Genomic DNA, 53,773 nt, shown 5'->3' with positions numbered 1-53,773 from the left:
ACAATCTATTTACCTCCTTAACTTCTCTCATTTATTTTATGATTTGATTTATAAGATAAATTTCTTAAATTTTGAGGTAGCTTGAGATGGGAGAAGTCCAGGAACACTGGGTCACTCAGACAGTGCTGATCAGTAGCCCAAGAGTTCTGCAACTCCCACACTTGGAGAAGGTAACCACCATGAAGGAGGACTAGATTAACACCTGCTCAGGCTTGCCCCCAAATAGAGACTCCTATGGATCTGTTTTACATGATTTGGAAATGAGGTAATATGTTCAGTTTCTCTTTCTGCAAATTTCTTCATGTTCTGATATTTAATTCTCATTCCCTTGGGAGACTATAATGGTGGATGTTTTACTTCAATTCCTTGTTGAAGTCTCTTGTTGATGTATGCTCAGTAATCTTTAGCAGTAAATGTGCCTTTTGGTGCAATTGGGTTTTTGGACTTGATTGGGATGTATTGGAAAGACCCCAAATATGAGTCCAACCTTAGTTTGGAGTAGATTTATTCAGGACTCTGGGAGTGTGTGTGAAGAACTAGAGGATGAAGAAAGAACCTCCCTCCTCTGTGGATGGGTCAGACTCTCATGAGGCTGAACCTGTGGCAAAACTGAGAAAAAGGTAAAACTCACCAGGAATTTTGGTCCTGGTAAGAGGAGTCATTGTTTGACAACAATACTCAAGACTATGCAGATATCCAACAGTTTACTCAGATAACCTAAGATCACTTCTGTTAGCAGTCATGTTAACAGAATCTTTCTCCATACCTTTTGTCTTTCCTTAAAGATATCCTGGATGACCAGTTAATAAGAGATGATCAATAACCTATTGGTATTAAATTCCAAATGTTCCCTCCATTTCAGAATAAAGGGATTTTACTGTTATTGGCATCTAAGCAAAGGATCTACTGAAAGCCCTGATTGTAGTGAATCTTTTTTTTTTTTTACATTTTTGCTAGGCAGTGGGGTTAAGTGGCTTGCCCAAGGCTACACAGCTAGGTAATTATTAAGTGTCTGAGACCAGATTTGAACCCAGGTACTCCTGACTCCAGGGCTGGTGCTTTATCCACTATGCCACCTAGCCACGCCCCACCCTTTTTTTAGATTTTTGCATGTAGTGAGTCTTAAAGAAAGTTCAGCATCCTAAGAGGGGAGAGTTTGGGTGTGGAACAATAAAAAGGATAGCAGACAGACCCAGAGAAGGAAGGAAAGCCTTGTGTGTGTCTCTAGAATGTTGCCCCTTCAGTCCCAGGCAAGCATGAGAAAGAATAATGCTGCAGAGTCTAACATCCTTTACTTCGATGATGATCAAGAATCAACTGTGTCTGGATCTGGAGAATCTCTGTAGCTCCAGGTTACTTCTTTCCAGAGTCAAAAGTATCAGCAAAGACAGGAATGGAAAAATCTGCTTGGATTCATGTAGACTTGTGTGTGAATACTCCTCTTCCCTAGACCTTAGGAATCATCTATGCTATTGGGAGCAGTAACTTGGTCAAAAGGTTTTCTGCACAGATCCTCAAACTAGAGTGACACAGACCCCTGGTGGGAGGGCCACAGGGCCACTTCTGAATTTTAATCATGTTCCCCTCTGGTTATAGGCCCCCATTATTAGCCAATTAACTTTAACTCTAACCTCTAAAGCCAACTTGAATTGGATTTCAAATATGTGGAAGAAGGGTAAACCTAGTTTGAGAATCTGTGGTTTAAGCCTTCTGGCCAAGAATGTTGTTAATGTGTGAGAGAATAGAAGCACCTTCAGAGAATATAGACGTCAAAAAACAGTTATGCCCTGAGTCCACCTTCCTCAATCTGTAGGCCAATGGGGAACTTGGGAGTGCTCTTACTCTAGTCAAATGAGGTCACTGAAGCTCTTTGAACCTTGGGCTTTCCTAGACCACAGTCTTCCTGAACCTTCATGTCTGAACCTCACAAAAAATTACATTTGGATAAATCAATATCTATATTAATACATTTATCGCTATATCCTCAGGTGCTTCAGTGGATAGAAACCTGGAACTGGATTCAGGAAGACCTGATTTCAAATTCTACTTTAGACTTTTACTAATTGTGAAACCCTGATCATGCTACTTTATCTCTGAGTGTTTTACTTTCTTCATCAATAAAATGGGTAGATTATGCCCTCTGCACTATTAATAGCCCCTGCTTTCTAATGCAATTATTATGAGAAAATAAGATAACCTTTTAGTGTCATTGCAAACTTGAAGGAACTCAAGAAATGAACTCCATTAGAGAGAGAGTGGAGGATGGCTTGTTTCTGTTTTTCATTTATAGCCCTAAGACTCCACATTCTGCTCTGTGCCTAGCTTCATGAACATTGTTTATAGATTCCTTCATTGTTGATTGATTCAAGAGAGGAGAGACTGGAAGAGGCAGATCAAATAGAGGCTCTTGCAGTCACTCAGGACAGAAGGGATTATGTAGAAGTGAATGAGTCTCTGAGGCCCTTGTCTGTGTTTCTGTGCTAGTCACTCTGACCTTCACAGTCTCGTAGTAAGCACAGATTCACATTTCTAGAAACAGCCACAGCCAACATATGGGATGGACCACAGGAAGGTCATCACCTGGAGTGCATGGCTGAAATAGGAAAATGGGGACAAAGAAAGATGTAGCTTTGTCCTCTATGATGCTCAGAACGAGAATAGAGATATCCTCCAGTGACTGACAAACTCATTCACCTGGAATGAGGTTCCTCTAGATTTTCCCTCATTGCCTCCTGGAATTCACTCCTTCTCCAGCAGAGGGAGGTAGTGAGGCAGGCACCTGAGCCAGATCCTACAAGCTGTGAGCTCCGCCATCTCTACCACCTCCCCAGGGCCTGGGAACACTCTCCTGGTGATGGGGAATCCAATCCTGGGCCACAAAGAGAAATCTCCCTCCATTTATCCACAGCCAACCATAATCATTCTCATATCAAGACACTAAACTCAATTTTGCCATTGCTCTTGAGGTCACACATTTGAGAACATAAAAGGGAGAATCCCTCCCCCAACCTAGAACCAGTCTCCAGTCTCCAGTCTCCTTGTCCAGATCTCCAGGAGAGGGAGTCACCATCAGCTGCAAGGCCAATGAGAGTTTGAAATATAGTTGTGGTTTTAACTACTTCCATTTGTAGCAGCAGAAGCCTGGTTAATACTTCAGGATCCTCATCTAGAAGGCAATGGGGGGGGGAGGCAGTGGGTCTGGGACAGAATTCTCACCATTAGCAGAGTGCAACCTGACAATGCTGTTGATTCTTACTCTGTATTCTAAATTATATCAAACAGAGCTTCAGCCCTGAACAAAAACATCTCCAGACTGTTCAAGGGATTCATCTCAGAGCAACAACTGATTCTTTTGTGGTCTCCAGGGGAGAACAGGCCCTCTGGGCTGGCTCACTCTTCCAGTCCCTCTCTCACGCAGTCCATGTTGATGTCCAGTCACTCACAATATTTTCCACAACTTCATTCATCCAGTCTGGGTTGAGTGATAGAAAGCAACAGACTGGAGACAGTAAGAACCAATATGGGGCCATTGCCATCCTCCAGAAGAGCAATGAGTAGACACAAGTGAAGGACTCAGACTCCAAACTCTCGGTCTCTGTCTCCAAGTCAGTCCCCCTCACCTTCATCGTCTTACTTTGGGCACCAGATTGTCCCAGATCCACCATTCAAGTATAGGAACAGACAGTCATGGCCTGGAACGTGCCTGTATTTACTTCCTTATTAGGTGTGCCAGGAAAGAGGCAATGAAGACCAGGGTGGTCAAAAAAAAAAATAAACATTTTTATGGAGAACTCACACAGGCAAGCATTCACAAGGCGGTCAGAAGAAGCAATACTAGGACACCCTGAAGGTCTCATTGAATAACATTAGAATTGATTATTACACATGGAAGACACTGGCACAGGACACCCAGCATGGCATGCCCTCTTCAGAGAGGGTGTTGCCCTCCATGAGGAAGGCAGAAGTGAAGAACCTTAAGAGAAACGGGACATCTGGATCTGTACCCAACCTGTGATAGAGCATTCCAAGCTCCTATTGGTCTGATCAGCTGCAGTCCAACACACTTCAATTTATCTCAAACATAGTGATGTTCAATAATGCTCAAAAAGAAGGACCCACCAACCCCCTCAATGCTCAGGACAGTTACCTTTTCTAGTGGATCACCTTCACCGAGGAAGGACATTTTCCTAGGTTTTCCTCAAGGGTCCTGTCTATGAACTGTAAAGTCTCAATCGGACCCTCCTCTTTGCCTTCTCGATTTCCCACCTTTTCCAGAGACTAGTGGGGCAAGTGCAGGTACACAGAAAAGTGAGGAACCACCAAAACCTCGAGTTGTGAGTTCCTGTCATCTTTGCCACCTCTCCAGGGCTTGGAATTTGCTCATAGCTTTAGTTATGGGGGACAGAGAGAAGAATCTCTGAACTATAACCAATTGCACTATCCCTGTATCAGTCACTCTGAAAGAGCACTTCTCTGCTTCTGAGGTCACAACTTAGAATGCATAAAAAAGGGAGCTTCGGTCTAGCCAGAGTGGTATCATCTGGTTAGTGGATCCTTGAGATGAACTTCATATGAGTCCTGCTCCTCTTTTGGATACGGAGACTCAGGAGAGTTTTCACAGGCCCTGCTTACAGGTATCTTATGTGTTCTCTCTAAAGGTCTTCAAGAATCAAGATGATTTCACATTCCAGAGCCTCTGGCTGTTGGGGTCTGGGTAAAACAATAAAAGACAAGGAAGGATTCACTGGAACTCAGATTTTAAAGATGACCCCCCTATCCAGGAAATATGAAAGATGGGTTCAGATGAGAGGGGGCAGATAAGGATGACCAGACCTGAATCAAAAACACTGTGAACTCTTTGGGAAACATGTCTCACTTTTAGAGAAAATACAGTTGAATGTCACTGATTTCTGATTTTATTTTGGAGTATCCACAAGAATTGTCTCATGGATATTCTTCACTATTGGAATTTACACATTTCTGCCTTAATCTCATCCTTAGTTCCTGAAATTCAACTGGGACACTGTTCTGGCCCAGTCTCCAGTCTCCTTGTCATGAACTGCAAGGTCAGTGAGAACCTAACAGATAGTGATGGTAATGACTTATTATAATGGTTCCAAAAGAAATCAGGCAAAACCCCGGATTCTTCCTCTACCTGGCCACCAGTCTGTCATGTGGAATACTGTCCTGGTTCAGTGTTAGGGGGTCTGGGACAGATTCCTCCCCCTCACTATCAGCACCATGAAGCCAGAGGATGTGGTTGATTACTAGTTGAAGGATTGTGAATGGGATCCCACAGTTCTTCAGCTTTGAACACAAACATCCCCAGGCTGCTCAACTGAGGGCAGGGCACCAGCTGCTCTTTCTAGGCCTGTAGGGCACATTTGCCTCTACTCCTGCCCTCTGCTCAGGCACAGCCCTCCCAGGGCCTCACCTTCCCTCTTGTCATTAATTTTTGTAAGATTGTAAATTCCACATTTTTCTTCCTATCTCCTTTTAGTCTCCCCTCCCTAAGACAGTAAGTGACCTATGTTAATACATGTACAATCATGTTAAAGATATTTCAATATTAGTCTTGTTGTGAAAAACATCAAAACAAAAGAAAATAAAACCAGAGATAGCAAAAATAAAATATTAAGAAGTGAAATTAGCATGCTTTAGTCTTCCTTTGAACTTCATAGGTTTTATTTCCTGGAAAAGTTTTTCACTGTGGATGAATCAGGGCAGCTGGACAATTTAGATGATTCCAATCTTGTTGGCAACATCTAAAGCATCTTAGTCTGGATGCCTTCTTCCATCAGGCCGGGTCAGTGTGTTGACCTTTGTCACATCGTTGTCATACGGTTTATTTACCTCATGCTTCCTTTGGTGCTTCTTGGCCTTGACATCCACAATGAAGACTAGGGTGTTATCCTCAATCTTTCTTATAGTAGAGTCAGTAGTCAAGGGGAACTTAATGATGACACAATGATCAAGCTTGTTTCTCTAAGGGGTACTTTTCTAAGGGTATTGGGGCTGCCTTCAAAGTCTTAGTGTCTTGGGACTCCAGAAGGCCCCAAAAGTTCAGATCTTTTTCTGCCTACCAACACCCTTCAACACAGCTTTCTTGCCCTTGACCTTGGCTTCTGTCTTGGGGGACAACTGCTTCCTTCTTCATCTTTGTCACCATCTAGAAGGAAAGTCATAGTTCTTTCTCTGGATGTTGATAGCAAAATGCTCCATGCCTGTCATTCTAATGTAAGTCTAATAAACCTGGCACCATCAAAGTGTATGCCTTACATTCCAAATATTCCTAAATTCTTCCCCATTTTTGCTTCTGTTATTGCTTTCCCTTCCATTCTATTCATATATCTCTATCCACTGAATGACCCAGCTGCCCATTATACTGGGATTTTCATGAAAGCAGGGTCTGCCTTTTACCTATTTTTGCCCATCAGCCCATGGCCCAGTGCCTGGTGACTGGCTTATTGAATTCTTGTTGACTAACTGTACAAAGCCCCAGAAAAAGCAATCCAGATTTGATTGTAGGACCACAGACCTCTAGCATCAATTAGCATAAAAGTCACAGAGCCTGTCTCCTGGAACAAAAGTAAGAGACAGTTTTATTATGACTTTTCTAATTCAGTGAATAGCCATAGAGAGTAGTTTTCAACAATTCCATGATAATCTAGCTAATCATTCTTGTTATGTCTCCATCCCTCCAGGGTTTCCTTTTCATGAAGAATTCTAGGCACTGGGGTCCTACCTATGTTTCCTCTAAATCCATTGAAATGTGGATGTCTGAGAGCTCAGTGTTGGAAGTGAAGTGCTGAAGTTTGCATAATCCCTGTGCAAACATGGTAGAAGAGAGTCCCTGAAACTTCTGGGTCCCTACAAACTTCTTGACTATAAAAATTTACCTTCCTGACAGTCTTGCCCCTAAGTCCACCTTTAAGTCTGGGGAACATTCTGACAGGAATGCGCAACTTACTCAAAATAACTGACCCTGCCATCACAAGACATACCATAGATCTTTTGTGTCATCACATGCTGAGTAAGCTAACCTTGGCTCTTTTTGCTGCTTCTAACCCCTGCTTATGCTATAGGGCCCCCCCCTCCCCTCTGTGGTTTTAGCCTTATAAACTCCAATCTCCCTTTGTTCGGGGATGTACAATTTGGGTTACTCTGATCCCCGTGCAGTTGCTGGCAATAAACTCCACTGTAAACTCTGGGTCTCGATCTCTTCTCTGTTCTGACACAACAGAAGCAAGGCTCTTCACTTCTTTGGGTTCAGAGTCATCTGTTGTCTGCACCGAGAACTGAGGGGACATGTTGATGAAGGGGATGGTAGTGGTTTGACTTGTCTTCCATAGACTAACAACTGTATCTCACTCAGGGTACCCTGCTGCCTCCCTTAGGTAAGCTAGCCTGCCCTGTGCTCCAGTATAGGATGCCAGTTAGTAAAGGAGTCAAGTCCCTTCTCCAGGGGAGTTGTTATCCCTTGTGAGGACCATGCATTCTGAGCTAAAGAATGAGAGGGGAGATAGTTGAGAAAGAAGGGGGGGATCGCTCTCCCAGGGCTCTTGTGTCTATATTCATATTGATGTTTTCTCCAGTTACAACATATTGTATCCTCCTTACAACTGTGATGATCTTTTCAATGCCTTTGGGTCACCTGCAATTGCATTGAATCTAAATTCCACACTAAGAACCTAGTTAAAATTTTTGAATCAAGCTATCTCTTGTTAATTAACTTTGATGTCCACCTGCAGCTGATGTTAAAGGGATATTCATAACTTCTTGTGGATTGCAATCCTTCCTCTTTCTGATTCCTTTCAAATATGAAATTCTAGAAATTCCACAAAGTTAACCTAGTTCTTATAGTAGAATAATCTTATGTGAAAATGCATAGACTGCTCAAATATTGCCCAGGTATGTCACCTTTGAGAAATCAAGTCAGGGAGAGTCCTACCTCACATCAGACTGAAAAGCCACCCTTTCAACTCTTATTCCAGTGATACTGTCACCTGTAATGTTCAACCCTGATTGGGTTTTCTGGCTTTTATAGACTCTATGCCCCACCCATATAATCTTTGATTTTAGTCTGAATTTCAGACTCAAGATAGAAGGCCAATTTTCAGTCCCATGAAGTCTTTAATAGCTAATTCCTTTCATCAGTAGACATTCATCATTAAACATTATAGTCTAAAGATCCAGAAAGTGCAACATATTGATTATATTCTTATAGGGGTAACAATTCACAGAAAAATCACAAAATTTTGTCCATGTTGCACAGGTGATTTTACTAGAAATTTGAAATGTATAAATAAATCAGCTACAACTGCTTATAAACATTTTATAAAAACAATTCTCTCCTAAAAATATGCTCACTTATTATCTATGTTCAAATAAACTTAAGAAATCATTGCTCTGAAAATAGTTTTTCAAATATCTTTAATGAATTCTTTGCTACCTATAGATATCCACAGGTATTTAAGTAATAACACATATTTAAGGAGAGTAATCCTAAACTTAAATGTATACTGGTTGAAAATATAATATATTCAATTATCACAGATATTTTAAAATATTTTAAATACATATTTTAATATACAAACTTCTATTACAAAATTCATCAAAAATCAAAAAATCATACCAGATATACCAATAATTCTACCTAATATTATAGCAGTCACTCCTTTTGGGTCAAATGGGGCACATAATAACACCTGCAGACTAAACAAAAAAGAAGGATGACTGAAACTTTATGGTTCTTCAGGTGGCAAGAAAGTTCTTTAAAATATTCCTCATTTGAACCAAATATATATATATACATATATATATCTTAAAAAAGAAAATGGGATTCTTCAGAAGATTAATCTTAAACATGATAATTTCAAAATGGCAATATAACTCTTAATTATGCCATGCAATGGCCAAAACTCTCCTACTTGCAATTATAATGCTTTGACAATTAACCCAACAGGTAATTGCTTAACAAATAATATCCTTGAAACATAGAAAGTTTTTTAAGACACCTGTCAGTTATATCATATTATTGCAATAAATTACCTTACAGTTTTGAAATTTAATTGACCACATACAAATCACATAACAAAAACTTACAAAAATTTTTTGGGTTTCTTTTCTAAAAACAATATTCTGAATGTTAAAAGGATAGTGCATTAATTGTGAATGTGTAAAGTGATAGTTATCTCTCTTGTTCAATCATAAAGCAAAAATAAATGAATACCCAAAAGTTCTTCTAAGTATCACTTTTCTTGATCCAAAATGTCTCTACAAATGGAAATGTTTGTTTTAAGATAGAAGGAAGACCGGCAGTGACAATATTCACTCCTTACATTCCCCTTTATCTTAACATTATCACTAGCAATAATCCTACATTCAATCTTTAAATTAACCAATATTTAATATTAGAACATTTAGGAATACCACAATATACTGTGATCACAATTATGTACTACAAAACTTAAAAAAAATTTTATCCCATACATACATTTTTTAGTAATACACAGAATCAACCCATATATGGTTATCTAAAAAGGTGAATAGCTTAAATACATTTCTTTAGGTAGTCCTGTTGCTTTTACTTTCAGAACTAATTTTTCACTAATTCAAACCAAATCTGTACTTACAAGTCCTTAGCACAATCCCTATATTTTTCACTCTCTCTCTCTTTTTTTTAACAAATCAAAGCAATAACACCACAAACAAAATTTTTGTTTCTGTAGTTTCTAATTGAAAAACTATCAGAACAGGATTGTATCAGAAAGTTTCTGGTAAAATCCTCTGTGTTAAATGTTTTTGCCAAAAAAACCTTGCATTCCAAAGTAGGCTCAGAGCCATTTTCTTTATAATAAGAGTATTTTTGCAAACTGGGAGGACATTCAGAGTGTAGACATTACTTTCAGATAATTATGAAAGTCCTAAATTACCTCACCATCTGATGGGGAAAATATTATGAAAACATTTCATCTTTTCTTTGTGTCTATTACTGGGGTAAATTTTAGTGAACAAATTGTACTCTAAAAGTCCAGTCAATGGGCTACAGAGGGAGAGGGTTGGGGGTGGGGAATGCTATATATTTTTGCTTGTCTGTTCTTTGGGTGCAGCTCTTTCTTCTTTTGGTATGAGCTTTTTCCGTCTTCTCTTTCTTGAGAAAGCAAACACAAAACATTTCAGTCCCAGTCTCTGAAGACCATTTCACCATTTGTCAATTGGGGAATGGCTTGTTTTTTTAAAAAATTGAACTCAGTTCTTTGTATATTTTAGAAATGAGTCCTTTGTCAGAAAAATTGCTAGTAAAAATTGTTTTCCCAACCTCAAGACTGTATTTTTAAAAGGACCATTGGCAAAGATGCATAGGTGAAAAAAAGTTAAGCCTTTGATAGATCTGGCAAGAGGTGTTTTGACTGATTGGAGTGTTCTCCAGAACAGACCCCCTGAATTGTTGGGCACCCCACTTTCTCCTTTGGTTTTTCTGACAGAGCTTTCTGGGAGCAAGAGTTGGAATAGTTTCCTTGTGAAGGAGAAGGGGGTGAAAACGGAGCATTGTGATGTCCTGTATACAACTCTTGAAATGGGAAGGTGAGGGATTTGGGTTTTATTTGGTGGGTGTTGGTTGAAGGATGGTGTTTGCCCAGTTTATCAGGAGCCCCATATGTTCTTCAAAGCTCAGCTGGGGAGGTGGGACCTGTGACCCCTCACTTCTCCATCTCTTTGGCAGCAAACCAGAGTAATCCAAGTCACTTGTGTGTCCTATAGAAATGTGTTGAATGTTAACTGAGATGTGTCCTAGAGTAGAAGGGGGAGCATCTTCTGTTATGACCATCAGGAACTGTCTTGATATCAGTCCCCAAGACAAGCCCCACTGGTAGCTGTAGGGAGATTTGAAGACATTCTGTATAACGTAAGAGATGCCCTGCTTGTCCTGTCCTGGGGTTGACTTTCTAGACAGCCAGCCAGAGGCCGGACTCCATTCCTCAGCTCCCCTCCCACTCTCCAGTGGTAACATCAATAGTTTGGTACTGTCCTTAAAACTCAAATTCCCAAGGGAAGAAGGATTCCTCAGACAATGCACATGACTTGAAGTTTGACTGGGGGAATTCGGTCCCTGTCAGTGGGGAAACTGACAGTATATTTAAATGTATCTGGGGCATCTCCAGAAGACCCCTCTTTCACTAGCATTCTAGCCAATCTGCCATTATAATGCTGGATAACTAAGTTTACAGCCTCATTAGACTGTTAAGGTCATACCTACTCTGATCCCTTCACTCTACAGCAGGGGAAATTGAGGTCCACAGAAATGAAGTCAGTTCCCTCCAAGTCAAATAGGTAGAAAGAAAGGTTGTCAGGATTTGAAATCTTCTGCTGCCTCCTTTTTGTACTGTCCTTCAAGAATCCCCCTTTTCAATTTTCTGTCTCCCTTCCCTTCCCACCCTCCTTGGGGTAGGCTCTCTCCAGGCTAGAATCTAGGAACTGAATTAGAATAAATGTAATTGTTTGGATTTCTCCAGGAAGGAGAGGGCAGACTAGTGAGAAAAATCCCCTTGAATGTGAGGGGAATAGGGCTGCTAAAGGTGGTTTCTGGGACTCTCTGGCATCAGTGAGGAAGCCCAAATTCTCTAAGGGCCAGTAGGATTTGCTGTACTTATTGTCCTCCCTTCACTCCTGAACCCCTTCAGAAATCCCTCAAAAAAGCACCTGTTAAAAGCTTTTTTTCCTCCTTAAAAAGCCCAGTTCTTGAAGGCTTAGGTTGAGGGACACAGGGACTGAGCTCTATGATGCTATTATGATTCCTGTTGAAGATAACCTGAGTTCAGGAAGGGGAACAGTGGAGCCAGATGCCAATAGCTTGGAAGGAGACAGACACCAGGGGTATCCTACCATATTATATTTCATTTTATCACTGGGCTTCATAAGTAAGTAAGGTGGAAAATTAGGCTGGTTGTGGTGCAGTAAATAGAAGACTGGACCCAAGAGTCTGGAAGACCTGAGCTCAAATATAGACTTAGACACTTACTAAACATCCTGAAAAGTGGTCCATTATAGTATCATAGGAATCCTGGAAGAGTCACCATTTTGTGGATGAGAAAACTGGTTTATCTCACTGAGATGAGTCAGAACTTGGGAGTTGTATGTGGGGAAGACAAACTGCTTCCAGTTTCAGAAACATCAGCTGCCTGAATCAGGGCTTACTGACTTGTCCTAGACTAACTTCCCAGAAGGTCCAGGAAAGACTGATTCTAGAAATGTCAGCTTATTGGATGGTCTTGAAAGTTTTTAAAAAACACAGGACTGTTAAATTCCTCACATCTTGTTGGCAGAAAGCTTCAGAAAGGATAGAACAAAGATCCAGCACTTCTACCTCATCAGAACTAGAAGGCAGTCTAAACTTGATTAATTCATAGAAAAAGAAAGGAGGCCCATTGAGTTTTAGGAATTGACAGTAAAGTAGCAGCCACATAAGTGGCCAAGCAAGGATTTGAATGCAAGAATGTGTTTTCACCTCATCAGGTCCAGGGACCTCATTGTTGCATAAAGGAACTATCATTTTCCTTGGCTGCTAAATGTTTGAGCTCTACAAACAAATAGTTCCTGCTCACAGAATTGATGCTTGCCTAATGGAGCAAATTCTAAAGAAGAATGGGCTGTCCCAAGAGGGAGTGAGTTTCCCAGCCCCAGGAGGAAGGCAAAGAATATCTGACCTCTATTAGAGAGAGTCAGCCATTCAATTCATGAAGTTTTGAGTCTGGGTCAAGACATTGAAGGCAAAAAATGGAACAGTTCCTGTCTTCACAGGGAGCTTATATTCTCATACTTGGAAAAAAGATTTATAAGGATGGGGGGGGTAGCCTTTCTGGATTTTGTTTTCCTCAGCAATAAAACTTAAGGCAATGAAAACAACTTGGGGATGGGTTGGGTTGGGTCTTTGGACCTGGGGTCTAGAAATGGAATGGGGAAAAAAAGCCAATTTGTATTGCCTAACCATTAGTTTTCCTTTATAATCTTATGTATCTTATTATAAAATACAATTCTGAGAAGAGGCTCAAGGGTTTTCCCCCCAGGGGTCCCAGTTGTGAACAAAATTATAAGTCCTGGGCTAAGTAGGGTCTTTCACGATAATGAGGCAGATCCAACTTGGGCTGCCCCAGATCAACCACTCTTGGTTCCCCAAGACAAAGGCTGCTGAGAGATCACCCTGCTCTAGGTCATTTGGGTCTAACTTGTCTGGTTTGCTTTTGTTTACTTGCCTTCTCCTGCATGTCCATCATGGGGAGGCAAACATCTCCACCTGGTTCACTTGGCTCAGCTGGATCACTGGCACACTCTACTTGCAGTGGTAAAACAACTGATGCAAATTTAAAATTCTCCCTACCTTAGTGCATTCAAGTATATCAAGACTATATGGTGAAAAGAGGGATTGAGGGTAGTTTGCAAATGTTAGAGAAAGCAGTTGACTATGGGTATGTCCTTTCAAGCCATACACTTTGTTACTTATGAATTGATGCAAGACCATATTCATCCCAAACCTACCTATAAAGCACTGTTTCATATTATTGCTGGAGGGAAGGCTGGGACCATGGCAGCAGCTGTGACCACAACCATGGAAGTCTACAAAACTTTGCTAAATACAAAGGAAAAGGAGGCCCTCTCCTTTGTCAAAGTCAAACAACTTACTGGAATGACCAAATGACTTTCGCACCCTATAAAAATCTTAGTGGAGCTTTCCCATTCTTTAAGGGTATCATGGCCCCAGTTTTTTTTTCAAATTCCCACCAGGGCCCTTTCCTAGTCTGTGTATGAGTTCTTTCAATTAGTATTCTCTCTTAGAGAATATTTAAAGAATTCCCCCTCCTGTTTCTATCCCTCTTTTCTCCCAATCCCATCTCCCTGTCTCTGTCCTTGCCCTCCCACTTCCTTCCTGGTCCCTCCCACTCCTTCCCTGTCCTCCCACTTCAACCCTTGCCTTCCCAATCCCCCTTTGTCCTCCCATGAATTCTGTTAGTACAGAATTCCTACTACCACATGGAAAACCAGATACCAGCTAATGAAGGAATTCCCCCTCCTGTTTCCCTCCTTCTTCCTCCCAATCTCCCCTACTCCCTGAGAAGTGTTGGGAGAGCTTTTGCAAGACTCATCAACCACAGCAGCACATATGCAAAATGGTGGCATTGAAGTTAGGGAAAGGTTTTGCCAGAACAATGATTTTATCTCCCAAGCCTTGCATCATCCCTCCCATACTAGAAGAATGAATTTACTTCCATGATATACTAGGCTGAAATGGGTGGCTGATTGGAAAGCAGAGAAGTTGGCTGCCTCAACTAATTCCCCTGAATCACTGCCTCTGACTAGTGACAATGGTTAACAGACACAGGTAAACCACTTTCTACAAATTTCTATATCTGACTGTATCCAGACTTCATTGTAGAGGAAAAGAATTTGGGCCTTCTACAGGAGTGGACAAAGAATATTCTATTTTAAATCCCTTCATTTTACAGGAATGAATGTCCTTCAGTAACAATCAACCCACAAAATGACTAAGCTTCACTATCTCCACATAACTGTCAGAATCCCACTGGGGCCATTGCTGCAGTTGCTACAACCCCAAAGGGTGGTCATCAAGTCCTCCTCAATACCCAAGAAAACATGGTATTATACTTGTTCAAAGTCAGCAGACATCTGAAGTTTTCAATGCTTTTCATAAAATCTACTTGCTAAATGGTATCACAGGGTACTTTAGAAAGCATCATGGGCTGAATAATGTGTCAAATGCCAGCCTTATCCTGGCACTCTGACTTTTCCAGAACATCCTTTTTCAGCATGAGAGTTGGAAAAGGACAACCCTTCCTATTAGATATACTAGCCATTTTTAGAACTACCAGTCCTATTGTTTCCATCCCTCTTTCCATCCCAATTGTCCCTTCTCCCAGAGAAGGATTGGCCAGAGGTATATGCTTAGACTGCCCAAACAAGAGAAAACAAGTACAAAATGGCAACCCTGTAGGTCCAGGTTTTATCAGAAAAATGAGTTAATATTTCTGTCAGAAGAATGAGTATATTTTCCAATCCTTGCTTCTACCTGCCCATACCAGAAGAATGCATTTACCTCCATCATAATGTTGGGAGTACCTGGGCTGGTATGGACAGGTATGCAGTTTGCTTCAGCACCTTATTCACCGAAATCATTGCCTCTCCCTATTGTCAGTGGTCAAACAAATGTTCAGTTCTCCACATCTTTCTGCACTGAAGGGAATCAAGACTATATTGTAAAAAGAGGGATTGAGGGTATTTTACAAAGTATATAGAAACTAGTTAACCATGGATATGCCCTTTCAAGCCATACACTTTGTTACTTATGAACTGATGCAAGGCCATATCCATCCGAAACCTACCTATAAAGCACTATCTTATTGCTGGAGGGAAGGCTGGGGCTGTGGCAGCAGCTGTGACCACAACCACGGAAGTCTACAAAACTTTGCTAAATACAAAGGAAAAGGAGGCCCTCTCCTTTGTCAAAGTCAAACAACTTACTGGAATGACCAAATGACTTTCGCACCCTATAAAAATCTTAGTGGAGCTTTCCCATTCTTTAAGGGTATCATGGCCCCAATTCTTTTTCAAATTCCCACCAGGTCCCTTTCCTAGTCTGTGTATGAGTTCTTCCAATTAGTATTCTCTCTCAGAGAATATTTAAAGAATTCCCCCTCCTGTTTCTATCCCTCTTTTCTCCCAATCCCATCTCCCTGTCTCTGTCCTTGCCCTCCCACTTCCTTCCTGGTCCCTCCCACTCCTTCCCTGTCCTCCCACTTCAACCCTTGCCTTCCCAATCCCCCTTTGTCCTCCCATGAATTCTGTTAGTACAGAATTCCTACTACCACATGGAAAACCAGATACCAGCTAATGAAGGAATTCCCCCTCCTGTTTCCCTCCTTCTTCCTCCCAATCTCCCCTACTCCCAGAGAAGTGTTGGCCAAAGCTTTTGCAAGACTCATGAAACACCACAGCACATATGCAAAATGGTGGCATTGAAGTTTAGGGAAAGGTTTTACTAGAACAATGATTTTATCTCCCAAGCCTTGCTTCCCTCACCTACTAGAAGAATGAATTTACCTCCATGATATACTAGCCTGAAATGGGTGGCTGGTTTTAAAGCAGGGAAGTTGGCTGCCTCAACTAATTCCCCTGAATCACTGCCTCTGCCTACTGACAATGGTTAACAAACAAATACAGATAAACCACTTTCTACAAATTTCTATATCTGACTGTATCCAGACTACATTGTAGCTGGAGCGAATTCGGGCCTTCCACAGAAGTGGACCACCACCACCTGATAAAGAATATTCTCTTTCAATCCATTCATTTTACAAGTATGAATTTTCTTCAGTAACAAATCAGCCCACCAAATGGCTAAAATTCACTATTTCACATTAATGTCAGAGGTATGGCTGTGGCCATTGTTGCATTTGCTAAAACCACCTGGGATGGTCATCAAGTCCTCCTCAATACCCAAGAAAACATGGCACCATACTTGTTCAAAGTCAGAAGACATCTCTCTGATATTTTCTATGATTTTCACCCAATCTTTCATCTAAATGTTTTCTCAGGGTGCTTTAAAAAGCTTCAAGGCCTGAACAAACTACCATAGCATAGCCACTGCCTTTTTGGGGTTTTCTTTTGATTTTTCAAATGAATCCTCAGTAAGCAAGTATGGGTGGTAAGGACAACCTGTTCTAACAGATTTTTCCAATCACCCCTTTTTCCCAGAGAAGTACTGGCCAAAGGGGTTTCCAAGACTGGCCAAACACCACAGCACAGATCCAGAATGGTAGCCCTGAACTTTAGGGAAAAGTTTTACCAGAAGAATGATTTTATATTCCAAAACTTGCTTCTTCCCTCCTCTGCCAGAAGAGTAAATTGTCTCCATCATATTGTTGGGAAAAATGGATAACTGGTCTGGATAGCTGGAAAGGTTGCTGCCTCAACTAATTCACATGAATCATTGACTCTTACCAATGCAAGTGGTAAAACATCAAATACAGATGGGCAACTTTCTCCTAATTTCTGGAATTGACTGTGTACAGAAGATAGGGAGGAAGGAGCAACACTGGGCTTTCTATAGGAGTGACACCACCCAATTGACAAAGAATATTCTAGTTCAGTCCATTGATTTCACATGTATAAATATCCTTCCAAATCAAATCAACCTACAACATACCTAAAATCCACCATTTCCCATTCTTGTCCGAGACAAGGCTGGGGCAATTGCTGAATCTGCTATGACCCCCCTGGCTGGTTGCAAAACCCTCAACACCAAGCAAAACAAGGCACTCTCCTTGACCAAAGTTAGAGGACATCTCATTGACATTTTCAGTGCTTTTCTAAAAGTCTAACAACTAAGTGACAATGCAGGATATAGTAAATAGATAAAGCCCTGAATAAAATTTCAGATCACAACCAGTGCTTTATCCTGATGTTCTATGAGTTTTTCAGGTACTTCTTCATTAAGGATGAAAGGAAGAAAAGGACAAACCCTGTGTCTCATAGACAAATTTTCAAAAGCTCCCCCTCCTTTTTGTTCCATCCCTCTTTCTCCCAATCCCCCCCCCTACCCCCCCTTCTCACAGAGAAAGATTGGCCAGGCAGCTACTCAGACTGACCAAACACCAGAGCCCAGATGCAAAATAGCAACCACCTTTTTCAGAAGAATGAGATTATAGCCTAACCCTCACCTCCTCCCTCCTCTGCCAGAGGAAAGAATTGATTCCATCACATGGTGGGGAGAAAGAGGGGCTGGTCTGGCTGGGTGGGCAGTTTGCTGCCTCAGCTCATTTCCCTGGATCATTGCCCCTCCCTACTGCCAGTGGTTAAGAAATGAATACAGATACGCAACTTTCTATATATGTCTATACTTGACTATATTCAGGTTACATTGAGAAAGGAGTAAATTCTGGTCTTCCACAAAACTGACACAACCAATTGACAAAGAATATTCTATGTGCTTGTGAATTGCTATCAGGAACAAATCAACCCCCCCCCCCCAAATGGCTAAAATCAACCAACTCACATTCTTGTCAGAGGCATAACTGGGGCCATTGTTGTAGCTAGTACAATCTCTAGGATGGTGGTCAAACCCTCCTCAACACCCAAGAAAACATAGCAAATCCTTCTCCAAAGTCAGCAGACATCTTGACATTTTCAATACTTTTCACACAATCTGCCTGCTAAATGGTATCTAAGGGCACTGTAAAAAGCATCAAGGCCTGAATAATTTATCATATCGCAGCCACTGCCTTTTCATAGATTTCTTTGTTTTTCAAACACTTCCTCACTAACCATGAGAGGGTGGAAAGGAAAACCTATCCTAACAGGTATACTAGGTAATTAAGTAAAACCCACATTCTGTTTCCATCCTTTTTTCTCCCAATCCCTAAAACCAGAGCACAGATCAAAAATGATAGCAACTGAAGTTTAGGGAAAAGTTTTATCTGAAGTATGATTTTATCTTCCAAACTGCTTTTCCCCTCCTCTGGCAGAAGAATGATTTATCTCCATTATATTTTTGGGAAAAAGTTGGGCTGGTCAGACAGCTGGGTAGTTTGGTGCTTCACCAAATTTGCCTGGATATTTGCCTCTCCCTACTGCCAGTGGTAAAACAATGAATATAGATATAGTTTCTACTAATTTCTGTACTTGACAATGTCCAGATGATATGGAGGAAGGAGTGAATTCCTTCCTTCTGAAGGAGTGACACCACCCAATTGACAAAAAAATATTCTATTTCAGCACATTCATTTTATATATATATATATATATATATATATATATATATATATATATATATATATATATATAAATTTCCTTCAAGAATAAATCAACCAATAAAATGGCTAAAATCCACCATCTCACATTCTTGTCAGAGGCATTGCTGGAGCCATTGCTGCAGCTGCTACAACCCCTGGGAAGTTGGTAAAACCCTCCTCAACACCCAAGAAAACATGAAACTATCCTTGGTCAAAGTTAGTGAACATCTCACTGACATTTTTTTAACCTTTTCATGTGTCTCTTGAACCTCCTGTTTGATGTCCAAATTTTCTATTTAGCTCTGGTCTTTTCATCAGGAATTTTTGGAATTCTTCCATTTTGTTAAATGTCCATCTTTTTCCCTGGAAGAGAATGATTAGCTTTGCAGGGTAGTGGATGCTTGGCTGCATATCAAGCTCACTTGCTCTTTGAAATATCTTGTTCCAGAGTCGATCCTTTAATGTTGATGCAGCCAGGTCCTGTGTAATCCTTACTGTGACTCCTTGATATTTAAATTGTTTCTTTCTGGCTGCTTGTAGGATTTTCTCTTTTATCTGATAGTTCTGGAATTTGGCCACAACATTCCCTGATGTTTTCATTTTAGGATCTTTTTCTGTAGGGGATTGATTTATTCTTTCAATAACTACTTTGCCCTCTGGTTCCATGATATCAGGGCAGTTTTCCATAACTAGATCCTGTTATATTAAGCCCAGGCTTTTTTTCTCTTCAATGTTTTCAGTAAGTCCAATAATTTTCAGGTTGCTCCTCCTAGACCTAATGTAGAGGTCAGTGGTTTTGCTGATGAGATATTTTACATTTTCTTCTATTTTTTCTGTTTTTTTTTTATTTTGTTTTACTAGCTCTTGTCTTGTTGTCTCATGGAGTCATTAGTTTCTGCAGACTCCATTCTTTTTTTTTAGAGAGGAGTTTTCTTCATTAACCTTTTGCAACTCCTTTTCCAATTGGTCAATTCTACTTTTGAGAGCTTTCCATTTGACCAATTGAGGTTGTGAGTGAATTATTTTCTTTTTTGTATTTGTCCAATTGATGATCTGAGAGATTTATTCTCATTTTGTATTTATCCAATTGTATTTTCTAAGGATTTGCTTTCTTGTTGCAAGGTATTGTCTCTCCCAAATTTTCCAGTTGATTTTTAAACCCCTTCCTTATTTCTTCAAGGAAGACTTTCTGTTCTGAAGACCAGATATTATTCTCCTCAAAGGTTCTAGGTCTGAGTTAGGGTCTTTCCCTTCCAAGGATTTTTCTATGGTTCCTCCTTTCCGCTGACCCTTCTTCATTTTGCCAAGACCTTGAGTTGGGGAGGGGCTGGTTCACAGGGGTTTGGGATTACTAGAGGCTTTACTCACAGTGCAATTTCACTGGCTGGCCAGTAGGATGCTAGTTGCTTTCTCTGGAGTGTTTGTGACCTTGATTGAGGCCTTCTTCCCTTAGCTTGGGGGGGGGGGGGGTGGAGCTAATGAGTCCTTTTGCCTTCAATCAATGATGGGCTTTACCTTGAGGTGAGGTCATTCCTCTCCCTATTGTCAGCTGGGCTGGTTCCTCTGCTCACACAGCTGTGCCTGAGGCAGAAATAGTCTGCAATTGTTTGCTCTGGGAAGAGGTCTCAGCCACAATGGAGGCATGGACTCAGAGTTCCTCAGACCAGAGGAGGCCAGGGATGGTGTCCACAACTCTCTTGCACTGGAACCCACCCCCCAGCCCTGTTTGCAAGCTCCAGAGGGTCAGCGCACCTCTGCTCCCTAGTTGACTCAAGCCCCCACCATCTAGTCCCACTGCTAACCCAGCAGGTCTGGCAATCGGTCTCTCAGCCTCCCCTGCTCCAATTCAACTGCTAATCTGGCTAATCCAGGGCCCTCCATGCCCAGACTCACCCATTGGAATTTGTCCAATGCCGCTGAGGGATATAAATCCTGAGGTAGATGTTCCTTCTCCTGGCTTTTCTTTCTGGGTTTTGTGGGTCAGATTTCTGTTAAGAGTTTTGTTTCAAATGATAGATGGGGAAAGATCAGGAGACTTTAGATCTGTGCCTGTATTCTCTCCGCCATCTTGGCTGGGAGTCCTCACTGTCATTTTTTTTTTTTTTTAGGTTTTTGCAATGCAAATGGGGTTAAGTGGCTTGCCCAAGGCCACACAGCTAGGTTCACTGTCATTTTCAATGCTTTTCTAACAGTCTACCAACAAAGGGTTATCTCAGGGTACTTTAAAAGCATCAAGGCCTGAATATTCTTTCATAGCCCAGCCCCTGTCTGATCCTGGATATCTCTGACTTTGTGAAATACTTCCTCACTAAGAATGAGATGTTCAAAAGCACATATCCTAACAGACATGCTAGCCATTTTTAGAATTCCCCTACCTATTGTTCCCATTCCTCTTTCTCCCATTCCCCCACTTCTTTCAGAGAAATATTGACCAGAGGAGATTGCTCAGACTGACCAAACAACAGAAAAAAGATGCAAAATAGCAGCACTGAAGGAAAGGTAAAGGTTTTATTGGAAGGATTAGCATGTCTTTTCATTGGAAAAATGATTTTATCTTCCAAACCTTGCTTTTCCCCTTCTCTGCCTTAAGAATGAATTTTCTCCTTCATGTTTTTGGGGTAAAGGTGGGCTGATTAGAAAGCTGGGAAGTTTGATGCCTCACCAAATTTGTTTGGATAGTTGTCTCTCCCTATTGCCAGTGGTAAAACAAGGAATACAGATATACAACTTTGTAGTAAATTCTGTATGTGACTATCCAGATGAGATGGAGGGAGCAGTGAATTCCAGCTTTCTATAGGAGTGACACCACCCAATTGACAGAATATTCTAGTTCAATGCACTCATTTCATTTGTATAAATTTCCTTCAGAAAGAAATCAACCCACAGCATGGCTAAAATCCACCATCTCACATTCTTGTCAGAGGCAGGGCAGGGGCCATTGATGTACCTGCTACTAACCCCTTGGATGCTTGCAAAACCCTCAACTCTCAGCAGAACATGGCACTATACATGACTAAAGTCAGAGGACTTCTTATTGACATTTTCAATGCTTTTCTAACAGCCTACCAACTAAATAATGCAGGGTATGTTAATGGATCAAGCCCTGTATAAAATTTCAGATGCCAGCCACTGCTTTATCCTGGTGTTCTATGAGTTTTTCAAACACTTCCTCATTAAGTATGAGGAGAAAAGGACACATCCTGTGTCCTAACTGACAATACTAGAACATTAAATATTTCCCCCTCCTTTTGTTTCCATCCATCAATCCCCCCATTCTCTCAGAGAAGGATTGGGCAGAATGGTTTCTTCAATCTCATTAAAAAATACAGACTTGCTTTTCTAGCCCATTATTAGTTGCCAAACTTAAGGTTAGAGAAATGACTAATTAACTTTATTCTTCTCCTTTCTGCAGGACTGGACATTCTTCTGACAGAAACTGAGTGGGCTCCAGAGAAAGCCAACAACAGCCACTTGTCCTAGGCCAGAGTGTTCAAACCTGGCTGTTGGCCCCTTAGGCCTCAGCTATATTAGGCCTTCCTCACTGAAGCCAGAGAGCCCCAGGAACCAACCTCAATAGCCCTTTCTTCTTACCCTGATATTTAAGGGTTTTTTTTCTTATTATCATCTGCAATCTCCCCCCCCCCCCAATCCTAACCATTGCCTTCATTCCATTCAATACAAATCCTAGGTTCTAGCCTGGACAGAGCTCACCAGAAGGAGGTTGGGAAGGGGAAGGCAGAGAGAAAAATGAAAAGGGGGATCTTGAAGGACAGTGAAATGAGGAGGCAGCAAAAGAAAAGCTGAATTCAAATCCTGACACAGTCTTCTACTACCAATCCAACTTTGGAGGGAGTGACTTCATTTCTCTGGACCTCAGTTACCCCCAGCTGTATTGTGAAGGGATTGAATTAGGTTTGACCTTTACAGTCTAATGAGGCTGTAAACCTGTAGTTCTCCAGAATTTGATTGGGACATTGACTGGGATGCTAGAGGAAGAGGGGATCTCTGGAGATATTTAAATATACTGTCAGCTTCTCCACTGGCTGGGACCCCAATTCCCTTACTCAAATTAAGTCATGAGTATTGTCTGAAGAATCCTACTTCTCTGGGGACTTTGAGTTTTGAAGACTGATGTTACCACTGGAGAATGAGAGGGGAGCTGAGGAATGGAGTCTGGCCTCCGGCTGACTATCTAAACAGTCAACACCAGGACAGGACAAGCAGGACATTTCCAGGCTATATAGAATGTCTTCAAACCTCCCTACAGATACCAGTGGGGCCTGTCTGGGGTACTGACATCAAAATCCTAAATCAAGACAGCTCCTAGGTGGTCATAACTGAAGATGCCCCCCCCCTCACAAAGTACACCATTCTCTGTAACCATTAACAACACATTTCAACAGAACACACAAGTGACTTGGATTACTCAGGTCTGCTGTCAAATGAGAAGGCAGGGGCCACAGGTCCCACCTCCCCCGCTAAGCTCTGAACACCAGATGGGGCTCCTGTAAACCAGGCCTGCAAAATCCCTCAAGAACCATCACCAACCAAATAAGACTCAAAGCCCAAAGCTCCCTCCCCACCCATTTCAAGACCAAAAGAGCTGTGTGTAGGATCTCACAAATTCCCTCTTCACCCCCCTCTCCTTCACAAGGAAATCATTCCATAACTTGCTCCCTGACAGCTGTGTCAGACAAGCTGAAGGAGCTGGAGGGGGGACTGTAACTCAGGGAGTCTGCTCTGGACAATATGCCTCCAGTCAGTCAATAACACTTTTTTGCCAGTCAAGTGTTAGCTGTTTCTTGCCAATGCTCACTTTTCCACAGGTCTTTTTTAAACCTCAGTCTGAGGGACAGAGACTGTGTTCTCATGGCTTGCATTCAGATGTTTGGTTCCTACTTAAGATCGGGTCAATAAATGTCTACATAAAGAGTCTGCATGGTAAAGCAAAGGTCAAGAAACCAAAAAGCCAAAAAGTCAAAAAAATTAAAAAAAAAAACCTTAGCACAAGCCCTTCTCCTCTCAAGAATCCTGAAGTTCAGAAAAAGACTGTATCTATAGATCAACAAGACATCTACAGATATAGATATGGACATATCTAGAGGTCATCATTCACAATTGAACACAGTGTGCAAGGTGGCTGGGTCACCCAAGGGGAAAGCCCCAAGGAAGCAGAGGAAAAGTCTGCTGTAGAACAGATCAGTGGCCTAACTCCTGACAAAGACCTTCAAAATACCATTTGGCCAGATGGTTGTTTCCTTTACAATCCATGCACTCATTTACATATTTCTTTAAGCTTTCATACAGGATAAATATAAAGCATGGGCTGGTCCTGCTACCATGACCATGAAGCTGGTGCCCTGAATGACCCTCCAGCAGCCTTCTGTCTGGCCAATGTGTTGAATAGTCCCGAACACACTCTGGTAATGCACTTTGGGTTCCCGAAACATATTCTGCATTCTGGTCTGTGTGGAGAAGGAGAGGAAGCATGGGGTTAAATGATCCTGGAGAGCTACCTTTAAGAAGCTCTTTAAGAGCCTCATTTGGTCAATTCCCCCCAAACACACACACACACACCTTCCTTGAAAGATGAGGAAACTAAGGCCTGAGGTCCCTTCTTCTAGCTCTCACCCCCCCTTTCCTCCTGGTTCAGCTCCTCTGGGATCCCCATTCCTGACATGAAACTCCTAGGAACCCAGGAGTGCTCCTCTTCAGCCTGTTTCCCCAGCCCAGTAACATTCCCTTGCACCCCCCAATCTTGAAGTCATCATGTTCAGGAGAACTCAAGTCCTCTAAAGGTCATTCTAACCAGACTAACAAGGGGACTGGAGAGATGTTACCCAATCCCAACATCAGAATTCAATTTTGTGCAGAGAGAAATGACGACAACGACAATGTTGGCTTCCACTTATATAGCATATACTCTTTAGGACATTATACTAATAAACAGGGGCAGAAATGAAGCTATCCTGAAAACTCATCGGTAACACCACTGTTTTATACTCAGTATCACAGACTGGACCATTCTCCTGGCCCCAGAGTAATCCCCGTCCCCAAGTGCCAACACACAGGCCTGACCTATGTAGCTAAGAAAGCAATCCAAACTTCAACTCCACCTTCACAAAACCAGCAGCTGGCAAATTCTAGAGAGGACATTCCAGCATTAGAAACAAGGATGGGGGAGGGGGAGGGGAGCTGCTGGGAATCTTTTACAGGTGAGGAGACTGGATTCAAGAGGCCCCAGTGACTCACCCAGGTTTATACAAGTTGGCTGGTTAGCTGGCAGGCTTCCAGTCAGCCACACTGTCCGCTAGGCCTGGCCTAGCCTGAGCAGCACAAAATCACCACCTGTTTCCCTGCCTAGTTTGCCTGACCCATAGTTTTATATGCTTCAGAATCCAGATTCAAATATATTTAAAAAATAGATGAAGGGAAGAGGGAGGGAAAGAAGGAAAACAGGGAGGAATGGAAGGAGAGAGACAGGAAAAAAATGGGAGAAAAAGGGGAAGGGAGGAAGAAAGAAATATAAAATGTAGGACAAGAGGGGAAGGAGAGAGGGAAGGCGGGAAGGAGGAAGGAAAGGAGGAAGAAGGGCTCCTTGGCCTCCTGTCAAAATTGGTGCTTGAACTCTTGGACTAGGACCACTGCCCCCACCATGCTTTGCCCAATCAGTTCATGTTGTGAAATCCAAGCTGCACCTTTTCATGCTACATGCTCTTACTGACATTCTCTTCCCTCGATGTTATTGGAAGTCTCAGTCCAGGAAAAGGTCAAAGCCACATCACCCTACCTGGAGGGGGATACCCAGCCAACACATGCCTTAGGCATGGCAAAGTGCTGCCCAGCCCCACTGAGTTCTGGCTCTCATCTTCTCCAAGCCAGACTTACTCCTGGGCATCCTACACACTAGGTTAGGTCTAGGCATCAAGGCCAACAAACAAGCCCGAAATAAAAACCTCTAGCCTTGGCTTTTGATCCAGCTGGAGATTCAACATGATGTGGCTACCTGGTCAGCTAAGATGTTCCCCCTCCCCCCCACAGTTCTTCCAGGTGTTAGAACCAAAACAGAAAGAACTGGGTTCAAATTCACATCACATACCTCCTAACCATGTGACCATGCTCTGAAACTCAACTTTACTTATCTGTAATATGTCAAAAAGAATGGAAATTGCCCCAAGAGTTCAATAAAATAATGCAAGCCAGGCAAATTGAGTTCTTATTCTCTAAGAATTATCTCCAAAATAACAGTTGACCCTCCACAGCTATATGACCCTGAGCAAGTCACTTCACCAGGGCCTGCCTCAGTTTCCTCTTCTGTAAAATGGAGATGATCCATGAAAAATTATTTATAAAATGCTTCACTAGCAGCTTGATAAACTTGGTTCTTCTTTTCTATTATGGGGATGAGGAAAACTCCCACAGAAACTGCCCAGTCAGGCATTTCAGGGTTCTGGAAGGGAGTTCCCAAACTAGTTCGTGCAAATACTACCTCCCACTTCTATCCATTCCCAGGGAAAATCCAGGGGGTCCTGGAAGCTGAAGAATCCCAGCTCTGCTCCTCACTACTTCAATGGAACTTTCCTCTGGTGGGCACTAGAACCCTGGCAAAGAAGAGCAAGAGGCAACTAGTCAATCTATCATCTGATTCTTGGGACTCATGGCCAGCATGACAGGACAGCTGAGGACCCTGACTGCCAAAGGGCCTGGAGAAGCCAACTGCCTAGCAGCCTGACCACACCAGAACTCAACATCTCAGGCTAATGAGACTCAGAGTATCCAATTCCAAAGTGGCAATGCCATCTTATCAGCCCAGGGGAGAGCTGGCATATCAATCAACAAGTACCTATGCATCAGAGAATGGGGTAGAGGAGGATAGTGGAACCCAGAATGTAACTGGGATTATCAATGAACATAGGATGAAAGCAAAAGCTGTCCAGTCCCTGCTCCCATTGAACTTCTACTAGCACAAAGGGTTTTGATGGCCAGAAATAGTAATTCAAGTCAGGGGTATAGTGACCTTGTAGTACAACACTCATATAATTAGGAACCTAGTCATTCCCCAATAAAGAGGTGAGCATCCATTGGCAACTTGACCAGTCTTGTAAAATCACCCCCTTCCCCAATCATCTGGAGAAGAAACATCTCTCCTGAAACTTGGCCAGTTTCACCTTGAATCTTCTGAGTTCAGAGTCACATAGCAACTTGGCACTCTGCCTTTCTTGTTTAGAATCTTATAATTGCACAAGCCTTGCTCAGAGTCCTTTGGAATCTCACTGATGGAGAGGATGCTCTGCCTGGGACCCTTCTGATCCAGACTATAAAAGGGGCTGTTGAAAACTGGGGTTCCCCAGCCTGAGGTATCTTCCATGTGTCTGTGCTCCCTGGATCCTGCTTGTTTGGTTGTCTTGATTATCTTTGATAAAACTTTCTATCTCTCTTGATTATCTTTGATAATGTTTCCTATCTCTTTCATTATCTTAATTGTATTTGTTATACTTATAATACTATTAGGAATCATTTGCTATTGTTGTTGCAAGCTTCCTTTGCATTTACCTCCATTATAATAAAAATAAAACCACTTCATGTTTTTCCCCTTTTGGAGTGTCTTACTGTAGGTGCAAATCTGAACTAACACCATTATTCACAAACAACCCTGGTAAAAAAGTTGCATAAACTTACTTCCTAGGTTGGATAAGAGACCCCACCCTGCTAAGACTTTACCAAATGTCTACCTTTTTGCTTGTCTTTACCCTCAGTACTCTTTGGGGATGGTAAAAAAATCAAAAACAAAATCACTCCTTCCAAGGCAGTGGATGACTGCCCACCTCACCTCCAATTACTGGATAGAGGATGGAGAAGCAAGGAGAAGGGAAAGGAAGGAGAGGAGAGGAGAAAGGAAGGGGCTTCTGTGTTTATGAGGCAATACAAGCCAGAAGAGCTCCAACAATGACTAATATCTTGGTAAACTGGGAGAAGGGCTGTGCATTGGCATGCTATGGGCAGGAAGTTCATGGAGAAGCAAGTGCCCCCCCCACCTCAATCTGGGAGAGACTATAGAAATAGAGGGGAAATGGAGCCCAGAGAGGGTAAGGTGTTTGGCCAAGCCCATCCTGACCCCAAATCGGGGGTAGCTTTCACCACTTCCTCATCTCCCTTGGCTCATCACCATCTCTAGGTCTTTGGGCCTATGTTCCACTACACCTTCTAGTATGTCCACCTTCCAAACCTCTGTTTTTCCTTTTAGAAAGGCACCTGTATCAGCTTTCTTCATCCCAGTCAGGAAGGTCCAGGTTCAAGTCCAGCCTCTGACACATACTAGATATGTGATCTTAGAGAAGTCATTGGTAACCCTTAAGAACTCCCAGGCATGTCCTGGAAGAAGGTACTTTCTCATCACTTTGCATGATGTTTATACCTGGAAAAAGAATGTAATTTTAATAGTTTTGCATGCTCCCTGAGGGCATAGACTGATTCCTGTTTGTCAAGTTTCTCTACCAGCAGACACAATATACACAGTAGGTACAGAATAAATGATCACTCCTTCCCGGACTTGTTCAGGTGCAGCCCCCAATCTCAGGGGGCCGCCCCCTCCATAAGGAGAAGAAGCTATTGAGGAGAGTGTTGCTCAGTGATGAGTGTTATGGGTATGGGGGTAGGAAGAACAGACTGGCAATGGTACAAACCATTAATCAACCAGAAATTAGTAATCACCCCTGACTAGCTGATGATGCTCATGGTAGGCCCAATCTGCCTGGAATTTGCTCCTCCACCTATCTACCTGCCATTCTCTACACACTCTGCCTGGTGTACTCATGATTTGAAACAAGAGGGCCCATCAGTCCAAACCTACACCCTGTGACCACACCTAAAGATGCTCCTGACCACTGGGTCCAGGGGAAGGGGAGAGCCTGGTGAAGTGCCCTCTCCCCATCTAAGCTGGAGAAGAAGTAAGAGCTTGAGAGGACTTAGACAATGAATTCAGCCACTGCCCTATGTGGGGCCCTACCAGCCCCCCTCCCCCCAGAGTTGGCAGCCTAAGAAGAATAGATTCCATTCCTACATTGTACTTTTATCACCATTCACCTCACCTGATCCTCACAACATTGAAGTTGACATCATCTGTCCCAAGCTTACAGATGAAATCGTTGTGGCTCAGAGGACTGGGACCGTGGTCACCTAGGGAGACAGTGCATGAAGTCAAAGCAGAACCCGCATCTTCAAAAGGTTGAGGAACTTGAGAGCTGACTGGCCAGCCAGTCCCACCACCTCATTTTACAAATGAAGAAACAGGCTCAGAAAGGGAGTGAGTGACTTGTGGTTACAAAGCTATCAAGAATCAGAAGCCTCCCTGATTCTAAGAGGGAAGTAAAATAGTAACAAGTGCCTCTGGGGGTTATGGAGAGGATAAAATGAAAGATTTGTAAGTCGTCGTCCTCGTCATCTGTATCTAATAGGTGCAATTGGAAAGGGAGAGAGTGGGAGGTGTGTCTGGCCCCGAGTGGCATAGGAATCCAAGCCTCACAGCTCTGCCCGCTGCTCCTCCCAGGGTGCCCTCCACCATTTCCAGGTTCCGAAAAACCGCTTGCTAAGAATCGTTTGCAGTGTTAACTGGATGCAAATACATCGGCACCTACAGAAGTCATGAAGGACTTACGGAGAATAATGACTGGCAGTCATCATCTCCAGCTGAAATGTGAGGACTCAGCCTCTCAGCACCGCGGACAGCGCCGGGAGGGGCGGGGCCGCCGCGCCGCGGGACTGTTGGGCTACTGGGGGCGGGGCGTCAGGGCGAGGGGCGGGCCTGACAGCAGTCAGCCAATAGCGCGGCGCCGCTGGCCCTGGGCCCCACGGGATTGGTGGGCGCAGCCCCGCCCGTCTCCCGCCTCCTCCGCTCCCGCAGGTGGGGCCCCTCGACTTTGGAGGCAAATGTGGGGGCTCCGCGGGGCCCAGCACTTCTCCTTGGCGGGGGCCCCGGCTGCAGGTGGGAGGCCCTCGGAGGGGCGGCCCGGGCCGGGGCGGCCCCTGGAACATTCCGGTGGGTCTTGGGGCACCGCGTGGGGGGGGGGGCCCGGCCCTGAGGGTCCCTGGCTGGGGAGCAGCCCCGGGGGTCGGGGGCTATGGGGGCGGGGCACTGGGGGAGGGGAGGGACGGTTGGGGCAGTTGGTGGGATGGGGGAGGGGCGGCCTTGGGCGGTTGGGGCAGTTGGGGAGGGGAGGGGTGGGGGCGGGGATCTCGGGGAGGTGACCCCGCAGCAGCCCACCCCCGGAGGCCGGCCCCTCCCCGCTGGCCCCGAGTCTCCAGGGGCCCGGGGCTGCCGCCGCCCCTCGGGCCGGGGTCCCCGGGCTCCCCCTCGGCGCCGAGCTCACGGGGCAGACGCGGTCCGCGGCGCCCCCGGCCCGGGGACACGCGTGGGGGGCCGGGGGACGCGGGGCACGGAGGCGCCTCGGAGGCGAAGCTGGACCTGGACCCAGGCTGCGGCTGCTGTCCTCGGGCCTGACCGTGACGTTGCTCTGTGAGATGGAGCGAGGTGTGTGTGTGTGCGTGTGTGTGTGCGTGTGCGTGTGCGTGTGTGTGTGTGTGTGTGTGTGCGTGTGTGTGCGTGTGTGCGTGTGTGTGTGCATGTGCGTGTGCGTGTGTGTGTGCGTGTGTGTGCGTGTGTGTGCGCGCGCGTGTGTGTGTGTGCGTGTGCGTGTGTGTGCGTGTGTGTGCGTGTGTGTGTGCGCATGTGTGTGCGTGTGTGTGTGTGCGTGTGCGTGTGTGTGTGCGTGTGTGTGTGTGTGCGTGTGCGTGTGTGTGCGTGCGTGTGTCAACACACGCAGAGGATAGGCGCCAGCATTAGCTCCATCTCAGAGGAGGAAACTGAGGCTTCCAGGACTAAGGACAAGTTGAGCTCCTCAGATCAGAGGAGCACTTTTAAGATGCTCTTGTCATTAGCCATAAGCTGCTGTAGTTTATATTCTATATTCTCTGTGTGTGTGTGTGAGTATGTATATATATATATATATATATATATATATGTACTATGATAACATAGCTACCATCATATCCATCTTACAGATAAGAAAACTGAGGCCATCAGGAGTAAGGACAGTACCTCAAGTGACTTTCCTTGGTCAGTGAGTTGGTCAAGGAGCATTTAAGAAGCTCCTATCATGAGTCTCTAATATATAGATGTGTGTGTGTGTGTGTGTGTGTGTGTATGTGTGTGTGTGTAATAGAATATATAGTAGCATATGCTAAAGTCAGGAGCATCTTAAGTTCTCCTTGGTCAATTGAATGAGTTGGGAAGTGTTATTCTTAGTCCTGGTAGCCTCAGTTTCCTCATCTGTAAGATGGAGGTATTCATGGCACCTATCCTCTAGTAGTGTGTGTGTGTGTGTGTGTGTATGTGTGTGTCTATCTATGTATCTGTATCTATATCTATATAGATATATAGATGGAGAGACTGGAGAGGGAGAGAAGACAAATGTAGCATCCTGGGCAAATGACAAAGGCTTAGTTAGAACTCAGACTATGTAAAGAGAAGGGGGGACAGAGTCTGCCATTGAGACGATGGGGGGTATGGAATGGCAAGCAAAAGAATTGGGACTTCCAGGCTGGATACAAGGTGGGTCAGGGTCTAGTAGCTGGGGGAAAAAAATCTTCTCTGGGCAGCTGAGTGCTGAGAGAATGAATAGAGTGAAATGTTCCCCCAAGTAGTAGATTTGGAGTCAAGAAGACCTGAGTTCAAATTCAGCTTCTGACTCTCATTACCTGTGTGACCCTGGGCAAGTCACTTCACCCTGTTTGCTTCAGTGTCCTCATCTGCCAAATGAGCTGGAAAAGTAAGTAGCAAAGCACTCCAGTTCTTTGCCAAGAAAACTCCAAATGGGGTCAGTAGAATGTCAGATATGATTGACTAACACTGGCCCAACTAACATCTCAGCCTCATTTTCCTCATGTGTAGGATGGAGATAACGATGGCACCTATCTTAGTATGTATAGATCTACATCTATATAAAGAGGTGCCATCGTTATCTCCATCTTACAGATGATATAGAATATATATTAGCTTGTGACTCATGATCAGAGCATCTTAAGTGCTCCCTGACCAGGTGACCAGGTGAGTGATCCAGGAAACTCGAGGTGCTGTCCCTAGCCCTGGTGGCCTCTTCATCTATAAGATGGAGATAATGACAGCACCTATCTTAGTGTGTGAATATATTTTACATGTATATGTGTGTATAGATACATAGACATAGTAATATATATATATATATATATATATATGTTTTCTTTCTTTTTTTTTTTTAGAGCATATAGTAGCTTGTGACATAGGATAGGAGCTTCTTAAATGCTCCTTGGCCCGCAGAATGACCCCAGAAGCCCAAGATGTTGTCCGTGGTTCTGGGAGGCTGTTTTCTTACATTTAAGATGGAGATGATGATTGTCAGTCATTATTCTCTGTAAGTGAAGGGACTAGATGAAAATCCCCTTGGGGTTGGGGGTTCAAGGCCAAGAATGAAAAGTTCCTACCCTCAAGAAGATGACAGACAGGGAAGCCATTCACAAGGGAGTGGGGGGCACCACCCCCCGGACCCCCCCCCCCCCCCAGAATCGTATTGGCCTCACCCTTGCCCCAATAACTTCATATCTACTGGTCTTCCACCTCTAGGAACTATAATCCACTGGGCTCGGTCATTCCTGCCAGGGGAGAGATCTCTGTCAGCTCTCCTTGGGCTTCCTTCTCATCTCAGCCCATGTCCCTTTCTGCAAAAAGCCTTTCCCAGCCTGGCCCATAGTCAATGCTTTCTCTCTGATCTGACCTGGCATTGATCCTGGCAACTTGTACCCAGATGTTGGCATGTTGCCTCCCCCATTAGCCAGGGAACTTCTGGATGGCAGGGACTGATTTTTGCCTCCTTGTATACTCCTAGCTCTCAGCTCAGGGACTGGTACATACTGGTACATAGTAGTACTATTTAGAAGTAGTACTACTAAATATTTGTTGGCCGATTGACTGCTAGTAAAGGAAGACAACACCTATCTGGGCGTGGTGTCCTTCTGGCACACCTGTTTATACAGGTGTAGATATAGATATCATACATATATGGGAATATCTCTACATCAATATATAAATGTTGTGTATATAGAAGCTTGGGAGTAATGATGGAAACTTCTTCTGGGGGGGGTGCTTGACAGGGGGTTACCCCTCCTTGTAGGGTATCCTGCACTGGCCCAGGACCCCCTGTGACTCAAGCAGGCTGAAAGTAATGGGTCAAGTGGGAAAGCCCAGGAGGGGTGTGGCCCAAGGGTCCCAAACCAATGGTGTGGCGCAGTCTGGCACTGGGTCCTCCAGGATTGGTGGGAGAGCATCACTCTTGCTTTCCTCCCTCCTCACTGGGTGTCTGGTGGCATTGCTGCTGTTAAACTATGATGAAAACTTAGAAAATTTGCAGGCTGGGGCCTAGCAGCCTCCCCACTAGGGAACCCCATGTCAGGGCTGCTGATGGCCAGGGACACTCTTGAGGCAGCAGCAGCAAGGACAGCAGGGAGGACTATCACAGCCTCGCTTTGGATGGCTGAAGCCATGGGTGAAAATGATGGAGCATTCAGTTATGTTCCTAGTGGACTGTGTGAAGGTGAGGGGGGTCAAAGGCTGCCTTTGTTGGGGGGATTGGAGGGTTGCAGGGGGGTGTCAGGGTACCAGAGTGGGGGTGGTTTGCCTCACAATGCAGGGTCTGGGCCCAGGAGTCTGGCTAGTGACCACCAGTGAGTCACCTATCTGCATCCCCTGCCAGGAGACTCCTTACCTTTCTGATGGGGAGGAGGGGGGTTGAGTGGCACGAGTTCCTTGTCCAAGGTCACCCAGGCAGAAGCAAAGATGTAGAGTATGGGAGCTAGATCCTGGTCCCTCAAATATACAGTAGATACCTCATGAGTGGCAGCTGAGCACCCTTACCCCCTTGCAGAGCTAGTCACACCTGGAAGGAATAATGGGCAATGCAGCATCATCTCCCCCCAGGGACCAGCAACAGCCTGGGGTCCTAGGAGGGCTTGGACCTGAGGAACCCTACCTATGGCAGGAATTCACCGAGGTGCAGTCATAACTTTTGTATGACCAAGAAAAGAAGGTCCTGATGGCTAAGTGATGACTGAGGGAATAGGGGTATTCACTAGGTACTAGTCTGGGGCCAGGGATTTTGTCCACAAGGGTGGTCATAGGGCTAGAGATGGAAGGGACCTTAGGAGGACTTCATCATGTTACAGTTAAGGAAACCAAGTGACTCATCCAGAGCCACAGCTGGAAGTGAATGAGCCACCAACATCCTGGTCCATCCCCCATTCTAGGGCACTCTTGGCAGCTCTGGTCCAGAATAATGGTTTCTCTTGTTTTTCATCAATCTATTTTAATTTGTGTGTGTGTGTATAAAATATAAAATATGTATTTTTGTACATGTATATGTATATGAGAGATCTATTTTATTGGGGGCCTGTGGGAAGACCTTGGTTGCAGACTCAGTTGGCCTTGCCACTTTGCAACTTGGGGGGGAGGGGGAACTAATAGCATCACCTTTTCCATCCTTGATGATTTCATTTCATCCCTAAAATGGGAAGTGTCCAGGGATGATGTGCTTATCAGAAGTGTGGATTTTTTTTGACAGGAATAGAACATTTTTTAAAAAACCAAGTCAGACCCTTAGATCCTCTCCCCAAGAGAACTCCGTAGAATACCTATTGGTCTTCCCTTAGGGTAAAGCCATCCATCAGCAAAAGTAAAACTTGCCACATTGGGGGCCATGTTCCTAGGTGCTTGGACAAAGGCTGGCTGGGCTGGTTATGTCTCAGACCTGGAGCCCATCCTCAGCTGGCCAGATGCCCCATCCTCAAGACTGGGGGCAGCCTGATGCTTTTGTCTAATCCTTGCAGATAAGTGTCTCCATCCACATCACTGGGACCTGTTTCACTTTGAATCTTTAAGAAAACAAACACATTTACAATTCTTAGAATCTTTTGTGGGAGAAGACCTGCCTTCTGTTCTTGCATCTCGGCTTGGGTGCCTCCATTATGACTTACGTAGGTATTGATGAATTTGAATCCAGTTAACACTTTTCAAACAATTCTTAGCAAGTGGTTTTTTAGGACCTGGAAATGGTGGAGGGCACCATGGGAGGAGCAGTGGATAGAAAGTTGGAGAGACTTGGATTCCCATTCCACACACCTTCCTCTCCGTACCTTTTAAAATGGACCTATTAGATATAAATTATGAGGATGATGATTTATGAATATTATTCCATTTTATTCTCTCCAAAACCCTCAGAGGCAATTGTTAAACTATTTTAATTTCATCTTAGAATCAGGGCCTTTGATTCTTGATAGCTTTGTGGCCACAAGTCAGTCACTCCCTTTCTGAACCTGTTTCTTCATTTGTAAAGTGAGGTGGTGGGACTGGCTGGTCAGTCAGATCTCAAGTTCTTCAACCTTTTTAAGACACGCATTCTGCTTTGACTTCAGTCATTTTCTCCCTAGGTCACCATGGTCCCAGTCCTCTGAGCCACAACCATCTCATCTGTAAGGTGGGGACACATGCTGCCAACTCAAAGGGTTTTTGAGGATTGGGTGAGGTGAATGGAGATAAAGTACAATGTAGGAATGGAATCTATTCTTAGGCTGCCAGCTCTGGGGGGAGGGGGGCTGGGTAGGTCCCCACATAGGGCAGTGGCTGAATTCATTGTCTAATTCCTCTCAAGCTCTTACTTCTTCTCCAGCTTAGATGGGGAGAGGGCACTTCACCAGGCTCTCCCCTTACCCTGGACCCAGTGGTCAGGAGCATCTTTAGGTGTGGTCACAGGGTGTAGGTTTGGACTAGTGCGCCCTCTTGTTTCAAATCAACAGTACATCAGGCAGAGACAATAGAGAATGGCAGGTGGATCGGTGGAGGAGCAAATTCCATGCAGATTAGGCACACCATGAGCATCATCAGCTAGTCAGTGGCAAATAATAATTGCTGGTTGATTAATGGTTTGTACCATTGCCAGTCTGTCCTGCCCCCCCCATACCCATAACACTCATCACTGAGCCACACTCTCCTCAATAGCCTCTTCCCCTGATGGAGGGGGCAGCCCCCAGAGTGAATTCTGCACTTGTACAAGTCCAGGAAGGAGTGAGAATTTTTTCAGTCCCTACTGTGTGCATTGTGCCGGCTGCTAGAAAGACTTGACAAACAGGAAACAGTCTCTGCCCTCAGGGATCATGTGATCCTATTAAAATTACATTCTTTTCCAGGTATAAACAGCATATATAGTGATGAGAAAGTGCCTTCTTCCAGGAGTTGCCTCGGAGTTCTTAGGGGTTACCAATAACTGGACCAAGATCACACAACCAGTGTGTGCCAGAGCCTGGACTTGAAACTGGACCTTCCTGACTGTGATGAAGGAAGCTGATACAGGTGCCTTTCTGAAAGGGAAAAGAGATTTTTGGAAGGTGGACTTAACACATTCAGCTCTATTTCTAAAGTCCCTCCCAGATTAAGGAGGCGCTTGCCACCCCTTTTGGCCCATGGCATCCCAATCCGCAGCCCTTCTCCCAGTTTGCCAAGATATTAGTCATTGTTGGAGCTCTTATGGGTTGTATTGCCTCACAAACACAGAAGCCCCTTCCTTTCTCCCCTCCTTCCTTTCTTTCCCTTCTTGCTTCTTGCTCCTCTATCCAGTAATTGGAGGTGAGGTGGGCAGTCATCCACTGCCTTGGAAAGAGTGGTTTTATTTTTGATTTTTTTTCCCCATCCCCAAAGAGTATTCTGGGTAAAGACAAGCAAAAATGTGGACATTTGGGACAGTCTTAGCAGGGTGGAGTCTCTCTCTCTCTCTCTTTTTTTAGGTTTTTGCAAGGCAAATGGGGTTAAGTGGCTTGCCCACAGCTAAGTAATTATTAATTGTCCAAGACCAGATTTGAACCCAGGTACTCCTGACTCCAGGGCCGGTGCTTTATGCACTGCACCACCTAGCCACCCAGGGTGGAGTCTTTTACCCAACCTGGGAAGCAAGTTTATGGAACGTTTTTTTAACAGGATTATATCTGATTAATGGTGTTAGTGAGGATTTGCACCTGCAGTAAGACACTCCAAAAGGGGAAAAACATGAAGTGGTTTTTTTATTATAATGAAGGTAAATGCAAAGGAAGTTTGCAACAACAATAACAAATGATTCATAATAGTATTATAAGTATAACAAATACAATTAAGATAATGGAAGAGATAGGAAACATTTATCAAAGATAATCAAGAGAGATAGAAAGTTTTATCAAAGATAATCAATCAAAACAACCAAACAGGCAGGATCCAGGAAGCACAGACACATGGAAGATACCTCAGGCTGGGGAACCCCAGTTTTCAACAGCCCCTTCTATAGTCCGGATCAGAAGGGCCCCAGGCAGAGTATCCTCTCCATCAGTGAGATTCCAAAGGACTCTGAGCAAGGCTTGTGCAATTATAAGATTCTAAACAAGAAAGGCAGAGTGCCAAATATCTATGTGATTCTGAACTCAGAAGATTCAAGGTGAAACTGGCCAAGTTTCAGGAGAGATGCTTCTTCTCCAGATAATTGGGGAAGGGGGTGATTTTACAGGACTGGTCAAGTTGCCAATAAATGCTCTGTTCTTATCGGGGAATGACTAGGTTCCCAATTATATGTTTTACTACAAGGCCACCACACCCCTGACTTAAATTATTATATTTTGTTCAGATTATACTAGGGACATCGAAGAGCTTCAGTATTAATCATTCAGGTTGGATCACAGGAAAGGACCAAGGACAGCTGCTGTGTGGTCTGGCTGGTGGGCCCTAGGGATCACTCCATCCAAGGCGGAAATCTTAGAAATTCTTGGCCATCAAAACCCTTCATGCTAGTAGAAGCTCAATGGGAGCAGGTACTGGACCTTCATTGATGATCTTAGGTAGGCTCTGGTCTCCACTACCCTTCCCTTCATTCTCTGCTGCATAGGTACTTGTTGATTGATAGGCTGCCTCTCCCCTGGGCTAAGATGGCATTGCCACTTTGGAATTGGATATCCTCAGCCTTATTAGTCTGAGATGTTGAGCTCTGGTGTGGCCAGGCTACTAGACAATTGGGCCTCTCCAGGCCCTTTGGTTGTCAGGGTCCTTGGCTGTCCTGTCATGCTGGCCATGAGTCCAAAGGAATCAGATGATAGATTGTCTAGTTGCTTCTTGCTCTTCTTTGCCAGGGTGCTGGTGCACACAGGAGGAAAGGTCCATCGAGGTAGTGAGGAGTAGAACTGGGATCCTTCTGGTTCCAGTACCCCCTGGATTTTCCCTGGGGACTGGATAGTCAGGGGTGTGGTGGCCTTGTAATAAAACACTCATATAATTGGGAACCTAGTCATTCCCCAATAAAGAGGGGAGCATTTATTGGCAACTTGGCCAGTCCTGTAAAATCACCCCCTTCCCCAATTATCTGGAGAAGAAACATCTCTCTTGAAACTTGGCTAATTTCACCTTGCAATGAACTAGTTTGGGAACTCTTCTTCCAGACCCCCAGAATGTCCTACTGGGCAGTTCCTGTGGGAGCTTTCCTCATCCTCATAATGGAAAAGAATATGCATGTTTATGAAGCCGCTAGTGAAGCATTTTATAAATATGATTTCATGGATTGTCTCCATTTTACAGAAACAGAAACTGAGGCAGGCAGAGGTGAAGTGTCTTGCTCAGGGTCATCCAGCTGTGGAGGGTCACCTGCTATTTTGGTGATAATTCTTAGAGAATAAGAACTCACTTTGCCTAGCATGCATTATTTTATTGAACCTTTTGGGGTAGGTGTCATTCATTTTGCCATTTTATAGATGAGGAAACTTTAGTTTCAGAGCATGTTCAGGACCCCATTGCTAAGAGGTATCTCATGGCAGTTCTTTTTGTCTTGATTCTAATACCTGAAAGAACTGTAGGGGGAGGAAGAGCATCTTAGCTGACCAGGGAGTCACACCCTGTTCAACCTCCAGCTGGTTCTGAAACTGGATCAAAGGCCGAGGCTCCAGAGGTTTTTATTTCAGGCTTGTTTGTTGGTCTTGATGCCTAGGTCTAACCTAGTATATCAGTTGCCCAGGAGGTCTGGCTTGGAGAAGATGAGAACCAGAACTCAGTGGGACTGGGCAGAACTCTGCCATGCCTCAGGCCTTTGTTGGCTGGGCATCCCCTCTGGGGAGGAGTGTGTGACTTCGGCCTTTTCCTGGGCTGAGGCTTCTGCTAACACTCAGGGAAGGGAAGGAAGGTTAGAGTAAGAACATGTAGCAGGAAAGGGTGCAGCTTGGATTTCACAATGTGACCTGATTGGGCATAGAGCATGGTGGGGGCAGTGGTACTGGTCCAAGATTTCAAGCCCCAATTCAGTCAGGAGGCCAAGGAGCCCCTCTTCCCCCTTTCCTTGCTCCCTCCCTCCCTCCTTCCCTCTCTCCTTCCCCTCTTTTCCTACATTTTGTCTTTCTCCCTTTCCTCTTTCCCTCCCATTTTTTCTGTCTCTTTCTCTCCCTTCATTCCACCCCTATTTCCTTCTTTCCCTCCCCTCCTCCCTTCCTCTTTTTTCTTTTAATATACTTGATCTTGATTCTGAAACTAATTAAACTATGGACCAGGCAGCTTGGGCAGGGAAACAGGTGGTGATTTCCTGCTGCTCAGGTCAGGCCAGGCCTAGTGGACAGTGTGGCTGACCAGAAGCCTGCCAGCTAACCAGCCAACTTGTATGAAATTGGGTGAGACACTGGTGTCTCTTGAATTCAGTCTCCTCACCTGTAATAGATCATCCCTAGCAATGCCTCCTCCCCTCCCCATGCTTGTTTCTAATGCTGGGATTTCCTCTCTAGAATTTGCCAGTTGATTTTTTTGCTGTGGGGTAGCTAGAAGCTGGAGTCGAAATTTAGATTGCTCTCTTAACTACCCAGGTCAAGCCTGTGTGTTGGCACTTGGGGTCAGGGTCCACTATGTCATCTAGACATACCCCTTGATCTAACAGATAAATGTGGAAACCAAGATATTGAAAAAACTGAAGTGATTTGCCACACTGATGTTCTCAGGGACCTTATGGTCAAGTAAGGGAAATTGGACAGAAGCATCTGGGGTTGTGATACAAGAGGTGGGTAGCAAGTGCAACAAGGGGTCCAGGCAAAGTCTTGTGAGAAAAAATGGGAAGGAGGGAATCCCTTTCTGTAGCTGAAGATAAGTAAGGATGTGTCCACATCAGATTTCAAGGATTGGAGGAGGACCATTTGAGCAAAGGTCTGGAGATGGAAAAATGCAGGTTTCCAAGTGTCTTGACTTCTGGCCTGAGGACTCATGCAGAGAGGCAAAGTTTGTTTGACCCTCTGAAGGCTGTGGGGTCTTGTTCTGATTAACTCATCCCTTCTACTACATGGCCAAGAAGGTTGTTCTTGGACCACTCTCTTCGCCAGATGATGAATGTGAGTATGAGGATTTCTCCAGATAAATCCCTTTTTGCAGGGCACTTTCTCTCTGACCTGAGGACCTTGTAGAAATACCCAAGATTCTTTTCATGAATATAGAAGCCAGAGAGGGAATGGCACATGAACCTGAGTCTCAAGGAAGAGAAGCTGTGCCCAGGCTTCCATCGAATGAAATTTTCAGGGAAAAGACCTTTGATGAACAACTAAACATTAATGTTCCTTTTCATCCCTGAGATTCTCCCAAGTTTATCCCTTGGGCAGTTGTTTTCTCACTATTGGGTGGGGTATCCCATTTGACAGTGAACCCAAGAGAGTGCAGGCACATTGTTCTGCCCTTCGTCAATCCTGGCCTATAGTAGGACCTTTATTAGGGCTTCCTCTGAGGGTATGAGGAGGAAATGCTCTGAAACTGATTTCTCATCTCCCCAGAATGCAAAGCATTTAGCATTATGTAGATCATTTAATAGAGTATGCAAATATTGGAAGTCATTCATATAGCCATTCTTAATTCTCCATTCTTAAAGCCAAGCTCCCAATTTGCTCCAATCTGGGGAACTTACTTTTCCTTGAACTCTAGCTGGCTCATTACCTGCCAATAATACCTGGAGCTAGTGATGGGGGGGGGGGGGGCTCCTGAACTAGTCTGGAGCTGGGAGAATGTTACAGTCTGTGATACTGAGTGTAAAACACTGGTGTTCCAGGTGAGTTTTCAGGACAGCTTCATTTCTGCCCCTGCTTACTAGTATAGTGCCTAAAAGAGTAGAAACTATAGAAATGGAAGCCAACATTCTCATCATTGTCATCATTTCTCTTTGCACAAGGTTGAATTCTGATGTTGGAACTGAGTAACTTCTCTCCAGTACCTTTGTTAATCTGGGTAGAGGGACCTTGAGAGGCCTTGAGGTCTCCTGGACATAATGACTTCAAGATGAGGGGATGCAATAGAATGTTACTGGGCTGGGGCGGGGGAGGTTGAAGAGGAGCAGACCTGGGTTCCCAGGAGGTGCATGTCAGGAATGGGGATTCTAGAGGAGTGGGACCAGGAGGAAAAGAGGGGTGAGAGCCAGAAGAAGGTACCTCTGGCCTTAGTTTCCTCAACTTTGTCAAACAAGTTGGGGGGGGGGGGAGAATTGACTAAATGAGGCTCCTAATGGTAGCTCTCCAGGGTCATTTACCCCCTTGTTTTCTTTCCCTCTCCACACAGACCAGAATGCAGAATCTGTTTCCAGACTCCAAAGTACATTCCTGGAGTGTATTCAGGGCTCTTCGACACATCGGTCAGACAGAAGGCTACTGGAGGCTCATTCAGGGCACCAGCCTCATGGTCATAGTAGCAGGACCAGTCCATGCCTTGTACTTCTCATGTGTGAAAGCTTAAAGAAATATGTAAATGAGTGTATGGATTGTAAAGAAAACATCTTGCCAAATGGTAATTTGAAGGCCTTTGTCCAGAGTTAGGCCACTCTGATCTGTTCTACAACAGACTCTTCCTCTCTGCTTCCTTGGGGCTTTTCCCCTTGGGTGACCTGGTCACCTTGCACACCATTGTGTATAATGAACTCTAGACCTGTCCATATCTATTTCTGTGGATGTACTGTTGATCAATAGATGTAGTCCATTTCTCTGAACTTTAGGGACCTTGACAGGAAAAGGGGTTGTGCTACGATTTTTTTAATTTTTTTGACTTTTTGGTTTTTTGACCTTTGCTTTTACCATCCAGACTCTTTATGTAGACATTGACCAGATCTTAAGTAGAAACCAAACATTTGAATGCAAGCCACAAGAACACTGTCTCTGTCCCTCAGACTGAGTCTTAAAAAAGACTTGTGGCAAAGTGAGCATTGGCAAGAAAAAGCTAAGATTTTACTGGCAAGAAGTATTATTGATTGACTGGAGGCATATTCTCCAGAACAGACCCCCTGAGTTAGGGTCCCACCTCCAGGTCCTTCAGTTTATATGAGACAACTTTCAGGGAGCAAGTGATGGAATAGTTTCCTTGTGAAGGAGAGGGGGGTGAAGAGGGGCTTTGTGAGATCCTACACACAGCTCTTGTGGGCTTGAAATGGGTGAGTTAGGAAAGAAGGAGAGTTTGGGATTTGGGTCTTATTTGGTGGATGATAGTGGTTGAGGGATGGTATAGGCCCAGTTAACCAGGAGCCCCATCTAGTATTCAGAATTTAGCTGGGGAGGTGGGACCTTTGGCCCCTGCTTTCTTCATCCCTTTGGCAGCAGATCTGAGTAATCCAAGTCACTTGTGTGTTCTGTAGAAATGTGTTGATGATGTTTACTGAGATGTGTCGTGGGGGGGCATGTTCAGTTATGACCACTCAGGAGCTGTCTTGATTTAGGGCTTCGGTGATGTCAGTCCCCAAGACAGGCCACACTGGTATCTATAAGGAGGTTTGAAGACATTCTGTATAGCCTGGAGATGTCCTGCTTGTGCTGTCCTGGGGTTGACTTGTTTCGCCAGCCAGCCAGAGGCCGGACTCCATTCCTCACCTCCCCTCCCATTCTCCAGTGGTAACATCAATAGCATGGCACTGTCCTCAAAGCTCAAAGTCCCCAGGGAAGTAGGAATCCTTCAGACAATGCTCATGACTTGAAATTTGACTGGGGGAATTGGGGTCTCTGCCAGTGGAGAAGCTGACAGTATATTTAAATGTATCTTGTTTATCTCTAGAGATCCCCTCTTCCACTAGCATCCCAGTCTATCTCCCAATCGAATTCTGGAGAAATTTAGGTTTGCAACTTCATTAGATTGTAAAGATCATACCTAATTCATTCCCTTCACAATACAGCGCAGGAAACTAATGTCCAGAGAAATGAAATCACTCCCTCCAAAATTGGATGGGTAGTAAGAAAGGGTGTCAGGATTTGAAGTCAGCTTTTCTTCTGCTGCCTCCTTATTTCACTGTCCTTCAAGATCCCCCTTTTTGTTTTTCTGTCTTCCCTTCCCAACCTCCTGATGAGCTCTGTCCAGGCTAGAACCCAGGGATTGAATTAATTGGGATAAATGTACTGGTAAGGATTTTGGGGGAAGGAGAGGGCAGATGAGAGTGAGAAAACCCTTTGAATATGAGGGGAAGAAGAAAAGACTGTTGAGGGTGGTTCCTGGGCCTCTCTGGCCTCAGGAAGGCCTAATATAGGTGAGACCTCAGGGGCCAATAGGCAGGTTTTGAACAGTCTGGTCTAGGGCAAGTGGCTGTTGGCTTTCTCTGGAGCCCACTCAGTTTCTGCCAGAAGAATGTCCAGGTCTGCAGAAAAGGAGAAGAATAAATCTAATTAGTCATTTCTCTAACCTTAAGTTTGGCAGCTAGGAAAAGCAAGTCTGTATTTTTTAATGAGATTGAACAACCCACCCTGTTCAATCCTTCTCTGGGAGAAGGGGGGATTGAGAGATGAAAACAAAAGGAGGGGGGAAATATTTAATGAGCTAGTATTTTCAGTTAGGACACAGGGTGTGTCTGGAATTTTACTGAGGCCTTGATCCATTAAACATACCCTACATTACCATTTACTTCTTACACTGCTAGTAAACATTGAAAACATCTATGAGATGTCTGCTGATTTTGGTCAAGTATAGTGTCATGTTCTGTTGGGAGATGAGGGTTTTGCAGGCATCTAAGGGGTTTGTAGCAGGTGCAGCAATGGCCCTGCCTCTGACAAGAATGTGAGATGATGGATTTTAGCCTTGTTGTGGGTTGATTTGCTCCTGAAGGAAATTTATACATATGAAATGAATGGATTGAACTAGAATATTCTTTGTCAATTGGGTGGTGTCACTCCTATAGAAAGCCAGAATTCACTGCTCCCTCCATATAGTCCCTCCATACTGCAAAGTTGTATATCTATATTCCTTGTTTTACCACTGGCAATAGGGAAAGGCAAATATCCAGGCAAATTTGGTGAGGTAGCAAACTTACCAGCTTTCTGGCCAACACACCTTTTTCCGAAAAATATGATGGAGACCATTCAATGGATAGAAGGAAAAAACAAGGTTTGGAAGATAAAATCATTTTTCTGATGAAAAGAGAAGCTCATTCTTCTGACAAAACCTTTACCTTACCTTTAGTGCTGCCATTTTGCATCTTTTTTCTGTTGTTTGGTCAGTCTGAGCAAACTCCTTTGACCAATACTTCTCTGAGAGAAGGGTAGAAATTGGAGAAAGAGGAATAGAAACAATAGGTGGGGGAACTCTATAAATGGCTACTATGTTAGGAGAGGTTGTCCCTTTCATCATCTCCTGCTTAGGGAGGAAGTATTTAATAAGTATTTGATAAAGTCAGAGATATCCAGGATCAGGCCGGGGCTGGGATATGAAAGAATATTCAGGCCTTGATGCATTTAAAGTACCCTGAGATAACCCTTTGTTGGTAGACTGTTAGAAAAGCATCTAAAATGTCCACGAGATGTCTACTGACTTTGGCCAAGGATAGTGTCATGTTTTCTTGGGTATTGAGGAGGGTTTGACCACTATCCCAGGGGTTGCAGCGGCTGCAGCAATGGCCCCAGCCATGCTGCTGACAAGAATGTGAGATGGTGGATTTTAGCCATTTTGTTGGTTGATTTGCTCTTGAAGGAAATTCATACATATGAAATGGACTGAAGTATAATATTTTTTTGTCAATTGGGTGGTGTCACTTCTTTACAAGGAAGGTATTTGTTCCTTCCCCTATGTTATCTGGATATAGTCAAGTACAGAAATTAGTAGAAAATTGTATATCTGTATTCATTGTTTTACCACTGGCAGTAGGGAGAAGCAAGTAAATATTCAGGCAAATTTGGTGAGGCAGTAAACTTCCCAGTAGTCCAACCAGCCCACCTTTTCCCAAAAAAAGATAATGGAGACAATTCATTCTTCTGGCAGAGAAGGAGAAAATCAAGGTTTGGAAGATAAAATCATACTTCTGATAGAATATTTCCCTAAATTTCATAGGTATCATTTTGGAACTGTGCTCTGGTTTTAGGGATTGGGAAAAAGGATGAAAAATGGAGGAAAGGATTTCCTTAATTACATAGTAGAGCTGTTAGGACAGATGTCCTTTCCAAATTCTCATGCATAGTAAGGAAGTATTTGAAAAACAAAAAAATCCATGAAAAGGCAGTGGCTGGAATATGATAAAATTACTCAGGCATTGATAATTTTTAAAGTACCCTGATATACCATTTAGCTGGTAGACTGCATGAAAAGCATTGAAAATGTCAGTGAGATGTCCACTGACTTTGGCCAAGGATTGTGCCATGTTTTCTTGGGTATTGAGGGTTTGGGGACCATCCCAGGGAGCTGTTGTAGCAGCTGGAGCAATGGCTCTAGCCATGCCTCTGACAAGAATGTGAGATAATGAATTTTTAGCCATTTTGTGGACTGATTTGTTCCTAACAGAAATTCCTACCTATAAAATGAATGGATTGAAGCAGAATATTCTTTGTCAGTTGGTGGTGTCATTGCTGTAGAAGGCCGAATTCACTGCTTCCACAATATAGTCTGGATAAGGTCAAGTACAGCAATTTGTAGAATATATCTATATTTGTTTTTTAACCACTGGCAGTAGGGAGAGACCATGATCCAGGGGAATGACTTGAGGCAGCAAACTAACCATGTAACCAGAACAGGCCCTCTTTCTCTGTACAATGTGATGGAGACAATTCTTTCCTCTGGCAGAGGAGAGAAAAGGCCAGGCTTAGAAGATAATCTCATTCTTCTGGTGTATGGTCAGCCAGAGCAAGCTGCCTGGCCAATCCTCTGCGGGAAGTGGGGGATTGGGAGAAAGAGGGATGGAAAAAGGAAGGGAACTCTTTAAATAGCTAGAATTGTCTGTTAGGTCACAGGGTTTGTCCGTTTCTCCCTCCTGCTTAATGAAGAACTACTTGAAAAACTCACAGAACACCAGGATAAAGCAGTGGCTGAGATCTGAAATTTTATTCAGGGCTTGAACTATTTAATGTACCCTGCATTGCCACTTAGTCTTTAGACTTTTAGAAAAGCACTGAAAATGTCAATGAGATGTCCTTTAACTTTGGTCAAGGAGAGTGCCTTGTTTTGCTTGGTGTTGAGGGTTTTGCAACCATCCAAGGGGGTAGTAGTCAAGGGGGTAGTAGGAGCTACAGAAATGGCCCCAGTCAGGCCACTAACAAGAGTGGGAGATGGTGGATTTAGCCACATTGAGGGTTGATTTGAGCCTGGAGGAAATTCATACTTAATGAAAGAATATTTTATTTCACTCCATTCATTTGATATGTATGAATATTCTTTATCAGCTAGGGATATCACTCTCATAGAAAGCCCCAATTGGCTCCTTCCTCCATATAGACTGGATACACTTGAGTGTACAGTATTTTAGTAGAAAGTTGCATATCTGTTTTTGTTGTTTTACCACTGGTAATAGGGAGAGGCAATGAACGATTCAGGTGAATTAGTTGAGGCAGCAAACTACTCACCTGTCCATACCAGACCCCCTTTCTCCCAACAATGTGATGGAGGTAATTCATTCTTCTGGTAGAGGAGGGAAGAAGCAAAGATTGGAAGATATACTCATTCTTCTGATGAAAAGATAAATTCATTCTTCAAATAAAACCTTTACCTAACCTTCAGTGCTGCCATTATGCAACTGTTTTTCTCTTGTTTGATTAGTCTGAGCAAACACCTCTGACCAATCTGCTTCTTTGGTAGAAGGACCAATTGGGAGAACGAGGGATGGAAAAAACAGGACTGGTAATTCCATAAATGGCTAGTATATCTATTAGGATAGGTTGTTCTTTTGCAACTCTCATACTGAATGAGGCAGTTCTGGAAAAAGTCAAAGAAAGCCAGGATAAGTCAGTGGCTGGAATCTGATATATTATTCAGGCCTTGATGCCTATAATGTACTCAGAGATGCCATGTAGCTGGTAGACTGTGTGAAAAACATTGAAAATGTCAGTGAGATGCCTGCTGACTTTGGCCAAGGATAGTGCCATATTTTCTTGGGTGTTGAGGAGGGTTTGGCCACCATCCCAGGGGTGGTAGCAGCTGCAGCAGTGGCCCCAGCCATGCCTCTGACAATAATGTGAGATAGTGAATTTTAGCCATTTTGTGGATTGATTTGTTCCCAACAGAAATTCATACCTATAAAATGAATGGATTGAAGCAGAATATTCTTTGTCAGTTGGTGGTGTCATTACTGTAGAAGGCCAAATTCACTGCTTCCACAATATAGTCTGGATAAGGTCAAGTACAGCAATTTGTAGAAAGTTATATATCTATATTTGTTTTTTAACCACTGGCAGTAGGGAGAGACCATGATCCAGGGGAATGACTTGAGGCAGCAAACTGCCCATGTAGCCAGACCAGGCCCTCTTACTCCCTACAATGTGATGGAGACAATTCTTTCCTCTGGCAGAGGAGAGAAAAGGCCAGGCTTGGAACATAATCTCATTCTTCTGGTGTATAGTCAGCCAGAGCAAGCTGCCTGGCCAATCCTCTGTGGGAATGGGGGGGGGGATTGGGAGAAAGAGGGATGGAAAAAGAAGGAAGGGAACTCTTTAAATAGTATTGTCAGTTAGGTCACAGGGTTTGTCCATTTCTCTCTCCTGCTTAATGAAGAACTACTTGAAAAACTTACAGAACACCAGGATAAAGCAGTGGCTGAGATCTGAAATTTTATTCAGGGCTTGAACTATTTAATGTACCCTGCATTGCCACTTAGTCTTTAGACTTAGAAAAGCACTGAAAATGTCAATGAGATGTCCTCTAACTTTGGTCAAGGAGAGTGCCTTGTTTTGCTTGGTGTTGAGGGTTTTGCAACCATCCAAGGGGGTAATAGTCAAGGGGGTAGTAGGAGCTACAGAAATGGCCCCAGTCAGGCCACTAACAAGAGTGGGAGATGGTGGACTTAGCCATGTTGAGGGTTGATTTGAGCCTGGAGGAAATTCATACTTAATGAAAGAATATTTTATTTCACTCCATTCATTTGATATGTATGAATATTCTTTATCAGCTAGGGATATCACTCTCATAGAAAGCCCCAATTGGCTCCTTCCTCCATATAGACTGGATACACTTGAGTGTACGGTATTTAGTAGAAAGTTGCATATCTGTTTTCATTGTTTTACCACTGGTAATAGGGAGAGGCAACGAACGATTCAGGTGAATTAGTTGAGGCAGCAAACTACTCACCTGTCCATACTAGCCCCCCTTTCTCCCAACAATGTGATGGAAGTAATTCATTCTTCTGGTAGAGGAGGGAAGAAGCAAAGATTGGAAGATATACTCATTCTTCTGATGAAAAGATAAATTCATTCTTCAAATAAAAACCTTTACCTAACCTTCAGTGCTAACATTATGCAACTGTTTTCTCTTGTTTGATTAGTCTGAGCAAACACCTCTGACCAATCTGCTTCTTTGGTAGAAGGACCAATTGGGAGAACAAGGGATGGAAACAACAGGACTGGTAATTCCATAAATGGCTAGTATATCTATTAGGATAGGTTGTTCTTTTGCAACTCTCATACTGAACGAGGCAGTTCTGGAAAAAGTCAAAGAAAGCCAGGATAAGTCAGTGGCTGGAATCTGATATATTATTCAGGCCTTGATGCCTATAATGTACTCAGAGATGCCATGTAGCTGGTAGACTGTGTGAAAAACATTGAAAATATCAGCGAGATGTCTGATGACTTTGGCCAAGGATAGTGCCATGTTTTCTTGGGTGTTGAGGAGGGTTTGGCCACCATCCCAGGGGTGGTAGCCGCTGCAGCAGTGGCCCCAGCCATGTGAGATGGTGAATTTTAGCCATTTTGTGGATTGATTTGTTCCTAACAGAAATTCATACCTATAAAATGAATGGATTGAAGCAGAATATTCTTTGTCAGTTGGTGGTGTCATTCTTGACGAAGGCCAAATTGGCCCCTTCCACAATATAGTCTGGATGCAGTCAAGTATAGAAATTTGTAGAAAGTTGTATATCTGGCAGTAGGGAGAGGCAGTGATCCAGGGGAATGAGGTGAGGCAGCAGACTGCTCACCTAGCCAGACCAGCTCCTCTTTCTCCCCACAGTGTGATGGAGACAATTTTTTTCCTCTGGCAGAGGAGGGAGGAGGTGAGGGTTATACTATAATCTCATTCTTCTGACAAAAGTGGTTGCTCACCTGGGCTATGGTGTATGGTCAACCAGAGCAAGCTGCCTGGCCTTCTCTGTGAGAAGGGGGGATGGGAAAAAAAAGAGGGGGAACTCTTTCAATAGCTAGTATTGTCAGGACACAAGGTACGTCCTTTACTCCCTCCTCCTTAAGGAAGAAGTACTTGAAAAACTCACAGAACACCAGGATAAAGCAGTGGCTGAGATCTGAAATTTTATTCAGGGCTTGAACTATTTAATATACCCTGTATTACCACTTAGCGGTTAGCTTTCAGAAAAGCATTAATAATGTCAATGAGATTTCCTCTAACTTTAGTCAAGGAGAATGCCTTGTTTTGTTTGCTGTTGAGGGTTTTGCAACCGTCCAAAGGGGTAATAGCAGCTGCAGAAATGTCACCATCCAGGCCTCTAACAAGAATGGGAGAGTGGATTTTAGTCATGTTTTAGGTTGATTTGAGCCTGCAGGAAATTCAGAATTCAGGGTAGAAAGCCTGAATTCACTCCTTCCTCCATATTGTCTGGACCAAGTCAAGTTCAGAAATTTGCATATCTCTATTTGTTGATTTACCACTGGCAGTAGGGAGAGGCAATGATTCAGGAGAATTAGTTGAAGCAGCAAACTGTCCACCTGTTCAGACCAGCCCCTTTTTCTCCCCACAATGTGATAGACAATACTTTTTCTGCCAGAGGAGGGAAAAGATGAGGCTTAGAATATAATCTCATTCTTCTGACAAAATGGACTGCTATTTTTCATATGTGCTCTGGTGTTTGGTCAGTCTGAGCAATCCTGCTGACTTATCCTTCTCTGTGAAGAGGGGTGATTGAATTAGGGATGAAAGCAACAGAATGTCTCTTAGGATAGGTTGTCATTTTCACATTGAAAATTTCATAGAACACCAAACTAAAGTCATGACTGGGATCTGAAATATTACTCAGTGCTTGATCCATTTAAAGAAGCCTGAGATATCACTTATTTGGTAGACTTAGAAAAGTATTCAAAATGTCAGTGAAATGTCTGCTAACTTTGATCAAGGATAGTGTCATATTTTCCTGGGTGTTGAGGGCTTTACTACCATCCAAGGGGGGTAATAACATCTGTATCAGTGACCGTAGACATGCCTCTGGCAAGAATGTAAGATAGAGGATTCTAGTCATTTGGGGTGTTATTTATATGTTTTAAAAATATATATTTTTTTATTTTTTACAAATGATATTTTTATACATTACTAAAATATTCTTGTTTAAGAGTAAACATGATACCCCTCCCCCAAAAATATAGATCCTCATGAGCAATAAAGTAAAGGAAAGAGAAAAAAAATTTAAAAAAAATGTGCTTCAGTCTGTGTTTCAACACCACCAGCTCTGTCACAGGTGGATCACCTTCTTTATGATAAGTCCATCACTGCCGGGTTTTTATTTACAACGCCGGCTTCTTTATGCTAGTCCGTCCTCTTACTCACCAGTCCAACGCATGATGAGTCTTCGGGGTACCTCCGGCCCCCACTCTTTGATGGGGGAAGAACCACACAGAGCGCCTGAGGTGGATAATGAGTCTTTATTCTTCTGTGATCACATCCCGCTCCCGCCCAACCTCTCAGCAGACACTTTTATCCCTTCTGTCCTCCCTCCCATGAACTCTTACTCAATGAGGGGCCGAGTTCTGTAACATTCCCTTATAAGGTGATTATGTTTCCCCCTCTAAGCGACCGCCAAGCCTCTTCCCCCCGCCCCCAACATCTCCCCCTTTCTGTTTTACAAGGTTATCACTTGGTGTGACCTTAAGCGGTGCTGAGGTTAGCCTTAAGCGGTGTCATTTCTACTGGCCTCTGATAGCCGGGGGCGAGGAACCCTGTCTTAGGTCATCTCCTTCAACCCAGGACCTTGCCCGTCCTAGGCGCCCGACACCCTCAGGGCCTGTCTTAGGTGGCTGGGTTAGGAGAGGTTGCCCGTCTTGGGGTTTACCTCGTCTTACCCCTAGGTGTCACATGTCATGCATGGCGGCTAGCCAGACTTGGGGATCCTCCCCCGTCTCCATGGCCATGAAGGCTTTCTGAGTAAGAAGCATATAGCCCCTCTGTCGCCTAGCTAGGCGGCAGAAACAGACAACAAGTAGGGTGATTCCCAGAATCAGCGTCCTTGTTCACCCTCAAGGGGGGTACCCTCCCGCCATCTGGCAATCCCTCCATGGTATGGGATCCTCGATGTCTTCCCCTGTGGCCACACATGAGGGGCCCCACCGAGGAATCGTGAAGTCCCGTTGAGTTTGATTCACCAGGGGTCGCCAACCCAGAAGGCCTCGGAGCTGGGTCCCCTTTTTTGTCCCTGCTGACGCAGGGGTCAGTCGGGGCAGTGCTATAGTTAAAATCGTTCTGCCCTGTGGAGTTGAAGTTCCAGGACCGATTTTCTTCCCCGATGTTGAAACATAGGGAGTTGTTCAGGTCCCAGCAGAAGGAGTTCTGGACCGGTGCTTCAGCGGGGTCCATATATGCAGAAGGGAGCCCCATCGATGTATTGGTCACTAGCAGGCGAGGGTAGATCGGGGAGTTCCGTGCTACCGGAAGGGGAGAGGGAATAACTCGGAGTATTCCCCATGTCGGATTTCCTTCAGATGGAGCACCTCCAAGGATCCCTACGATGATCAGAAGGCCTGACAAAGGAAGAAATTCCTCTCACCCCATAGGGTTGGGCATTAATCAAGGTCTCTTATCTTGTAAACAGGGAGCCATCTTTCTGGCTCTTCTATCTTATCCTCGGGATGAAATGACAGGTGGCCCTGTCTTCTGTTCTTTACCGTTACAGGGCCATGCCAACCTCCCTCTTCATCTCTCCACATGACTTTAGAGCCTGGTAGGGCCTTGGTGGGAGAGGGCAGGAGCGTTGGTTCTTTCTTAGCATGTCCTTTTGGGGAGAAAAATCTCTGGGCGGCTGTAGTGCCGTCATCCCTGACTTGTAGGAAATTCATGGTAAATAGTACCTGAGACAGGTCTAAATGGGTCAGTGACCTGCCAACTCCCCCTTTCTGTTTAAAGAGCGTAGTTTTGAGTGTGCGATTTGCTCTTTCTACCAAAGCTTGGCCAGTGGGATTGTAAGGGATCCCAGTGGAATGGGAAATGGAAAATTCTTTGCAAAAGGAAGCAAAGGCTCTCGAGGTGTAGGCGGGCCCATTATCGGTTTTGATAGCCGAGGGGACGCCTAAGACAGCCATCTGGGCATATAGATGTGAGAGAACGTGTTTAACCGCTTCTCCTGGCTGTAGAGAGGCGAAGGTGAAGGAGGAGAAGGTGTCCACCGAGACATGGATGTACTTACGACCCAGGTGAGTAATGTCCATCTGCCAAAGAGCATTGGGGCCATCCCCACGTGGGTTAGACCTCTCCGCGGGGAGGGCTTGTCTAAAGAAAGCACAAGAAGTGCAGGAGCGCACAATTTGGCGAGCCTCCTTCCGGGGAATGCTGTATAGGCGCCGGAGCGACCTGGATGACAAGTGATACTTACCATGTGCCAGCTGGGCAGGTGTGGACAGGTTTAACAAGAGAGCCCTATCTGCCTCCGCATTGCCCTGGAATATGGGGCCGGTGGAAGAAACGTGAGAGCGCACGTGAAGAACAAACAGGGGGTGGTTTCTATCACGGAGGGAGGATTGCAGCTGTATAAGGAGTGGGCTAATGGAAGAAGTCGAGGAAATGAAGGCATCTTCTAAACGAGGGATTAGCATGGCACAATACATACTGTCAGTAATAAGATTAAAAGGGGTGTCTCTGTAGAGACGGAAAGCCTGAAGTATAGCATATAGTTCATTCTTCTGAGTGGAGTCAAAGGGGGTATCAAAAATCCAGGTGGCGGGTCTAGCAGGGTCATGGACCACAGCACGGCCCAACCTGGTAGCGTCAGTGAAGACATTAGGGCCGGTCACTGGTTCTGGGGACACTAGAGGGCGCGGGCGGGAAAGGTGCAGTTCAGCGAACACTCTAACCACGGGAGGTGGCGTGAGTCTGGTCTGAGAGAGGGTAGTCAGGACAGTGGCCCAAGCGATAGATCTATCAACTAGCGAGTGGGTCACCTCCTCTGGGAGGGTAAAGTTGAGGACAGGCAAGAGGCCAATGAGACGCTGGCATCGCTCTGAGGCCTGAAGGCAAAATAAGGCCAGGGCCTCCCACCGGTCCCGGATGATGCTCTTAGTGGTCCGGGGGTATAGCCATTCAAGGCATCCATGTCTCTGGAATAAACATCCCCAGCCAAGGGAACTGTCCCCCAGTGTGTGGAAGAGGACAGGCGACTCCGGGTCGTATTGAACCAAGAAGGAAGAGGTTCTGCAGAAAATTTCCGAGAGCGCCTGTCTTGCCTGGGGGGTCCAACTTCTAGGGGATGACAGATGGGAGTCGCCTTTAAGGACATCATATAGAGGTTGCA

At 44.2% G+C, this 53,773-nt stretch overlaps 2 long non-coding RNA genes across 8 annotated transcripts; one reads left to right on the top strand and one right to left on the bottom strand.

The window, feature by feature from the left end:
* Positions 1-20,566: 20,566 nt before the first annotated feature.
* Positions 20,567-30,385, bottom strand: LOC141495962 (uncharacterized). 2 transcript variants are annotated; one of them, XR_012470914.1, is made up of 4 exons: positions 30,170-30,385; positions 28,892-28,979; positions 28,056-28,218; positions 20,567-24,268 (listed from the first exon to the last, which is right to left on the bottom strand). It is a non-coding gene; the product is annotated as an uncharacterized LOC141495962 (long non-coding RNA). The 2 variants fall into 2 exon arrangements; XR_012470913.1 differs by lacking the exon at positions 30,170-30,385 and adding an exon at positions 29,458-29,886.
* On the top strand, positions 29,649-50,668 carry LOC141495940 (uncharacterized). 6 transcript variants are annotated; one of them, XR_012470903.1, is made up of 8 exons: positions 30,007-30,330; positions 32,097-32,248; positions 34,713-34,859; positions 35,313-35,359; positions 36,069-36,231; positions 37,526-37,736; positions 41,455-41,679; positions 42,599-50,668. It is a non-coding gene; the product is annotated as an uncharacterized LOC141495940 (long non-coding RNA). The 6 variants fall into 6 exon arrangements; XR_012470902.1 differs by lacking the exon at positions 30,007-30,330 and adding an exon at positions 29,649-29,838 and having other exon boundaries at positions 41,455-50,668; XR_012470906.1 differs by having other exon boundaries at positions 37,526-37,709; positions 41,455-50,668.
* The last annotated feature ends 3,105 nt before the right edge of the window (positions 50,669-53,773 follow it).

The sequence above is a fragment of the Macrotis lagotis genome, chromosome 1 (genome assembly GCF_037893015.1).
Source record: "Macrotis lagotis isolate mMagLag1 chromosome 1, bilby.v1.9.chrom.fasta, whole genome shotgun sequence".
Lineage (NCBI taxonomy): Eukaryota > Metazoa > Chordata > Mammalia > Peramelemorphia > Peramelidae > Macrotis > Macrotis lagotis.
The sequence above is the reverse complement of the archived record's forward strand: the minus strand, read 5'-3'. Positions and strand labels throughout refer to the sequence as shown.